The sequence below is a fragment of the Pongo abelii genome, chromosome 4 (genome assembly GCF_028885655.2).
Source record: "Pongo abelii isolate AG06213 chromosome 4, NHGRI_mPonAbe1-v2.0_pri, whole genome shotgun sequence".
Lineage (NCBI taxonomy): Eukaryota > Metazoa > Chordata > Mammalia > Primates > Hominidae > Pongo > Pongo abelii.
In genome coordinates, this window is record NC_071989.2 from 119,128,275 (window position 1) to 119,200,363 (window position 72,089).

A 72,089-nucleotide genomic window follows, 5' to 3' on the forward strand; every position below is an offset into this window, starting at 1 on the left:
CTCCAGGGTCTGGTCCCTAGGGTTCAGTTAAGGCAATTATTTCTCTCATCATGTCAGATAGATATGAATGTTATGGACTGAATGTTTATGTTACACCAAAATTCAAATGTTGAAGCCCTAATCTCTCATGTGAAGGTATTTGGAGGTGGGGCCTTTGGGAAGTAATTGGGTCCTAAGAGTGAAGCCTTCATGATGAGATTAAGAAGAGACACCAGAGAGATGATCTCTCTCTCCATCATGTGAGGATAAAGCAAAACTAAGGCCATCTGCAAGCCAGGAAGACAGCCTTCACCAGGACTAAGCGGAGTCTGCCTTGATCTTGGACTTCCAGCATTCAGAAGTGTAAGAAATAAATATCTGTTGTTTAAGACACCCCATTTATGGTATTTTTGCTATAGCAGCCTGAGCAGAATAAGTCACCTAGCCTCACTCTGCAACAGAAAAATAATGACTCATGAAGATTGTCATTCCAAACCCTTTGCAAAGGAAGACACAAATGCTCAAGGCTGCTCATTACATAATTGCTCAGGAACACTGTTTCTCAGGTGTACACGATGCTGCACACTTCCACTGAGACACCTAGTGGTAGGCAGTTCTGTCTATCTGAAGATAAAAAGCAAAACACTATGCTCAGTGTTTTGCATTTTAACTCATAAAATATACAATTGGTTCTCTCCCCAAATGCTCGAAGGCTTTTGTTTATTCTAACTCCTCTTTAAATCATGCCAATGAGGAATACAAACAAAACAGACTGTGTAAGCACATTGCCCTGGGTCAAAGTCAGGATGAAATGCTCTCATCTCCTGATCTTTGTACTAATTGACTACTCACTGACCTACTATATTGTTTTAATTACTAATTCTCATGGCTCTTTTAAAATCATTTATTTATAAAACAAAATATTATAGAACATAATCTGAATCTTCAGATTTATTTCACTGCAACTAATAGTTGTTCAATAAATATTAAATATAATTGATTTACCCTAAGATATAATGAGTATAGGCAATGTGCTAGGTCCTAAACACAGACACAAATGCAGATATAAACATCATAATAGGAATTCAAATGCACAGATTAGAAATTATCAAGATCATTACAAAATGATTGTTTTCTATAAGAAATCCTTTCACGAAGAGTAACCAACAAAAAAGCTCTAACTACAAAAATACAAGATTACATGGAAAAGATAATGTAATTCATTGTATCAGAGAAGTTTGGGAGTTTGGGGGAAAGCAGGCATTCTTCATTGAATTAAACAACAATGGAGCTATAAATCAGCACATCCTTTTAATAGGAATAACACCCACACTACAGTTTTATAAATCTCTTCTTTCCAACCAGTGAGAGTAGCCTATACTCTCTGAGGTAAGAAGTGATTGAGTTTCTTTCCTGGTTTTGTAAAATCACAAAGTAGGAAATATTTATTAAATATCTTTGTTATTAAATGCTTATCTTCTTTTCAAATGCATTTTTGGAATGACTGTTCTTTAAAGGGGATTTGAATCTTTAGAACTATTAGGAGCACATGAGGAAAGACTTGGGAACTTAGGACTATAATTAATATTCTTAGGAGGTACTCGATATGAGTTATGAGTTCATACTACAAATGTTGAGGAACAAGAGCTATAAGTCAGAACAAAAGGGGAGGCGGAATTCTGTTTGACTGAATGACTATATTTGAGAAATTGCAGGCTTGGGGTCACACCATGGGACCCTTACATACTGTTGATAAACTTTTTTGGTAAAAGGATCGTAAACACTACAGGAGAGTCAAAACCAAACCTAACGTAAGGCTGAGTGGTATAATTTCCTAGAGCAGAGATCTGTAAACTTTTTCTGTGAAAGTTGAAATAATAAATATTTTAGGCTTTGCAGGCCAGGTGGTTTCTGTCACAACTGCTTAACTCTGTCCTTGCAGCACAAAAGCAGCCAAAGACAATACTGTAATAAAAGAAGGGTGGGTTTGGATGTATTTCAATAAAACATTATTTACAAAAGCAGATAAGTAAGCAGAATTTAGCCTACATATGCTGGGCGCTGTGGCTCACGCCTGTAATCCCAGCACTTTGGGAGGCTGAGGCAGGCCAATCACTTGAGGCCAGGAGTTCAAGACCAGCCTGGCCAACATGGTGAAACCCCATCTCTACTAAAATTACAAAAATTAACCAGGCATGGTGGCGTGTGCCTGTAATCCCAGCTGCTTGGGAGGTTAAGGCACAAGAATCGCTTGAACCCGGCAGGCAGAGGCTGCAGTGAACTGAGATTGTGCCACTGCACTCCAGCCTGGGCAACAGAGCGAGATCTGTCTCAAAAAAACAAACAAACAAAATAATAGAATTTAACCTACATGCTGCAGTTTGCTAACCCCCTGCTCCAATCCCTGAAAATCTTTTCTAGGTGATATACCCACATGAAGACAGTCCTCAGGCCAAACTCATAGATCTCAATTCTTTGCTATCCATTTATCCTCTTCTGAACTTTCTAAAGTCTCCTTTTCTGTTTCTTCCTCCCTCCACGCCCACATGTGTCTGGAATTGTCAGGCAGCCTTTTCTCAGAAGCCCCGAATGGCTGTATGGGAAGAAATTAGACCTCAATGAGACAAACAAAATGATTATTAGGGACTTACTTTGTTTAAGAGAGGAGATACACTTGGGGTGATTGCTTAACCCAGAGATTATTACTGAGAAGAGTGGGACTCACAAAAGAGGAGACACTTGCAGGGCCTCAAACCCTCCAGATGAGAAATAAGCTGAGGGCTACCACTTGACTCACATAATGGTTACTTTGTAAAAGATCGTTTTATACATAAACAATGTGTCTAAACTATGAAGCAAATTACGCAATAGAGTCCAGTAGGCGAATAGATTTCTTGCAAATCCTGGTTGGCAATATTACTAGGAAGAGAGAAAAAAAAGAAAATTGCAGAATTTTTTATAACTCATCTTTCACAGCTAGAAGCTTTTTTTCTAACAGAATTTAATGAAACATTAAGAGCCACGGATTCCTGTGCAAGAGTTATAGAACTGGTATGATGCCACAAGGCAGACATAAAAGATTAGGGAAGGAATGTTACCTGATGGCTGCATGTGATGACATCCTACTGACTCCTGTGAATGACTGCATCAGTCAGGGGCCCACAGGAAACAAGGAGCATACTCAAACTGGGTAACTGTGGGAAAGTTTACTAAGGGGACTCTTTACAAAGGACATAAGCTGGAAAATCAAGACTAATCATATAATTTATTATTGAAACTCTGCCACTTTTTTTTTCACAGTACTTTGAGTTGTTGTTTTAGGAATGGTGCCACTTTTGAGGGTGAAGGGAAGCTTTATTAATAAATTATTTCAGGACAATCAGTATAAACTGGGTCTAGGACAGCCAAACCATAACTTTTGCAATAGTGGTGTATCCCAGGCTAGCAAAAATAAGGAGCTGTTATCACCCCTACCCCTGCAAGGACAAAGGGAGGAAACAGTTACCAGAACCTGGCAGGCAGCAAGACGAAAAGGTTAACAAACAGGAGCTGTGGCCGTCTATAAAGGAAAGCATCCAATCTACAGTGAGCCAACAGCTGGAGAGTGGGTGAATTAAAATCCGAACTTCACTGTCTTACTACTTTCCGATCTCTTGCCAATATCTCACATTAGGTGAACCCAACCAGCAGCTGGAGGTCAGGGGAGCCTGTGGATGCAGTCCTTATGGGTCTGCTTCCAAGGCATAAAGCCACATAGGGAAGGACAGAGATTATACCTAAAGGGGAAAATAGAAGATATCCAGCATAGTAAATATCCTAGCAAAGTATCCAGAACTGAAACTATCCTTTAGCTCTGACTTCTTCGAAAACTTTTTTTGAAGCATTCTAAGAAAGCTCAACTCCTACATTCTTCTTGAACAATCTTCTCCCTATTCATGTCCTGCTATGTTGTAGAAAAACAGTAAAGTAAGCAAGAACTTGTTTTACCCCCAACTGGCTGGGAGTAAGACTGTTTCTTCACAGAGCAATGAATGTAAGCATGAGGTTTACACGAATATATTTAGTCTCCTCACTCTCCATTTCAAAAAGATCTGTGAACATTTCACAGCCATGGGCTGATTATGCAGGTATCATCAGCCTGGGAATAAAATGAAATTAAAAAGTTGTTTTTCACATTTCTCATAGTAAACTCCTTCACCCACTTTCTGGTCCACAAATGTTCCCAAGAGATCTTAGAGGAACTATGGAGTCTGGTGAACCACATCTATGATTCAGACCAACAGCAAATCTGAATGAGCATAAATGTAAAATGCAAAGGAAACAGGCAAAATAAATATCACTTTCAGAGGTGAACACTAGCCACTTCTCCTTACATAAACACCATGCTTGGCTATAAACAATTAAGGTAGAATATGAAAAAAAGAAACAATGTCCACCTCTGAAAGTGTGACACTCTCTTTTATATGAGCATATGAAAACCAAGAAGTAGAATGATTTTATGACTTGCGTCCTGGAGGATCCAGAGCAATACACTTTACTTTCAAGACCAAAGAACACCCTTCTGCTAGGGAAACTCCATTATTACCCTTTCTAAATTATTACCAGGCTAAAGTTTGTGTCATTGACTTTTCTTGATCCAAAGAGACAGATCTCCCCTATCTCATCAATAACCTCTCTGATATCCCTTCCATTTTTTAAAATCCCATAATTATATTATCGAATAAGGTAAAAAAAAATAGCAATCTCCTTTTGGCAACTATTTTTCAAACCCAAACTGAGTTTTGCATGAGTTCTAGGCTACTTTAAATATTCAGGACAATTCAAGGAAGAGGAGGAAAGACATAAATTTAAAAAGGAGGAAAAGAATAAGGGAATAAAAGAAGGAGTGGGAAACAATAACAGAATGAAAGAAAGAGTGGGAAGCATTATTAAAACAAGAAATAAAAGTATTAAGAAAATTAATGAAAGATTTACCTTTTTAGTCAGGGTAGGAGAAAAGAGAGCTACGTCATGGATCATCTTCTGGTCCATCACATGGGTGAGATTATTGCCTAAGCTTCCTGAGTAATCACAGAGTGTTACAAATGATCTCACTTCTATTTCCATATGGAAGACACACCATTCTTGACCTAACCTAGGATTTCCTGAACTAGGTATGCAGATACTGTTCACTCCTTCAGCATTTGGACAAATGAAAAGAGAAGGAAAACGAAGCTTTTCAGCTCACCCTGAATTTTCACAGATGGCCCTGGTCTGAATTGTTGCCCCAGGTGAGACATAAGCGGATCCCAGGAAGACAGCAGCAAAGAGCTAGAAAAAGAAGTATTTATAGAGAGGTTCTTTCAATGGAAAAGAATTTGCTTCCTGACAATGATCTTCATAGACGGTTAATATGCTTAAGCACATCGAGAATTCATTGAATATCTATTACATGTAGTACACAAGACAGCCCTATTGTGGTTATGATGATGACCATAACCTTAAGAAAAACTGGCTTTCATGATGAATGTGTGTATGGTAGAGCTTGTCATAGTATACCCCTTGTAGTGGCTGTTTAGAAGCTCAAAACTCACTTTTGAGATCAATTGTTACAATTCTCCAGTTTTTAGTAATGCTTTTCTATAGCCTTCCCTGCACCTGATTCTAACAGCCTTATTCCTTTGCTCCATTCTCTTGTCTCACATTGACTGTTTTTTTACCTTTTGACACCAATGTATTTATTGCAAATCACTTCAAATGCTACTGGAAAGGTAAATAGTGAACAAATGAACTGCTATAAAACATTACCTGCTTTTAAAGAACTCGCAATCTAATAGAGAGATAAGGTTGAAAAACATTATTGAAATGTTAAGTAATCTATAGAAGCCATAGAAAGAAGTCCAAAATAGATATGGCTTACAGGATAATGAGGTCACATCCTGGTAGGAGACCACTTTTGGAGACATCAAATAAGATGAACATGGAAAGACATGAAAATCTAACATCTCAGATTGGGAGGAAGAAAGCTCAGAGCATGTTTAGAGCATATTACCTTCAGACACTGTTTGCTGGAAGCCTAGGAAAACAAAGGAAATAGGGCTGGAAAGACAGCTTGGAGCCAACGCAGGAGGGATAATTGTAAATCTCAAAACAACCTTGAGTAGGTTGTTTTGCCATAACTTTTTGAGTAGACAAGTAATATAATCCAGGTGATCTAAGAGGTCACATAATTACAGATAAGGAAATTGGGGGCAACAGGAACAAGTGTTTAGCAATGTTTTAACAGACAAAGAGACAGCTGGGATGCCTTAGAAGGAGACACCCTGCCTACCTCATCTGAACAAAGACTCTACATAGATCATAGACACAAGGGGTTTTTAAAAGAGGAAACAAAAGAAGGGAGGCAGCCTGGTTATACCTCCAGAAGAATGCAAGTCGAACCTCAGTGCAGGCTGCTTTCTGCTGTTCTTGCCCCCATCAGCAATCCAGAGATGAAGCTGAAGGTTCTAGTGGGCACTCACACTCTCTGGCCCTACAGCAAGCCACTAGAGGGGAAAGCATGTGAGGTGAGGGTGACAGAAGCAGCCACCATGCCATTTCCTTTGTCTCTTGGAGCTATCCCAGCCCAGTGAAGAAATCTGAGTTTAGCTCCTGTCTGCCTATGTAATGTCCAGCTGCCGACCAGAATAATCTCTGACGTCACAATAGATTAATCAGGTTTTGGCATCATCCCACAATACCCTGAGAAGTTGGTGATGGGGGAAGAGTGGACTTTTTTTTCAATGAATGCTGTGGTGACTTGAGTACAACACATGAAGAATTCCAGAAAAGGGCCACTTTTGAAGTCAGCGGTGAATCAGAGGTTTTCCGACCCTCTGAATGAAGGAGAGTTCAACTCTGGCTCCAGTTTGTCCCCTACTCTTTTCCCGAATCCCTCGACATTCCCTGCTCTTTTCCCCAGGCACCGCATGGCCTGTGACATTTGCTGGGACTCACACACGGCGTCCAACCTCCTTTCTCCGAGCGATGACTCCTAGGAACTTCCCAAGGGCCAGAACGATGCAGGCTCCGACACGCGAGGGCGGGGGGCAGGGGTGGGGGGTGCGATGGACGGGGGAGCGGAAGGGAAAGAGAGAGAGAGGGGACCTGGGTGTAGAGAGCGCCCAGGGCCGCATGAGCCAAGCTAGGGCGGATCAGGGGGTTCATCTCAGCAACCTGATCCGTGTCGGCCTTTCCCTCCCTTCAACCCTCCATTGGTGCTGCTGGAACTCGGAAGACTGCTAGACAGACATCCTCTAGGGCACTCTCCCTGACTCACTTGGCTGCGCTTTTAAGCACCCTTTTCTGGATCAACAAGAGTTTGCTAGTAAAAATCTGAGCCCGCCATCTCGATGCTTCTCCTGTCTGTAAAACTGGTGCCCGGGCTGAGGCCCCAGGTGACAGACGTTTTCCAGTCTCCGCTGCGCGGGGCTAAGAATCTGGGAGGCAGAGCGCACTAAAGCGTGCGCCGCCTCCGGGAGAGCTGAGCTCAGGACAGCATCCTCTCCGTGCGCTCGCCGCGGGGCACCCAGCAGCGCGGTCTGGCTCCGTTCTTGTGTCGCGTCCTCACGTTTAACGCTGGCCTTAAGAGTGGGACTGTGAAGGTGGCTGGGAGCTGGAATTTGTGGTTTTAAAAGTTCTTGACACCTACTAGAAAGTGCTAGAGGACCCTTCAGCCCCTAAGGTGCCCCTATTCACCAAGAGTAGGCGCTTTTCCTGAAATTGATATGGAATATTTGAAAAGTAGGGTTTTTGAGGACAAGCCACATCAGATCTTTCCCCATTTATTTCAACCTCTTATCGTTCCTGCCCCTAAGTTCTGGTCACGGTTGCACATTTAATGCTTTCACATGAAAGTGCTGTCGAAGACTGAGACTGCACCCACCCTCCAAAGCGTCCCATAAGTAAGCACAGTTTCTTACTGGCCAAGGAGAAGGGAAAGCACTAGTTGAAAGTGGCCACACGAAATTCTCTAAGATGTTCAGAATGGGCGGGACATATGCAAGGACTCCAAATCCTTACAGTGGCTGCTGGTTTCAGAAGGTGTTTCTCCCAAATAGAAAGGATTGGTCATGGAAATGCCCTGTAGGAGAAAGACACTGGTATCCATTTCTTAAAGGACATTCACACTTATGAAGTGTTTAGGGCAAAGCAAAAAGGAGGAAGGTGAGGGAAATTCCTGATGACTTTACTAATGTTAAAATTCCATAGATTTAGCTACTCCTTTTTTTTTTTTCCTTTCACATCATCAATTCAGAATTCTATAAAGGAAGAGAATGACATGGTAGAAAATCATTGGCCTAGGAGAAAAGAGCCCGTAGGCGTTTAGGTGTTATATAGTGCAGCCAGAAAGCTCTGGAGCATCAGGGAGACTCCAACTTAAGGCAACAGCATGGGTGAATAAGGGCTTCCTGTGGACTGGAAATGAGAGGCAAAACCTGGTGCTTGAGCACTGGCCCCTAAGGCAGGCCTTACAGATCTCTTACACTGTTGGTGGGAAGAGTTTAGTGTGAAACTGGGGTGGAATTGGGTTTCCACGTACATTCCCTTTTGCCTTACTATATGTTCTGTCAGTTTCTTTCAGGAAAATCTTCATCTTACAACTTGTAGGGCTGGTGCTAACTTACGACTTCACTAACTGTGACTTTGAGAAGATTAAAGCAGCCTATCTCAGTACTATTTCTAAAGACCTGATTACATATATGAGTGGGGTAAGTGAAGAAACTTTTTTAAAACAAATGTATTTTCATCAGACGAGTCGGCATACACACACTCTACAATTTAACTTTGTAGGAAAGAAAAATAATTTAGAAAAAATCATGGCCCCACATTATGTCAAGAATTCTTACAAGTGATATTCAAATATCTAATCTAAAATGATTATCTAGAAATTGGCACATTCTAAGTGTACAGATGCTGATGAGGAGCAGGTATTGATAGATAGCGCATTATGCATCGAAGGATGTCTATCCTCTGCTAAAGTGCTACTCTGACTATGCTGTAAAAAGACAGCAGGAGGTAAGAGCTTAAGAAAGAGGAGTAAAAGAGAGTTAATTCTCATGAGCTAAACTCTAAGGATTGATGCTGTACTCCAGGTTCCTCCAGTGTTTTAGATGTTTCATGATGCTATTTATTACAGAATGTGGTGTACTTGGAATTCTTTTTAACATACAGTAGTAATCATTTTCCTGATTAACCTAATTTCTAGATAGAGTTTGTATTCATGAATGGCCACAGTACAGATGTGGACATCCAAAGAATGGCATTATTACTCACAAGCATAGTGCTATGTGTAGCCCTGGCTTGAGGGAAGGGAGGGAGGAGGTCGCCCTCTGAGACCTGAACCTTTGGGTGTGGTTTCAAGCACTAGCCAGCACTATCTAAAGACTATTTCACTGCCTTGTCAATGACATAGGAAACAGGTACCTGAGTGGAAACTGTTTTCAGGGCACCTTTAAAGCCTGGGAGCAAAGGGTGGAGGGATGATTTTCCTTGTGGACTTAAAAGTCTTTACCCTCTTTGTCCTATTTTTCTTTCTTTCAGACCAAAAGTACCGAGTTCAACAACACCGTCTCCTGTAGCAATCGGGTGAGTAGAGAGTTCAGTGCTGCTGGCCTTCTCCAGGGAGACGTCAGGCATTTTGGAGAGGGAGTATCCTGCGGTGTGCAGAACCCCGAGAGGTGCCTGGGCTCCTGGACGCCGCCGCCGGGGAATAGGGGACATCTGGGCTGCCAGCGCGGGGCTGCGCCTAGCTTGGGACAACACTTCTGTTCCAATTTAGGGAGAGGAAGTCTCTATCCGGAGGAAAGGCAAATTGGGAACTGGGACGAGGGAACGTTGTCAGGGGCACCACCTGCTGGGGTCCGGCGCCTCCGCGCTCGGGCTCGGGATTTTGGCAGCCTCCGCCCACTGGAGACTTGGGAGGAGAGAGCGTGGGTGACAGTCTTTTCGCGACAAGCGCCCTCCGCCACCCTCGCCACGCCCCTGCTCCCCCGCGGTTGGTTCTTCCTTGCTCTACTCAACCGTGACCTCTTCGCTCTGACTCTCGACTTGTGTCCCCCGCTCCTCCCTGACCTTCCTCCCCTCCCCTTTCACTCAATTCTCACCAACTCTTTCTCTCTCTGGTGTTTTCTCCTTTTCTCGTAAACTTTGCCGCCTATGAGCAGCCACACTGCCTTACTGAAATCCAGAGCCTAACCTTCAATCCCACCGCCGGCTGCGCGTCGCTCGCCAAAGAAGTGTTCGCCATGAAAACTAAGGCTGCCTTAGCTCTCTGGTGCCCAGGCTATTCGGAAACTCAGGTAAGCCCGAAGCCTCAGACGCTTGCTGTACCTTGGGGCTAACCTCAAATTAAACTGGGGCTTTGGTGCAGAAGTCATTCTCTGATTTTTATTTAGGTTTTATCTTTCGAAGAGCAAACGAGCCGGGTAAAAGTGGTAGGATGTCAATTAGACCCACGTTGATACCCGGACTCAAACTCACCTGTTTCTAGGGTTCTGATACTGTTTTGGCTGAATTATGGTTCTAAACCTTAGGGCAGTGTTTCAAGGTATGATGAGTGAGCCTTCTATATCAGAATGTTTTGATTGCTGGAGCATAGGAGTATGGCTGTTAAAAATGCCAATCCCAGGTACTCAACCCAGACTTTCAACATTAAAATGTCAGATTATGGGGCTCCTTAAGAGATTCTTGTCCAGTCCAAAGTTTGAGCAACACCTCTTGTTCTTATCACTTAATTATTGTGTGCTTATTTGCTAAATGTATAATTACATTATACATAAAATCTCTATCCTATGTTTGCTTAATTGCTTGTATGGGCGCTATTGCTGTCTCTTTACATATTTTTGCACATGTAGGTATCTGCATTTGAATGCTTGTGTAGCATTAAATATGGAGATAGTGTAGTGGAAAGTTAGGCATAGGAACTCTGGAGACAACCTGCCTGACTTTGAATCCTGGCCCTATAACTTCTGTGAAGACTTAGTTAAATTACTTAGCCTCTGTGTACTGCAGCTTCATGGATAACGTAAGCATCATATCAGTTAGCCTTATACAGGTTGTTTATGAGGATTAAATTAGTCAACACATGTAAATGCAGTTGGAACAGTGCCTGGCACATAACAGACACTCAATATTTATTTCAGTCAGCAAGTAGAGAATTTATCTTCATGGTGACAAGTTTAAGGAAGAGAGAGAGAGACAAGTGCAGATATGTATGATTGCTCCTTATTAGCCTAGTGGACTTTATATGTCTACAATCTAGGTAGATGGACACGACTGTCACTTTTTTTTTTTTTTTTTTGAGACAGAGTATCGCTCTGTCACCCAGGCTGGAATGCAGTGGCACGATCTCCACTGACTGCAACCTCCACCTCCCGGGTTCAAGCCTCAGCCTCCTGAGTAGCTGGAACTACAGGTGCCCATCACCACGCCTGGCTAACTTTTGTATTTTTAGTAGAGACGGGGTTTCACCATATGGGCCAGGCTGGGCTCGACCTGACCTTGTGATCTGCCCGCCTCGGCCTCCCAAAGTGCTGGAATTACAAGCATGAGCCACCACGCCCGGCCAAGACTGTCACTTTCTAGAGGTTGAGGATTGAAGCCATAGCGCTGATCTGGGTTGAGCTTGAATTAGAAACTCAATACCAGACAGCCATATGAGAAACATATTTGGCTTCATGCCTTCTTATGAAGGAGACCCTGGCAAATCTACAGATGGCCACGATAAAATTCATTTAAATAAGAGCACAAACAAAAAGCTAGATCAAGTTCTTGGACAGCATGTGAGAAAGGGAGAGTTTGGAGAGATTTATTTCAGTCCCTCCCAAGCCCAAATGGAGAGTCTAAGACTAATAATAATGATTTTGCAGATTTTTTTAAAGATTTGTGCTTAATTACCCTGTGACTTTATTAATTTGCATACCATGTGTTTAGGAGGCCCAGTGTAGTACTCAAAGGTAATTCAGATAAAGGTATATACTGGAATCCTCTATAAAATAAACCCTCAGATGTCTGTGACACATCTAGACAATGGAGCAGGGGAGGGGGAAGGATGGGGAGCAGGAGCATGCATTTTGGGTCCAAAAAATAGACTAGGTTTATTGAATTATGTCTATAAACAGGTATAAGATAGCTCTTGCCCATGAGGAACTTGTGATCTTGTCAGAGAGATCTTGAAATCAGCAATTTATTCATTTACTTAATCACTCAACAAATATTCAGTGTTTCCTATGATTAAGACACTGTATTCAGTGCTATGGGGAATACCTATGATGCAATATAAAGAAAAGCATGTTAAGTGAGAGCCAAGTTAAATGACACACACTCTTAAGCACTGGAAGAGTTTCCAAAAGCAAGGTCTGAGAAATTAGCAGAGGCTTTTTGAAGGAGGTGGTGCTTGGCCTTGAAGCAAAAGTAGGTGGGTACAGAAACAGGAAGGCATTCCCCTGGAGAAGGCACATGCTAGCACATAGTAAGCAGGTGCTTTGGAGACACACTGAAAGATGGATCTGCATAGAGAAGGCAATAAAACCTGCTCTCAACTGTTACTAAAGATGGTGAAAAGTAATTTTGACTATTGATTCTTATATTCTACAGATAAATGCTACTCAGGCAATGAAGAAGAGGAGAAAAAGGAAAGTCACAACCAATAAATGTCTGGAACAAGTGTCACAATTACTAGGATTGTGGCGTCGCTTCAATCGACCTTTACTGAAACAACAGTAAACCATCTTTATTATGGTCATATTTCACAGCACCAAAATAAATCATCTTTATTAAGTAGATGAAACATTAACTCTAACTGTGACAAAGAAGACCACAAATAGTTATCTTTTAATTACAGAAGAGTTTCCTAACTTATTTTTGTAAGTTTTTATTGTGTAAGTTTATAATGCAGGGGAAGTACTACTCCTCAAATGTTGAGGGAAGCTTCCATAACATTGATGACTGGCTTCATGGCAGTAATTCTCGGCTGTAATTGCATAAGCATTGCTCAGGAGGAAAATCCAAAAGTGCAGCAGGAGAACTCTTTTCCCTGGAAAAGGAAAAATATTGAACTCAATGATAGAACCTAAACTTACATTTAAAAGACAGACATTCCTTCTACATGTAATAACACTTCTTCTGTTAAACTAAAAATTTACGAGAGAAGAAAGTGAAAGCAAATGGGGTTTCACAAATAGTTGTAAATATAGTGAAGCAATCTGAAATAATTTTCAAGCAAAATATTGTGAAAGTATTCTAAGCCAAGTTTTAAATATTATCTAACAGACAAGAGTGGTATATACAAGTAGATCCTGAGAAGTACCTTTGTTACAGCTACTATAAATATACATATAAATTATAGAATGGACTTTAATTTATTTTGTGAACACTTTTGAAAATGTACATGTTCCTTTGTAATTGACACTATATATTTCTTAATAAAATAATTCTCAAATTTGTTTCTTATGAATTATCTTTCAAATCTAGTTAGACAATTTGCACACATACTTTTGTAAGGGACATTATCTTTCTTCAGGTTTTTACCTCCACTCATCCTTAGAGCCCACTGACTGCTCCCCTTTATACCTGTTGGCCCTGCCTATAGGAGAGAATATTTGGAGATAGGCAGCTTCAGAATGCATTGCAATCACCCTTTTCTTAAATTATGTCACTAGTCTTTTCTTTTTTTCCCTCTTGAACTTTCCTCACACCTGGAAGAAACAAAGTAGGCAAAAGTGAACAGGGGATGTCAAATCGATTCTTGAATTCCTGCTGCAAGCTAGAACCGCAGGCACCCTCTCACTCAACTTCCACTCAGAACCCTCTAAACACCAGTGGGAAGGGCAACCCACTGCACGTGGGAATGCACTGATTTTTCCTAGGAGTAGACATGTTCCTCTAATTACTCCCTGAGGGTTAGTTGGGGCTAAACCATGACAGAAGTGGGGAAGTTCAATGTCCTTCAATCCATCTTACCTGCCAACAGGTAAGAGGAAGTTTACATTATATGTCCAGTCCACATTTAAAGAGCACTTACTGTGGAACAAGCCTTCAGCCAAACACTGGGGATAGCAAAGTAGGTAAGACTCAGCCTTTGTCCAGAGAAGCTTGGGGTGTAGCTGAATAGGCAGTTTCTTTTGTCCTGAGGAAAATCAGGACATGCCTGCTTTCTAAGAATCTTCCTCTGAAGACCTGACCCAAGCCCTTAAATGCCATTGTAACAGAAATTTCTTTGTCTATTAACTCCATTTTAGTAGGGATTCACTGACTAGATTTTACTGAACTATGAAAATAAATACACATAATTTTTCACAAAATTTTGGGCCCAATTCCCCTAAAAGAAATGAGGATTAGGGAGAAAGGAGACAACTCAAAGTCATCCCATTAAGTGCAGTTTCTTTGAATCTTCTGCTTTATCTTTAATAATTTGTATAATTTATATATTTTATTCTATGTATTCCACAGATGTCTTAATGTAAAATTAGTCATTTAAATTACACTGTCAATTAAAAGTAATGGGCAAGAGGATGCATCATACTAATTTGGTAAGAACGTTCCCAAATGTTGTAACAATGTGGATCATACATCTCTGGTTTTTTAAATGTATTGAGGCTTTCTTGGTGGACTAGTACAGCATTCGGTCAGTTATGTCAATGTTTCATGGTCAATAAAAAGGAAGCTGCAAATTGTGATTTAAGCATATAAAGTTGGATATATACATACTGAGACTACATTGTTAGTTATGCTATTTATATAATCTATATTCTCACTTTTGTCTCCTTCATTCAGAGGCTAAGACAGCTGTATGAAAGTCTACCGCTGGCCGGGCGCGGTGGCTCATGCCTATAATCCCAGCACTTTGGGAGGCCAAGGCGGGCAGATTTCAAGGTCAAGGAGATCGAGACCATCCTGGCTAACACGGTGAAACCCCGTCTCTACTAAAAATACAAAAAAATTAGCCAGGCATGGTGGCGGGCGCCTGTAGTCCCACCTACTCTGGAGGCTGAGGCAGGAGAATGGCATGAACCTGGGAGCCGGAGCTTGCGGTGAGCCGACATTGTGCCACTGCACTCCAGCCTGGGTGACAGAGCCAGACTCCCTCTCAAAAAAAAAGAAAAAACAAGAAAGTCTAGCAGATATAATTCTTTATTTCTCTGTATCCATAAAGTTTTGCTTTCTTCTTGCTGAAACCATTTTTATCCAATGCCTAAAAAAATCAATGGAGCCATTTATTGATCATTGTACCCTTACCATTACAACATTTCCACATCTTATTTGCCAAGTAATCTATGCTCTCTATTAAACTCTTTCTGGGTCTCTTTGCTTTTGATATTTCTTATACATAGCATGTCATTTTAGTGTATGGAGGTGGGGAGCGAGAGGGAGTGGATGAATTCCAAACTAAGGCATGTTTACTTTTAGTGCTGTTGCTGCATTTTTATGTTTTCTGTTTTCATAGTTCCACATTATTTATATAATTTTAACCAAAAAACAGGTCTTCACATTTATTCCTTTTAACCATTTCTTATCGGTTTTTGTCCTATCCCCTCAGCATGTTGATATCTTGAGAGTTTGGCTCTTGGTTCTATTATTACATAATTCTCCCTCATAGGCTTTCTATTGCTTAATTCAGTTTTTGAAAAAGTGTTGACCAAGGCAGGACTAAGCCCTCCTTACCGTCAAAGGAGGCAACTCTATAGGCTGGTAAAGTTATTTGTCAAAAAAGAAAAAAAAAGTTCCTTTAACTTTTAAGAATCAAATATCAATTTTTTCATTCTATCCATATCAAAATAAAGGTGAGGGGAAATTTATCAAATGCTTTACTGAAGTCAAAACATACTAAGCCCATATCAAACCTACAGATCAAATAAATTTATCTAAAAATGGGAATTTTAAAATATTTCAATTATATTCCTTTCTAAATCTTACAAGCCAACTCTCTGAGAATTATACCAGACAATAACATTAAACTGATCTGAGATTTTTTAGTATTCTCTCCTTTTTATTATTCAAAAGTACTAGGTTTTCTCAAACGTTTTTGTTCTAGCTGTAGCTTTGAGAATATCTGTTGGCTTTCGTCTGGCATTACACTTTGTAAATACACCTATACTTTTTGATACCCAGTATTTACAGGTTACCAAATAATATAGCTTCACTGATGATTATCATGCAAAAGTTATTTATGTCTAAACACAAAGGATAATAGCTCATATACAAAGTTAATTGCAAATTGAATTTTTTGAGCCTCAGGTTCTACATTTCTAAAATAAGAATGATGCTTCCTATATTTTAGGGTTATTATTAGAATTAAAGTACATTATAAATATAAAGTCCTTGGCAAATGGTAAGGAAAATACTTTAAATTTAGTTATTTGAATGCCTGTTTGTAACCATTATAAAGATTAGGAATAAAGACTGTTACAGAGCCTGTCAGATAACTTTATTTTTAGTTTTCTGTCTAGGACTGCTTTGTGGCAATAGAAAGAAGTTTGAAAAGTTTAAGCACACAGTTATTGACAGCCTGGCAATTTTGAACTCTACCAAGATAGCAGAGTTCAAAAGACAGAGTACCTCAGGTGAGAGGTGCACAGAGAAAGAAGCTCAGAGACCTGTAGGGATATCTCTTGAATATTTAGCTGAGTACTTTTCAGCACATGGCTGAAAACTCATACGGCTATGAGAAAACTACCCAATACTGGGGAAAGAGTCATTTGAAAGGTTAGAGGGAATAGTGTCCATTACTCACTCAAAGCCAGGAAAATTGCCTATTTTCATCAACTACACTGGAATATCTCACAACTCATTAGGCATTGGGTAGGGCACTCAGGAGAGTCTTACTTTAGTAATTAATAACAATTAGCCCAAGGCTAATTGCTGCAATAATCCCGCATTAGAAATCTTAAAAGTAAGACTTGAAAGAATCAAACTGTTTCCAAGTAACTTAGCTGAATCCTACAATAAACTTCAAGAATATCTGTAGAAATAAAAAATACCTAGGACCCAAAAAGGAAAATTCACAATATTTTGTATACAATTAAAGATTATCAGACATGAAAAAGGTGAGAAAATATAACACATGATAAGGGGAAAAAGTGAAACTGATTCAGAGCTGACATCGAAGTTAGAATTAGCTGACAAGGACATTAAAATGGTTATTGTTACTATATTCAATATGTTCAAAAAGTTAAATATAGACACAGAATACATAAAGAAAATCCCAGTCCAACTTCTAGATATGAAATCTGTAATGTGTGAAATGAAAATGCACAGTGAATGGTAATCATGAGAGATTAGATGTTGCAAAAAATAAGATTAGTAAACTTGAAGACATACCTAGGGAAACTATCAAAAATAAAACACAAAAGGAAAACAATAACTTAAAAATGAAAAGACCATCAGTGAGCTGTGAAACAACTGCAAGTGCCTAATATACGTGTAATAAGTCTCTTAAGTAAAGAGGTACAGAAAAAAATATAGGAAGAAACAATGGTAAATTTCCAAACTTCACAAAAATTCTAAACCCACAGTTCCAAGAAGCTCAGTGAAGCACAAGAAACAGATAAAACTACACTAATGCTCATCACAATCGAATTGCTCAAAACCAGAAAATCTTGAAAGCAGCCAATGGAATTGTAAAGACCTTCAGCATGTTCTTCTTAGGATTTCCTCCCCAGAGCACTTCAACCCTTTCTCCTGTACTTTGTATATAGTGTATCGTGAACAATATCATGATATAAGTAGAAAAAAATTTTACATTGGTTGGACTTAATTATTGATTTCTACCTGTTAGCTTCTGTTTAAGTAGGAGGGTGGGATGATTCTTTTCCATTCTCCGCTATTCTTTAAGTAAAGACAAGGATTGTCATAAATGAAACCAGCACTTACTGAGTAGTTTTATCAGTTATTTTTCTTATACTACCTTATGAAATATTTGCAACAATTCTGTGAGCTATGTGCTATCCCCATTTTATAGATGCAAGAAAAGGCTCAGTGAGTGAAATATCCAGTGTAGCACAACTAGTATGTGTAGCATCTGGCTGATTCTGAAGTACACACTTTCTATTACTTGAGATTAAAGTTTGAGATTTTAAAATAAAAAATGCCTTCCAATAAGTGGAAATTATCCTCATTACCTAACTAATAGATATTGTAGTTGTCTCCTCAACATGGATTCTACCACTTCTTAATTTTGCATCTATTTCCTCATCCACCAGAGGGCTTTAGGGATTGATCCCAGCTCCTGGGATGGATCTGGATTAGTCTAACCTAGTCTGGGTGTCCCAATATCCTTGCTTGGAGTTAATAGAGGTAACCAGGCTAATATTGATAAGCATATTGGTAAGCAAGTACCTTGACTCAGGTCTTATTCAGGATAAACATATGGCCACCTTTGGTGATGAACAATAAGCGTAAGGTTTTTGAGGGGAAACTCTGAAAAAATGTTTCCTCACTTAAGAAAAAAAAAAAGGCAGTAGAGTGATAATCTTCCCCTCTCATGAGATACAAACAAAGAAGCATGCAGTGGCAATTACAATTAGCAATTATCCTAAGACCAGGATTGAGATGAAGCCGTGAATGGCAGAGAAATAAGAAGGGAAGAGCCTGAAGCTTTAAATATATAATTACACAAGTAGATTAATCAACCTTGCCCTCACCTTCCTTTTGATTTCCCATTCCGTGAGCTACTTAAGTAAAGGTTTTGTTTTTGTTTTCTGTGTGGGTGGTTATTGTTTCTTACTGATTAATGCTACAACTTACCTGAATGCCAATACAAGGCAAATTAATCTTGATTTAATTTGAAGTGGGAATCAGGGATGAGCAAGATGAAGGCAGGCCCCCGTATATTAGGGAAGAAGCCAAAAATTGTGACCTGGGATGGTAAGGATGCAGGAAAAGTAAACATGTAAAGAGGATGCCATTCTTTGGCATATTTCACATTGTTTCCTGCTGTGGCTTGAACATGTGTCCTATCCAAAATTCATGTTGAAGCTTAAATCCCCATTGTATTTCGGGAAGTGATTAAATCCTGAGGGCTCCACCCTCATAAATGGATTAGTTCCTTATAAAAAGGCTGGAAGAAACTAGCCTAGTCTCTTCTGTTCTTCCCAACTTCTACCATGTGAGGACACAGTGTTCATCTCCCTCTGCCCTTTCTGTCATTTCTGCTATGTGATGACACCTAGACAGTGCTATATATGAGGAACAGACCTTCACCAGACACTAAACCTACTAGCACTGGCACCTAGATCTTGGACTACCCAGCCTCCAGAACTGTGAGAAATCATTTCTGTTGTTTACAAATTCCCCAGTCTCAGGTATTTAGTTATAGCGGCACAAATGGGCTAAGAAACTTTCTATAAACAACTCTCATGTCAATAGATCATTGCCTTGGCAATTGAAGCTGAGATGCCACTTTTCAAGATGGTGCGCATAAATGCAGTATTTGTATGCCCCTATACCCTTGCCTCTTCGACTCTCCCTTCTGCTAGCTATTCTTGTGTGGAAGAGAGTGGCAGAGCATTGCAAATTGTATTGAGGATGAACTTAGATTGTGTTTGGAGCAGATATCTTAGATATAAAATTTATGGAATGATTCAGGGTAAATATTAAATGGATGTGGAGTTTGAGGAAGATTTGGTAATATCTTTTTTTTTTTTTTTTTTTGAGACAGTCTCTCGCTCTGTCGCCCAGGCTGGAGTGCAGTGGCGTGATCTTGGCTCACTGCAAGCTCCGCCTCCCAGGTTCACGCCATTCTCCTGCTTCAGCCTCCCAAGTAGCTGGGACTACAGGCGCCCACCACCATGTCTGGCTAATTTTTTGTATTTTTAGTAGAGACAGGGTTTCACCGTGTTAGCCAGGATGGTCTCGATCTCCTGACCTCGTGATCCGCCCACCTCGGCCTCCCAAAGTGCTGGGATTACAGGCATGAGACACTGCGCCCAGACGGTAATATCTTAAGAGTGTAGCCCATACTTTATCTTGGTACTATATCTACCACATAATAGTTCTCAATAGACATGCTGAGTAAAAGAATGAAGCAATTATAATGAATTAAACGTTAAATACGTGTTTCCCAAGAATAAACTGTTTTAAAGTCCATCATGAGTCAGAAACCGAATCGGCAGCAGCAACTATCATATAAACTATCTGATTCCTGGCACCTGCTCTGTGCAAATGGAAAAAGGAAACTATCAATCAATGTCATTGCAATCTATCATTATTCTTCACAGCTTGCTTTTTTTTGAGACGGAGTCTCGCTCTTTCACCCAGACTGCAGTACAGTGGCGCGATCTTGGCTCACTGCAACCTCCACCTACTGGGTTCAAGTGGTTCTCCTGCCTCAGCCTCCCTAGTAGCTGGGACTACAGGCACATGCCACCACACCTGGCTAATTGTTTTTTGTATTTTTAGTAGAGATGGGGTTTTACCATGTTAGCCAGGATGGTCTCAATCTCCTGACCTCATGATCTGCCCGCCTTGGCCTCCCAAAGTGCTGGGATTACAGGCATGAGTTACCGTGCCTGGCCCACAGTTTCTTTTTAAACAACCCTACCCCTTCTTTTCCCCAAAAAATGGAAAATAAAAAAATTAAACTTGCATTTATTCAATCATCAAACATCCACTGAGCCTTTATTCTGTGTCATCCTTGGACACACAACTAAGAACATGAATAATTTGGAAACCTTAACATCATATTAGAGGATATTTGTCATTTGTGAACCTGTGGCCCAGTCCTCACTTTCTGTAACAGAGCTTTAATACTTCTATAAAGTAAAACAAACTATTTTTTTTTTATTTTTAGATGCTAATTCTCACACATTTCTCCAAAATTCACATGGACTTTTGCTAGGTTGTAATTAGAAGGCAAACAAACACCAAGTCTCACTGGCTTGCAACAACAGTTAATTCTCACTCACATTACAAACTGGCAACCTCAAGTCAGCTGCAGGCTTTGTCTACAGACCTCATTTCAGGACCCAGGCTGAAAAAGCAGCTCCTGTTTGAGACATGCCTTTCTCTTTTGGCAACAGAAAAGAGCAAGAGAGTTGGTAGAAACAGACAATGACTCTTCAAGCATCTGCTGGGACTTGCTGAACATCATGTTTGCTCATATGCACTGGCCACAGTAAGTCAAACGCTTCCTATTCCTGCTCCACCATGAAGGATTTGCTACAAGTCTTGGACAAAGGACAGAGATACACATCTTCTTACAGGAGGGAGTTTAAATATCGGAGATGCTAAAGTACACAACTCATTACTTTAGGAGGGAATATGACTAACATAAAAAAAGAGAGAACTTTCCACATTTTTAGCATTTTTGTACTTAAATGTAGCTTTAAAAAAAAAAAAACACACAAATGTTTATTAAGCACCGTTTTTGTTCCAGACACTGTTCTGGGTGCTTGTTATGTATTAATGAACAAAACAGAAAAAAAAAATTCTCTACCTTTATGGAGCTTACCCACTAAACTATTGAAATAAAACAAGCCTAATAAATAAGTTAATAGTACAGTGAGATGCTCTTTTCCCCTCTTTTTTAATTTAAATAACATTTACAAATAATTAGCAACTTGTTCACTTTTAAGTCATACCACAAACATGGCTCAAAATGTGCACTGCTATTGAGAAATCCGGGGTAAAAATGAAAATACAAGTAAGTACAACATGTCAAGGACTAAATAACAAGCTCTCATTCTGTTAGCATCTGCCCCTTAATGATCTTAACATCCAAAGTGTTTGAGGCTTTGTGCCAAGAACTATAAAATAAATCAAAATTTTTTTTGTTGAAGAATGTATGAGTCAGATATTCAAATTAGCTAACAAGTGACTTTTGTTTCATAATAAAATAATTACATTTTAGAACTGGAAGGAACCCGAGAGAGTACACTGATCTGTGTAGAGATAGACCCTCTTTATCTCTTTCAAGTGCAAGTATATTTACATTAGTAAATATACCCTTTTTATCCCTCTCAAGTACAAGTATATTTACATTAGTCACTCGACCCAAACCTTAATAGGCTGCCAAAACATTTTCATTAACGAAATGAAATGGAAATAAAACAGTAAGATAAGAGGTTATTCCATATGTTGAACTTTGGTCCTGGGCTCTAAGGTAACCACTGTTTTAGTTAACATTCACATGCTCAGAGATTGTTCCCCAAACCTACATCTTGGTAAGGCAGCTGGCTCCCGAGGAGTGAGGCGTCTTGACACCCACTTCACTGGAATCAGTCTTCTTCGGCATCCTAAGGCACTTAGCTCTAATGAACTGCCCAGACTCCCCTTTGCATTATCATGAGGTCCTCTTTAGAACCTCTACTGTCTGCTTTTGACAGCCGACCTCAAGGAATACTGACTTAATCCAGGGGTCCCAATAACATTTAATATTTATCTTCCTTTTCTGGGAGGAATCTACACTTATCCAAGTTGCCCAAGTGAGCAGTTCCCTCCTCCCAAATAATTAGTTCTACTCCCCAGAGGGTCTGTGAATCCCTCTGTCACCTTTGAAATGTCCCATTATAGTTTTCATCTGTAAATATGTCAATATGTATCCAAAAGATGAGGATCTTTAAAAACGTAATCATAATGCTACTATCACATGTAAAAATTAAACATAATTCCTTAATATCATCAGATATCCAGTGTTTACATTTTTCCAGTCTCATCTTTTTGTACAGTTTTAAATAATCACATGTTTAAATCGTTTCCGTCTCCAAGGCGTCGACCTCCCCTCCATTCTCCTGGGCGTCGTGCTTCCCTCTTTGTTTCCCGCCCTTGCGGTTCCGTCGGAACCTAAAGAGCTTCCTTCCGCCGCAAAAGAGCTGGAGAACAATGCTGGGCAAAGTGCTGGAGACCTTGGCCCTCGGAACCGAAGTTACGCCTCCCATGTGAGCTCTGGAGGGAGAACTTTATGTGTTGCACTGAGGGCAGTCTCCGGAAACGCGATTCGCAGCGGGCGCCGGAAGCGGTCTTGTGTCTGCAGCTCTGGCAGAGGACTGTTCCACTAGACACGTTGAAGGGACTGGGTACGTGTTTTCCTTCAGGACCAGAGCTGAGAGGAGCCGGGATCGCGGCGGCAATGGAACGGGCCTCAGAAAGGCGCACGGCCAGCGCGCTTTTTGCGGGGTTCCGGGCCTTGGGACTTTTCAGCAACGACATTCCACACGTGGTGCGGTTCAGCGCGCTCAAGCGCCGGTTCTATGTAACAACCTGCGTGGGCAAGAGTTTCCACACCTATGACGTGAGTGACTTCTTTTGTTGGCGTCCCAGGAAAACCACCCTCCTTGGCCCCTAACTCTGTCCTGGAGCAATCCGGTTCTCCCTTCCCATCTACCACGGGCTTCCCTTCTTTAACCCCTCCCTGTCCTATTAATATTTCGCCATCCGGTCACGTCCACGTGCTGATTTAGCACTTGCAGTCCTCCTGGGGCGTGTTTCAGAGGCAGCCTGGCCAAGGGGAAACCGCTAGAGAACATCTCAGTTGTATGGCAGTAATATTTGTTCAGTGAATATTTATTGACCTTCCCTTGAAGGTGGAAACATAATTAAGACAAACCTCTATCTCTTGCATTCTTAATGAGAGAGAAAAACATGCACGCTATTACGTTACTGGTGACACGAGCTGAGTTAGAAATTCATTCTAGGTAGAATACATTGGGAGAACCGGAGATGGTGAGATTAATTACCGTTAGGGAAAATATCTGATAGCAATCAGTTATTTTCAACTAACGCAAAGTGTCTGGCACTGTCACTCAAAGCCTTGCAACCATTTCTTTGCAAGATAGGTGTGATTATACCGTAGCACCTTTATATAAACTATTAAAGTAAATTTCAGATAAATTACTTGTTAGTGATGATTTTTTCTTCTTTAACAGCTCATCAATCATTGTAATAGTGTCCCTTGTTTACTTGTTTCTTTTGTCTTCTCCAAAAGAATGTAACCTCTGTGAGAACAGGAACTTTGATGAGGAGGATGATAATAGTCAGTGTTAATTAAGTACTTTCTTTTCTGGAAAACACGTAGAGTTGTCTCTCTTGGAGGATTGTGGATATCAAATGGCTTGTTAGCAAAAAGAGCTGGGAGTTAGGAACTAGTTGAGTTAGTGGAAAAGGAAAGTGAGGGCAGAGCTGAGGTGAAGAGCAATTGGGTTTCTCAGAGTCTGAGTTCGTAATGGAGACAGGGTGGGTTAGAACCCTATCATTAATCATGTGAAAGTATTTAGTGTTACCATTCTCTGCACTTGTTCCTTGCTTGCTAACTTTTGCTTTTGCTGGTTAATGTTTTCTTCCTTGAAACGTAATTTTTCTAAGTTTATTACTGAAATAACTCTTGAAATCTTGTCTTTGGTACAGTGTCTTTCCTGACACTGCGTTACACACAGACACAGGTGTTTTTCTCTATATTCTACTTCCAAAGAAACCCTGGGGTGAGGAGAGTAACATATTTGCACATTTTATAAAGTTAACAATTTACTTACTGTGTGTTGACATTTAGTCATAATAAAGATGGCTTTTAAGGTCTCCTCTAGTTCTAACACTGATGATACATTCGTAACATCATGGCATGTAAATGTTCTTTACCCAGACTGTACACTGCTCAGATTAACCAATGCATTGGGCTATGACTGCTAAAACTGAAAATACTTGGGAGTAAAAAGAAAAAAAAAATGGAGCTAATGAACCGAAGTCACTAATTGGGTCTACAAGTGCCCTATCCCATGACTGTGGCTATATATGCTGTCCCCAGTCAGACTTCCTACAGTCCTACAGATTAGTTTCTTCTATAGGGGAAACTAGACAAGTTGTGAATAGGTGGTGGTAGTGATGGTAGTAGCTATCATGTATTGAGCAGTTACTATATGACTGGCCCCATTCTGTTTTACACAGATTTTACTCATTGAATCCTCATAACAATCCTATAAAGTAAATAAATACCTGTTTTACAGATGAAGAATTTGAAGCACAGGGAGCTTATTTTTCCAGGGTCATACAGCTGGATCAGTAGCCATGAATGGGGTCAGCAAATTACAGTCTATAAGCCAGTCTAGCCCTCTGCTTGTTTTTGTATGACCCAGGAGTTACGAATGATTTTGACATGTTTAAATGTTTGTGGGGGCAGGCTGGGGGTAGGGAGAAGGATATTTCATGACATGAAAACTATGTGAAAATCAAATTTCAGTATCTGTAGATAAAAGTTTAATATACCCATGCACATTATTTATCTATTACGTATGGCTGTTTTCATGCTGCGGTGGCAGAAGTGAGTAGTTGCAACAGAGACCACATGCATTGCCTGCAAAGCCTAAAATATTTAATATTTGGCCCATTATAGAAAACATTTACCTACCCCTTCCATCACCACTCCTGGTGAAATACCGTTAAAAATATAAACTTTCCTAATAATGAAAATTAGTGTCAATAAGTGTCCTTCTTATGAAGGACAGCATAGCAAATATACGTATGAGGTTATATCTTAATCCTCAGATGTTAGGTTATTATGATTATGTTTGTTAATGAAAATTTAACCTTTTTTCTTTTTTAAACAGGTTCAGAAACTTAGTCTGGTTGCAGTAAGTAAGTATGGACTTTATTCTGAATTTATGCACATCTAAACATTTTTTTTTTATTTTCACATAAATTTGAGACTTACAGAGCATATAAGGAAGCGAAGGTAACATGTATGTCTCATAAACTTACATTATCAGCAACAAAAAAGGGTGCCAGGATAGAATCATGTTTTGCTTTTAGTTGTTATGTATCTTTATTTTCTTTAATCTGGAACTGTTCTTTAGACTTTCTTTGTGCTTCATGACATTGACACATTGACATTTTTGAAGAGTACAGGTTCATTTAGAATGTCCTTCAGTTTGAGTTTTTTTGACATTTCTTCAGGATTAGATTTAGGTTGTACCCCTTGGGAGGAATCACAGTGAATTGTTTCAGAAGGCACATGCTGTTAGTTGGTTCTGTTCCTGGTAGTGATTGGTTAGGAGGCTCTATTTTTAAGTTAGTGTTTTGTCATTTGTAACGAGTAAGTATCTTTTAGTAGTATGCACTGGGACTATGTAAATATCTTAGTACTCTTCAAAGTTATTACCTGCTGCTTTTATATTTCATGATGATACTTGCCTGAATCAGTTATTAGTATGATGGTTGCCAAATGCATGTTGATTATCCCTAATCCAAAAATTTGAAACCCAAAATGCTCCTAAGTCTGAAACTTTTTGAGAGTCAACATGATGTTAACAGGGAAATATTCATTGGAACATTTCCAATTTCAGATTTTCAGATTAGGAACATTCACCTGGTTATACAAATAGTCCAAAATCCAAAAAAAAACAAAATCTGAAACACTTCTGGTCTCAAGCATTTCAGATAAAGCATAGTCAGCCTATAGTGATTTTCTTTTGCCATCATTCCTTCTACTGTAAGGCAAAGTTTTCCCTTTTCTCACATTTTGGTATTGCTTTCCAATGGAAGGGTTTTTTTTTTTTTTTTTTTTTTTAAACTATCTAATAGAATAAAACATTTCTCAGGGCTGAGAGGTACTTGTTTTACCATCAAATATGGTTCTTGTGAGAGAAACAGAAGACCTACAAGGACTGTAATGTTTATGTCTATTAAACTTATATTTTAATAATAGAAGGCAGAAGAAAGGCATTGGAACTTAAGTTGAATACAAAAGTGAATGATAAACTTATAAAACAGGATTATGCAAACAAATCCTAATATGGAATTTGCAGCATGAAAAGTACAACAATCCTGTGTCTACTAACCCTCCTGCCCCAAAAGAGGAAATGAAAAGGTCAGTGTGACCAGGATACTGAGAGAAGAATCATATGTCACGTGAGAAATGCTAAAGATCGATAGGCATATTTCCCTTGGAGAAGACTGTAGAAACAATATTGTCTTTAAATGTTTTAGGAATAGGCATATAGAATACCATATGTAATATTTTTGGGTTGGTCCAAAGGGTAGAGTTGGAGATTTAGATTTTGAGTTACTTTTAAAATTTTTCTGGAGTTATTAGTGAACTTGATGTTCCAGAAGATACTCACGTGGGTCAGGCATGGTGGCTCACGCCTGTAATCCCAGCACTTTGGAAGGCCGAGGTGGGCAGATCACCTGAGGTCAGGAGTTCAAGACCAGCCTGTCTAACATGGTGAAACCCTGTCTCTTCTAAAAATAGAAAAATTAGCCGGGTGTGGTGGTGCACTCCTATAATCCCACCTACTTGGGAGGCTGAGGCAGGAGAATCAGTTGAACCTGGGAGGCGGATGTTGCAGTGTGCCAAGATTGCATCACTGCACTCCAGCCTGAGCAACACAGCAAGACTCAGTCTCTCAAAAAAAAAGAAGAAAAAAAAGATGTTCACATGAAGACTGGATGACTGTCAGAGCTTTGTGTTTCAAATGACAGTTTTTTCCAAATAACCTCAAAAAGCTTCCTTTCATTTCTCTAGGATTATGTTTTTATTTCTGCAAATCCTAGACATTCTCTTAAGGAAGGACAAGGTGATTTCCTATCCTTAGTTTGATAGTTACTATTAGATATCTAAAATATTTTAGTTAAAATTTTGTGCACTGATTCTCAACTTTGATCTTTATTTATATATATTTTTAAATTATAGCCATGAGAAATGTTATATGTATACTTGAGGTTTCTCTTTAACATCTTAAAAATCCCTGTTTCTTTCATTTTGTATTTTCTGCTAGGTAATTCTGTTCCACAGGATATCTGCTGTATGGCAGCTGATGGCAGATTAGTCTTTGCTGCTTATGGAAATGTTTTCTCTGCATTTGCCCGTAATAAAGAGGTTGGTACCACTAAACTACTTGTTTGTCAGTCAGTAGTTGTTTGTCATGATAGTGGAGGGAAGTTTAATTTTGTCATTCTTTACCCAGCACACTCTGGAACTATACAGTATTCTTTTTTTTCTAATGTATATTCAGTTTTCTGGAGGAAGATAAATTTTCAGAAAAGGCTTACTTAAAACTGATGCTTCACTTCAGTTTATTTGCCAGAGATGAATATCAGAATTACTTGGAGACCTTCTTCAAAATTTTTTATGCCCAGTCAGTTCCCATCTCGGGAGTTTTCTATTTTGTATATTTGTTGAGATAGGACGTAATGTGTATTATTAAGTATAGTTTTAAAATACTTCCCTGGAAAATTCATATTTGCACCACCACTTTACGTGGATTGGTTATTTATTATGTATAACTTAGCTTATAACTCTTTTTCTAAAAACCAGATGCCTTTTCCCTATTTAGAGAAAGCTAGATTCTATGTTTTCTCCACTGGTAAGGAAAGATCTTTTCTGGTCTAAATCTACCAGTTGGTTTCTGAATTTGTCCTGGAACAACTAGCTTGAGAAGTGACCTGGCCTTAGTGGTCTAGAATGAAAGGAAATGTAGGAATGGGGATACAAAGATAGCCAAATGATAGTATCACTGTACTTGTCGGGGACTTGGAGTGAGGTGGTTCCCACAGTCTTTCATCATCACTACCTGTGGCAGAGGAAGGTAACTTATCTGTAGAGTTCTTTAATGGAAGGTGTTCAGATTTTTAGAATTGGAAAAAATGTTCATTTTTGTACTGTTGTTTATAGTTTTCCCAGGGAGATATATGTGATTTACATGAGGAGACTTTATCCTGTATGTATATCCTATATGTGGTTCAGATGCAGAGACTTTAATAAAGGACTTTTATGCACAGGTGTGATCAGGGTTAGGGGAACAAAATAGGGGTGGGGAGGCATCAGACACTGTCAACTGTAGGAAGTTGTTACCACCCCTAAGGCCAGAGGGCCAAGGAGAAGAAACAGTGTTACTGGAATCTAGTGAGAACTGAAACCATGGAGAAGGGGCTATACTTATAGAGGGATCAGCTACTGTAAGGATCTCTGTCAAAGCAGAAAGGTATGGGGAAGAAGACCCTATATCCCCCTTTCCCATCTCATCTGAAAGCCAGTTGGTGATGGAGTCTATAGAGATCAGCCTTCTGGAATATACCATCTCGCTAGGATATATGTAGTTGCACTGATTGAATTGGTTGAGGGAACTAGGTGTGTGTGCATGCCTCCTCTCTAACCCAAGATGGAAGGCTGAGCCTCAAAGGTCTCATTTCTTTGTTCTTAATGGACAGTTTACTTCCTTATTGTTGAACTGGCTGAGGGAGCAGATGAACATGCCTGGTCCCTTAATATTTATGTGTTCATCCTAACCTTGAATAATCAAAAGTTGGGGTACATTTCTTAACAGAAGCATCTCAGGATTAGCATGTTTTTGGGATAATATGAGTAATATGACATGATGACTGAGTAATAATATGAAATTCTTTTAAACTTTGATGTTGTAGATAGTACATACCTTTAAGGGTCATAAGGCAGAAATCCATCTCTTGCAACCCTTTGGAGACCACATTATCTCTGTTGATACTGACAGCATTCTTATTATTTGGCACATATATTCAGAAGGTAAGAGTTAACTCATTTATTTGCTTTATCTTAGGGTAGTATGTGTTAATTAAAATTTAAAATCTATGTAAACATCTATGCCAGAGATTTTGCCTGTAAATAGTAAGAAATTAAAAAAATCAAAAATCTTTAACATGTGTAAGAAAAAAAGTTCTGAGTAAGAAAGAGATAAACAACTTTAGCAAGTTAACTACTTATAAACTGTTTAATGTGCTTACCTCAACTAATGTATTTTCCATTGCAGTTCTCCAACTTTGATGATTTGTTATATTGTTTTCCCTGTGGAGTGAATATTGATGTATTTTCATACCTGAGTAATTCTTGGTTTGTATTTTCACCTTTTAGTAAAGGAGACTGTAATAGTAAACTTGATCTTGTAATCTGAAGGAAAATATACATCCATTTCCTAGGGATATGAGTCAGTTTCTTTTAACTGTGATAGCTTAGACAGTGGCTATGTTTATGGGATTATGTATCTTTAAACATGAAGAATTTATCCCTAGGATATCTACACCTTTCCTCAGTAAAATACTGGGTTCATCATGAATTGAATCTTTTAAGTTCTTTAATCTGGTTACATTTGTAGCTTATATTGCCTCTTGGTTATTTCATTGTTCAATACACTGTTTTTTTTGTTTGTTTGTTTTTGTTTTTTAGTAAATATCCTGAAGATTGCATTTCTGGGAATTATTCCAGGTTCTTATTTCAGATTAGTAACCCTTTTCTTGTTTTGTTTTTGCTCAAGTAGAGGGAGGAAACAGAATTCCAAAAGTATTCCCTGTGCAGATAGAAGTTAAAAGAGCTTTTATTAGGTTACAGGATCTGGTTCTTACACTCCAGCAGACTCTCTTGAACCAGTATCTTCAGGGAGCCATTTGTAGTGACTGACGAATAAAGGCAAGGATCTCTTAAAATAGCATTCAAAGTGAAGTTTATATAATTTTCACCTATACCTATACATCTTAAACTGTGGTACCCATACCCCTGGAATTGTACAGCAGTGTGCCAGATAGTATGTGAACCTAAAGATTTAGTGAAATGTACCTTCTTTGATACACAAATTTACTGGAAAATAGAGTGAAACATTGTTTTAATCATGGAGGAACTGTAAAGTGAAAAGCAGAATTCAAACATAGAAATTTTGAATGTAACCAAAGATTTCAGAGAATTTTTTTTATCTTGGAGCAAGTGACCACTGGCTATGCCACCCCCCACTCCACAGGGTTATACGGTTTTTTTTTTTTCTCCTTTATTAGAGATTCTTTTGTGGAAACTCTTATTTCACTGAGGTGTGCCTTTTATTTTTGGCATTTTTTGAGTGGCCCATCAAACTTTCCAGATAATTGGCTCTTCATTCCCTGAAAGAGCTAAGTATAAGCACTTCACTTGGAATATTCACTCCTGTCTGTTGATCAAATTACAGAAACATTAATGTTAATCCTTAGGATCTTTTTTTTTTTAACTTTATTATGCTTTTCTGTAAAGTAATTCAAAAGTGAATGAAACTTTTAATAGTATTTTTATTAGCTACAGAAAATTTTTGACAGTCTAAATTAAATTACATTTACAAGTTGCCCCTCATTTTATTTCTCAAGGAATGTTTATAGATTAGTATCTAAGTCTGCGGTTTATTTTAGCATATAAATCTTTGATGTGATACTTACTTTAAGTGATAAATATATGGTTATATAAAACATTTTAAACTATTTTATAAAAAATAATTATAACTTTCACTTTTGTAGAAGAATACCTGCAGTTGACTTTTGATAAATCAGTATTTAAAATTTCTGCAATTTTGCATCCAAGTACCTACTTGAATAAAATACTTCTGGGCAGTGAACAAGGAAGCCTGCAGTTGTGGAATGTAAAATCCAAGTAAGTATTTTAGTTAGAAAATAACATAGTTGTCACCTTATCCTCATATACTACTTCCTAATGCATACTTAAGTCTCATTTCTCCCTGCCCTTTTATATTTATTTGGAGGGTTGTCTATAAATACAGTTGGTCCCCTGTATCAGAGGAGTCAATTAACCTCGGATCAAAAATATTCAAGGAAAAATAAATAAATAATAATTCAACAGTACAACATCACATTTTAAAATAGTACAGTATAACAGCTATTTACATAGTATTTACATTATATTAGGTTTTATAAGTAAGCTAGAGATTATTTAAAGTATATGCATAAATGTGTGAAGGTTATATGCAAATACCATACCATTTTATGTAAGGGACTTGAGCATCTGTGAATTTTGGTATCAGCAGAGAGGTTGGGGAAGTCCTGGAACCAATCCCCCACAGATACTGAGATATAACTATATGTTTGCTTTTGGAGTTGTTGCTGGTGGCATCACATATGTGAAAGGTGGCATGTGATCCTGACACACATTAGACAGCTTCATAAATGCTCACTGAAAAGTATGTACTAATGACCTAATAGCTGTAAAGAATTGCTATAGAGAAGGCTTTAATAAAGATCTATGAGATCCATCAGAAAATAATAATTATGAGATTATTACTAGGGAGCTTCTGATTTTCCATACATGAAGATTTTCTGTACATGAAGAAGGTAAAAGATGGAAAGGCAAATCAATAATTTAGTGCTAGCATTTAGAAATGATTTTTAGGGTTAAAAGTACTTCCATAATCTCCCATAGATATGGCAAATATCTGTAATATTGATGTAGCCAGAGGGCTGGATACATGATTTTGAATACTTCTATCCATTATTTAAACATTTATCAGTAGGAAAAGGTGGCAGCTCACACTTCTTTGTATAGCATTTTAAAAAGCAAACAAAAATATTTGACCATCCAAATTGTTTTTTTCCAAAGTCTTTATAAATTCAAAAGGGAAAATAAGATTATTAAAGGTTTGATGTTTTAAATCAGTGTTTCATTACAATTTAACAAATACCATTGACTGCCTACTTTGTGCTAGGTTCAGGGATAGTGACAGAAATACTGTCTTTGCCCATTTACAGAATTTAATACATGATTTAATACTTTAATGATAATTATAATGATTTCAGATACCTCTGTTTGCTCCGTGGATGTGTTATTTATCATTCATGGCTTGCTTCTGAAATTGAGAGCAGCATTACTGTTGTCATATGACAGTCATATAACATGCAAATAATATTGTTATTAAAATATAAGTTATTCCCTTTCATGATGATGTTTCTATAAAGATACTACAGTCCTAAATTTTTTTTTACTGTAGCCTGTAATATAACATGATTTTTACTCACGTATTTGTTTTCCACTTAGGACATTTAATTTCTTAATGAGGTGGCATAGCACTGTAGTTAGTTTGAGATCTAGAATTTGTCTGGACAATATTACTAACCTTGTGACATTAGCTTAATTATCAGAATAGTGTGTGGAAGAGTAAGAACTTAATAAATATCACCTATTATTATTTCACTTTTTAATGTGTAGCTGATACTGTTTTCCTCCAAAAAAAAAAAAAATACAGCTTTCAACTATTTTTCTTCTTGTAGTAAACTTCTATATACATTTCCAGGATGGAAAGTTGGAGTGACAGCTCTTCAGCAGGTTAGTATTTTTCTGTTAAGTCAAACAGGAACAAAGTTAATAGGAAAATCCTTCAGTTTCAGGAATCAATCATAATTTTAGACGTAAAGACAAAACAATATATAGCTTAGTTTACCTTTAAAATTGTTAGCCTGAGGAAAGAGTGTTTTGGAAATGTAAGTTAAAACAAGTAATAATGCCTTTGCCAATAACGCTTATTGGAGTCCTTTGTGCTTATAGTTTGACTTAAACCTGTGGTTGCTATGGATCCTTGTTTCTAATCATTTTGCAAGTATATGTAGTCCATTGTCTTGTGTAGACTGGAAATGAGTGTTCAGCAATGCAAGGGGTATTGTAAGTCATGTAGAGAAATTTGCCAAGATGTTGAGATTTATGATTTGAAATAATTGGAGCCAAAATCCTAATGTTTGATTTGATGATGGACTATTTAAGAAATAACTGCTTTTTTTTTAATGAATCTGCAAAATATGTACAAATAAATGAATGCATGTCTACAGCGAATCTTGTGTTTATATTGGCCACATATGTAGCCAGTATACCCTTATCTTTTTCAGTATCCATTGTCTATACTTGCCCAATTTATATGTATTCCTTATCTTCTCTTACTGCCATCAACCTAGCTCCACTTTTGCCTATCCAGAAGACTCCATAAGTATCAGAGGATTAGGTCCCTTGAGGACAAGGGATTATATTTGTTTTAGTATCTCCAATTTCTACACAGAGTCTCATGCATAGTAGACACTTGATGACAAATTAATAAAACGTGTAGCCTGATTCCATTCTATAATGATATTGGACATTGATCTTTGCTAAAATAGAGAAATTCATAATAGAGCCTGTATGTAAGACTTATATTATAGACCATTATAACCATAGAATGTTAGAACTGGAACAGACTAATTGTAAAACTTTTTTTGCCTTTTCACATGTTTTGTAGGTTTTTCCTACTTTCTTGGATAAGCAATTCTTCACTTCCTTTGTAATTGGTTACATGTTGCCACGCATAGCGCAAGCCTTTACGTTTTCTAGGAGTTGTCTCCTTTTTCTGTTTCCATCCAGTCCAGTGATCTGTAGTGATTTTATACATAGCTTTCTTTTTCTGTTGGGGCTGTTTTCTTTCCAAAATCTTACCAGCTAGGTTTTGGGAATGAGGATGGGATGTTGACTGGCAGAATTGAAGCTGGGAAGTAATTTGGAAAAATCATTTCTGAATACTTCTATGCTGAATAAAAAAGTATGCTGGAGTGGTAATACTTCCTGAGTTTTTCTGCCATCTTTTAGAAGATACTTCATTATTTCTTTTGATAACACCTAATAAATGATGCGTATCATCAGGATTATTAAAGCTATTTTGCTTAAGAAAGTAAAAGTTTGAATAATTTAATTTTTAGGCACCAGCCGTGGATGTTGTTGCTATTGGTCTTATGTCAGGTCAAGTTATCATTCATAACATTAAATTTAATGAAACATTAATGAAGTTTCGTCAAGACTGGGGACCCATTACTTCAATTTCATTTCGCACAGGTAACTTTTAACATACTTATTGATAGGAGTTAAGAACACTTAACATTCACTACTTTAAAAGTCAATTTTTTTTTGTCTTCTGGTAGCTTAATCTAATAGAAGTGAATGAATACTGGAGTAAAAGGCAAAGAAATATGAATAGGTTATTGGTATATAGTTTTTTTCTAACTTTATGGATTAAAAGGGAAGAGAGAAGAATTCTTGTTTATTTTGGGGGATCTAGAAGTATTTTTCTTAATGCATTTTATTTTAATAACAGATGGTCATCCAGTAATGGCAGCTGGAAGCCCATGTGGCCATATTGGACTCTGGGATCTAGAAGACAAAAAATTAATCAACCAAATGAGAAGTGCACACTCTACAGCAATTGCCGGACTGACATTTCTCCATAGAGAGCCACTTCTTGTCACAAATGGCGCTGACAATGCTCTTAGGGTATTACGATTATTGTTAACATCTTCCTGGCTCATCTAACTTACCCTTTGGGTTATTACAAGCTTGCTTTAATGTATCAGCTTTCAACCTAGAAGATGAAAGGAATATGGAATGAGATATTGGTATAGATGAAACAAAAAGCACAGCAGGTGACATGATTGCAGTGAAGCGGGAAAGAATTACAGTTTATTTCTCCCCCAATACCCACTCTCTCCCTTGTAGCTCCAGGGTCAGTGGCTTAGCAAGCACTACTCAATGCCAGTTGATTTATGTAGGGGGTGATTTGACTACTTGCGGATCAGATGGAACATTGTAGAAGAACTGACGTTTTTATTTCTTGGCAGATATGGATATTTGATGGTCCTACAGGTGAAGGCCGACTTTTGAGATTCAGAATGGGTCATAGTGCTCCTCTTACCAATATCAGATATTATGGACAGAATGGACAGCAGATTCTAAGTGCAAGTGAGCTTCTGCTTCATACTATTAGTTTATTTCAGCAAGTATTGAGATGTGGGTGCCCAGTATTAGGTTTGATATTTACACATATTTAGATTCACATATCTCTTTGAGTGACTTAGAAGTCGGGGTAAAACTAAGAGTCCTTTTTGTCTACTTGAGAAGCACTATAGATGTTATTATCTATGCTTAATGTGTCCTTCTATTTACTAATCCTCAGAGACAGAATGGTCAGATTCTAAAAATTCTGTTAGTCTGCTGAAAATTATTAGTACATCATTTTCATTTTATCCTTTGTTCTTACTAAATGGCATTCTATAAAATGTTGAATATTTTAACGAAGTAGTTGTAATCTGGTTTTCCCTTTAAAGTGTCTCAAACTGTAACTTCAAGATTTTCAAGTTGAATTTTATAAAATTTGTAATTCACATAGTCCCTTGTTTTAATGAAGCTTGATTAGGGATTTTCTGTGTATATCAACAGGTCAAGATGGAACTCTTCAGTCGTTTTCCACGGTACATGAAAAATTCAATAAGAGCTTGGGACATGGTAGGTCCTCTACAAGACAAAATAAGCCAGTCACTAAAGAAACATTTCAACATTCTATGAAACAACTGGAGGAAGTTTCCTCAATGCATTTTATTTTTTCTTGGATGAACTAGATAAACATGTATGGAAGCGGTAGTAAGATTCCTAGCATCAAAGTTGCTATAGAAGTGGTTGAGGTTCTGCTATAAGGTTATTGAAAAAAGTTAGGTGTCTTGGGTGGTAAAAACATACTGCTGCCACCCAAAAGATGTTCATGGCCTCACTTGAGCTATCTGTAGAGTGCACAGTTTTAAAATGGAAGGTAGCTTAGAGAAAGCATCAAAGTAAGTGGCATCCAATATTTTTGCTTTAAAGCAATCATTTATTCTCTTTCCCTTTTCATGGTTTCCAGCCTTTGAAAAATTTTGTTTATTAAACAACAAAATCTTACTCAGTTTTATTATTACTAATTTTTAAGTGACTATCTTATACTATTCATTCATGTATATAAATTTTAAGATTATTTTTAACAATATCTAAAATAACTTCTTAGAATTAAAAAATAACAGTGGTAATAACATCTTTGTTTTGTTTGACTTAAATGGGAATGTCTTGAACTTTATAGTTACAAGACAATGATAGCTTTTCTTTTATATACACTTTTTATTAAGAAGGATTCATAGCTGTCTGTGTTCCCCTTTCCCGCAACCTCAGGATTAATAAATAAAAAGAGAGTTAAACGTAAAGGACTTCAGAATACCATGTCAGTGAGACTTCCACCCATCACAAAGTTTGCAGCAGGTAAGTAACTTCATACGGGGTTTTGAGAAGTTCTCCTTTGTCATTTATTTCCTACTGTATGCTATTTTATTTTCTGTTTTAATAAATGCTTTTACAAATATTAGTAAGCATTCAGAAGGTAACCCCAGGTGCATGCTGGTCTTGTGTGAAGACTAAAAATGAGTTATTTTAAATGTGAACTTCTTATCTATTAACATCAGGCTTTGCTCTTCTGTATAACAGGTATTAATAATATTTGATTTTATAGCCTTTTTATTCTGTCATATGCCTGGTATAATGAAAGTCACTAATGTAAAAAGAACTGGAACAGCAGAGTATGAGAACATAGAGCTCTGACTAATTAAGATCTAAGGATACTGAAGTCTTAGTATACAATGTCATTTGACCTGTGCCGCTTTCAAAGAAGTGATTTTAAGAAAAATATAGATAATGGGTTTGTTGCGTGAAATCTATCATGGGAAATTACTGTAGAGGCACCATTTCTATTTGAAAGTTATTATGACCACCTTTCTGTTTTCTTAGAGCTTGAGTCATGTTTCTAAAAACATTTGAATCACATCACTCATCTGCTTAAAATTTCTTAGTGGCTTCTTACACCTTTAGAGTAGAATCTCATCTCCTTAAAATGAGTTTCAAGACCCTTTGTAGTGTGGTCCTGATCGCCTTGCCCTATTCCTATCCCTCCCAAGAAGATACTACACTTACTTGCTGTCCTCCGTTTTGTTCATTTTTTCTTGTTCATGTTATCCCCCCCCAGGTAATTTCTACTTGTTGTACCACTCCATCCAGAGAGCCATTTACTTTCCCCAAATCTCCTGAGTGGTCTTATAAGGAACTATCATACTTTACTGTAATTTCTTCTAATTGGAATCTCTTGTTAGGTATGTTAATTAGCTTGATTTAGCCGTTCCACAATGTATACATATCACAACATTATGTTCTATGCCATAAACACATAAATACACACATTTTTTGTCAATTAAAAAATAATAATCTCTTGTTAGATTGGAAACATTGCTATCAGATATTACCTGTTTGTTTTACCATTGTATCCCTAGTGTCTGAAATATTAGATGCCTAATAAGTAATAGATGAAATAACAGAATGAAAAGTAATTTGATTTATGATTTTCATTACGTTTTAGAGGAAGCTCGTGAAAGTGACTGGGATGGTATCATTGCTTGCCATCAAGGTAAGCTATCTTGCTCAACCTGGAATTATCAAAAATCTACAATAGGCGCTTACTTTCTCAAGCCAAAAGAGTTGAAGAAAGATGACATAACTGCAACAGTAAGTGAGCTTGTTTCTAAGAGTATCTTCTCTTTAAAACTTTCCTATGGAAATCTTGTTATACTCAAGTTTTCTCGTCATAATATTGATTGAAAAAATGTAGTTTAACATTTTAAAGCATTGCATAACCCACAGCCACAAACATTTGCTCCTGTGACTTCTAAGAGTTTTCTAGTTTTAGCTCTTATATTTAGGTTTATTCTCTCTGAATTGATTTTTGTGTATGGTATGACAAAGGGGTCCAAATTCATTTTTTTGCATGTGGATATCCAGTTGTCCCAGCACTATTTGTTCAAAAGACTATTCTTTCTCTACTGAAAGATCGTTTCCTCTGCTGAAAGTCATTTGACCATGTATGTAAGAGTTTATTTCTGGACTCTGAATTCTCTTCCATTGATCTGTATGTCTGTTCCTATACCAGTACTACACTGTGTTGATTTTGGTAGCTTTGTGGTAAGTTTTAATATCAGGAAGTGTGACTTCTCCAGGTTTTTTGTTCTTTTTTCAAGATTGTCTTGGCTCTTCTGGTCCCTTGCATTTCCATATGGATTTTAGAATGAGCTTATTAATTTCTGCAAAAAAAAAGCAACTACGATTTTGATAGGGATTTCGTTTTGATTTTATAGATCAGTTTGAGTGTTGTCTCTGATCTATGAACATGGGGTGTTTTTCCATTTGTTTAGATCTTCCTTAATTTTTCAACAATTTTCTGTAGTTGTTTGTATGTAAGTCTTACACTTCTTTGGGTACATTTTTCCTAGTATTCTTTCTAATGTTACTGAAGTAGAGTTTTTTGTTTGTTTGTGTGTTTTTTTATTTTGGATTGTTCATTGAGAGTGTATCAAAATGCAATTGATTTTTGCATTATTGATCGCATATCTTGCAACCTTGCTGAACTTGTTTATTAGTTCTAATAGTTTTTAATAGATGCCTCTGCTTTTGAAAATGCTTATTAAAAGTGTAACTCAACATTTGACCCTATTTTATACAAATTGCATTGTAAGTTTGTATATTTTATTCTCCGTAGTATGAAAATCCAGTCTTAAGCTTTTATATAATTTTCTAAACCGTAAAGATTCTATCTTACGCTCCCTTAGGGACATTTACCTACGTAGTTTTGAATAATGGTTGTAATAGTAGTGGTAATGATAATCACAGGTAACATTTTCTGTGTGATTACTTTGTTCCAGGCTTTCTGTCTGGCATGGATTATTTCATATTTTCCTTTCAACAGTCCTACAGCATGGTACATTGGTTAGCTGCTTTTTATGGACAGTAAAACAGGCTTTATGAGCAACATGCCTAAGATCAATGAAACGAGTAAGGGGCAGAGCTGGGATTTGAACCTAAGACAATTCATTCTAGAATCTGTATTCTTATAGCCCATAGGGATCACTTATAGAACATTTAGTATGTGTGTATACTATGATATTTAGCTGGAGTTGAGTTATTTGTCTGACAGTCTCAGCTATCTGGAGCAAAGCTAGTAACCAATTAGTAATAAGCAAAAATACGTATAGAGAGCCTATGCACTAAAGTACAATTTGTTACTCAAAGATAACATTCACGGTTTATTTATTTTTGCTTTGTTTGGCTTAGATAATACATTAGAATGAATAAATTAGAAGAAGAGATTGCCAGGAGCAGGCCAACTAAAAACAATAACTCCCCTAAAAAAATGTAAAGCAGGACAATGTAGGACCTCTACTTGTAGGTTACAGCGTACAATCTCCTTTAGTTTCCTGATTGTATAACTGTACAACATAGCATAAACATTTATGAATTTTTCAAAATAGGTCAGCTTAATGTTTGTGTTTCATTTAGGAAGATAAAATGCTTTTTAACCATAGTAATTTCCTATCTAAAATACATTTTTTTAAAGAAATCTTTATCTAGAAAAATGTATGTATGTAAAACATATTTATGTGATGCAGTGTAAATATGTCTTGACAAAGTGGTATGTCAAACTTTATGTTGCTTTGCTTAGTTAAATAAACCTTCATTAAATACTTTCTATTTAGTTTGTATAAGTCATCTGTTTAGATGTAAATTCAATTTAGATGTAAATTGAATTATCTCTTGGGTGGATGACATCTGACTGACACACATTGGCAATCAGTTATTTCTCCAACAGTGACCAAATGTGTAGCCAGTCTCATGTTTTCAATATAGAAAAAATATATTGACATAATATTGATATTTTAAGTATTAAAATGAGATTATATTATAGAACCTGCTTATAAACCAAATGTTTTCTTCGTAGTGTCTTATATATTTCCTTCCTAATATGTCATAATTAAAATATTTTGGGCTTTTGCTTGGCCATTCTAACTAATGGTATGTTTTTGGTTTTATGTCAGCTGTGGAAGCAGTTACAAAAGGCAAGATAAAAAGAAATTAGGCAATGGAATGTTTTGACTTTAGCCTTGTTAATAAATTAAAAATTGAAGGCTAGTCCCATATATAGTTCTCTTGACTTTGTACATTTAAATTGAGTTAACCTTAGTTATGTTTTGTTTTCTTAGATAATAATTCTTCATACTTTTTAAAGAATGGAGATAGAATCTAGCATATATTCTTATACACCCAAATATTACTTTATGTTAAAAAAACTAATGAAGCAATTCATTTATCATGCTTTTGTTAAATAAAAAGGAACAAGTAGATAAAAAATACTTTGGAAAGCATAAAGTGCAATAAAAATGTTATTTTCTTTGTCATTTGTGGGTTTTTTTTCTTAAAGGCAGTGGATATAACTTCTTGTGGAAACTTTGCTGTAATTGGCCTCTCATCAGGAACTGTAGATGTATATAACATGCAGTCTGGCATACATCGAGGAAGTTTTGGCAAGGATCAAGGTATAGAATTTTTTTCCTTGTTTTTAATTAATGTAGATAGATACAAGACTAGTAGTGAAAGCTGGCGTGTATAATCTTTAAGTGCTGGGAATTTTGCTAAAGTTGAAGATGGGTTATAATCAACCCTATATGGCAGATACTGCAATTGTATCATAAGGACCATGTTGAAAGAGAAAAGTCATGGGTACCTAAAGAGTGACGTGGATATTATACAGATTAATTTTTTTTCTTCTCTCCTTTAAGCAGAAAATCTTAACAAACTTTTCAAACCTATGTTGTATCGATCTGATTTCTGTTTTTTTACTCGAACAGTATTAATAATTAAGAATCTTCTTACACCCCTAAAATCCAGATTAATTTCAAGATTTTAAAGCATATTTAAGTGGCAGCTTATATATTTGAATGAAGGAATCACTGTGTGTATTGTTCAGAGAGAAACACTGCCAATTCTCATTTTTTTTTTCTTTTGACATCTACCTTACAGCTCACAAGGGATCTGTTAGAGGTGTCGCAGTGGATGGATTAAACCAGTTGACAGTTACAACTGGTAGTGAAGGATTACTCAAATTCTGGAACTTTAAAAACAAAATTTTAATCCATTCTGTGAGCCTCAATTCATCTCCAAATATCATGTTGCTACATAGGGACAGGTAAACTTTTAATGATAATGGATTTTCTCTTTGATTCTTTTGGTAAAAGTTATAAAGTCACAATTTACCAAGTGGGAAAAATCAGACTATTTAATAAAGAACAACATTTGGCTTAATTTCCCCCGAAGTGTACTTGATTTAACAAAATTCAAGTGGAGGTGAGATTTTAGTTCAAGGGTTTTTTGTTTATTAAAACTGGTGCATTTATCTTGCTAGTGGCATTCTGGGACTCGCCTTGGATGACTTCTCCATTAGTGTTCTGGACATAGAAACTAGGAAGATTGTCAGAGAGTTTTCTGGACACCAAGGCCAAATAAATGACATGGTAAAACAAACTCTAACTAATAAAACTTGACTCATTTCTACATTTGTTTGGGTGTGTTATCCTTTAATAGCCTTAAAATCATTATATGAGGTGGTTATCAATTTTAATTTGCAGGCTATTTTTCAAAGATTTTAAAGGAAAATTTTGAATTAAAAGTTTAATATTTTTCAGGGAGTTGATGCGATCAAATTAAAGTATAAGTTTTAGAGCTCGTCTGTTTTTTCATTAACTCTAAACAAGGCCAAAGTATACTTTAGAGAATGAATGATCCATTGGTATATATGTCATTCTTAACTTAATATTAAAATAGGCTGAGAGAACTCATTTCTGATTTACTATGTATGGAATGAATTAATAGTAGAAGACCATTTGCCTGGAATATCTGGTATCTGGTTTATTTTAGTTTAGTGCTATTTCTAGAGTTTACATATCTTAACTCTGAAAGGGTTTAATTAATAAAAATGTGCTTAAGTTTACTATTATGTTCTTATAATGGGATATATGATATGGAAAGAAGTAAACTAGTTTAAATAGCGTATTTCATTAAAAAGAACTTTTAAAATAAATTTGTCACTTGAGGACCATATTAAGTATATATTATCATTTTTCATCAATTGCAGATACCTTGATTTGCTTGAAAATAGAAAAAGTAAAATAAAAATAAAATCTTAATACTTAGTGACAAACCCAACAGCTACATTTACTAGTTCTCACACCAAAAATCAGAATTTACTCCTTTCCTTCAAAATTGAAGAAAAAAAACATGGTGAGGACATTGTGTTCTGCAGATAGGAGGCTGGCAAAATGACACATCAGCACAATTTGTTTTGACAGCATCTGTAGAAATGAGGGTGGGATTGGGTTAATTGTGCTGAAATGGCACTTTTGAAAACATCTGTCAGTGTCGAGTTGCTCTTCCTATTTCTTTTTCAAACCTTACTTTCAACTTGTATATCTCGAGTTTCCCTGCTCAGTAGTAAGTTATTCCCGTTAGTTAAATCTGTGAGCATTTATAACATGACTTTACCTCTCAGAATCATTCTTTCCCATCCTTTACTATCTGTACCACCCTTCTGTAAATTGATCTATCTGTAACTTGAGATTTGAGTTCCCATTATATTACTGCAGCCTGAGGAACAAATTAACATTTACGTATCCCAGTATCATCTACTAATTTAAACTGCTGGATGAACAGTCTACTACAACTGTAAACTTTAAAGTTTTTCCTTTTGGGTCATCTTTCACCTGTGATCTGATTTGTGCCTCACAACCCTTAGGTACTACAGGCAAAGAGATCTATTATTTATCCATTTTCATAGCTAGAAAAAATAATGGGTGGCATAAGTAGTTTATTTAAATTTATTTTGAAAATCTGATTATTATAGTTTGTTTAGAAATAAAGCATTATTAAAAGAGAAAAGATTTTTAACTTAAGCTTCAAGAAAAGTAAGCCCTTATCACACACATAAACATTGTCTATAAATAAATAGAAGATTATGATTTGAAAATTAATGCAGTACACTTTTTTAACTTTTAATAATTCATTTAAAAGTCTAATCTTTATCCAGATTCCAAATCAGTGGTATTTAGGAAGTGGTATTTTCTTTTATATAAAATAAGGCAGCCTGAATGTTAGTCAAAATAATTTTTTTATGAAGCCTGCAGTATCTTTTCATTTATTACATTCTTTAAGGTGTTAACTATATACATACACACATACATACAAATATATTCATATATATATATATATATTTTTTTTTTTTTAATTTAAAGGCTTTTAGTCCTGATGGTCGTTGGTTAATAAGTGCTGCGATGGATTGCTCTGTTAGGACTTGGGACCTTCCTTCTGGGTGGTAAGTTTATATTTCTAAATCCCTAACCTCTATAAGATTTGTAAGTCATTTTCTTCACATGTGACTTTTACCGATAGTAAATGGGTTATATGCTTTTTCAATGTGACTATATTTGGAGATTTTTCTGACATGACTATATTGTATCCTTGGAGTGTGTTTGATAACAGCAGGTAGTAGTGTCATGAAACATAATAGAAAAATGAAATCTGTCTTATGTTTTCTCATCCTGCAAAATTGAGATACAGAAGCGAGATGCCTAAACCTTAAGAAAGCTCATTTGACCTTTTTTGATACTCCAAAATAAAGCTCAGACTTAAGGATGGCAAACTTTTAAGTTTTTTTAGTTCATGCTGAATTTAGTTAAAAGGTCAAACCCCCTAACTTTTCATTTTTGTATATCTCTTCTGCTTCTCTGACATAATTCTTAAAAGAAGGCATTTTAGATAGTCTTAGTGCATTTTCTGTTGCTTATAACAGAATATTGAAACTCAGTTATTTCTAAAGAAAAGGAGTTTATTTCTTACACTTTGGGGGATTGAGAAGCCCCAGGTCAAGGGGCTATATCTGGTGAGAGCCTTCTTGCTGGTGGAGACTCTCTGAAGAGTCCCAAGGTGGTATGGGGAATCACAGAGTAAGGGGGCTGAGCGTGATAATGTAATAGCTTGAGTCTGTCTTCCTCTTCTTGTAAAGCCACGTTTCCCTTTCATGATAATCCCTTAATCCACGAATGGGTTAATCCATTAATGAGGCCAGAGTCATCATGATCCAATCACCTCTTAAAGGCACTCCCTCTCAATACCATCACATTGGGGATTAAGTTTAAACATGAGTTTTGGAGGGGACATTCAAACTATATCTTAAAGTGGTGAAAATGTGTGTCTTCGGATTTGGTTAAAACATAACAAATGTTCATAAATCTGTTTCATGGGTTGAAATTTGCTACTAATCCAGGACTTTAAAGAGAAAGTGGTATGAACAGAGGAGACATACAGAATGTGTGGGCTTTGTTGTTAAAAATTAAGTAGGTATAGATACCATTTAAAATCATCTCATTTAATATAGGATTGCTTAGATGAGTATGAAGAAAGGAAGAATTATGGGAACAGCAAAACATCTAATTTAACAGTAACATGCCATTAGAGAAAGATAGGTGAGAAAAATGAGAAGGAAGGTGGTACTTTTTAATCTGAAATACTCCTAAATTAAGCTCTGTTCACTTCCTCTTCCTACTCAGGAATTGAATAAGCTCATACATGAAAACAGTTTGACCTTTAGGAAGGAAAAACCCTGATGTCCTCAGTTCCCTTCAAGTTTGAAACAGGCCTGAGGCATACCTACCCATCTTGTGTATACACTGGATTTGTAGTAAGCACAGCTAACGATTGTCACTAGTGGGTCCAGCTTTAATAACCAGGGACCTTTGTCCACAGGTGTGTCTCTTTCACTTAAAATAGAGTGAAGCAAAATCAAATTTATTAACTGTATCCTCCTTTGGCTTCAGAAAGTTCACTTAAAGTTGGTATTTCTTCAATTAAAAAAAATTTTGTTAAAGACACTATTAGAAATATTAGTGGTCTGTCACTTCTTGGGCTGTTGCTATGTTCTAAAAGTTAATGTTATATAATTTGAATTGCTTTAAAATAAGAAAGTTGTATAAATAGTAGAGTTGACATAGTGCCTTTTTCATTTTCCTGTTTAATAGTTTTAGTTTATATTAGTGGGGGAGATAGATTATTCAGTAGTAGTAAATTGGCAATGTATTATAAGTGGTAAATTCGTCCTTGGAATGAAAAAATTAGGATCTGAAAGTAGCATTCAAAGCCACTAACCTTTGACTCAGCATTAGCCTTTTGCTGAATTTCTTATATCAGTAAAAAGTTGAACAGATTCAAATCTGATAGATTTTCAGCTCTAGTATCTTTATTTTTAGGTGAACAGGCAATTTTAAGTGAATAGAGAGGCATGAAGCTGGGTGTAGCACAAGCGCAAGAAGTGACCACATCGAATTTTTAAAAGAAAATGTAATAAAATGTACATTGATTGAAGAAAAGTATATTTTTATTAAAGAAAAAAGTTTTTGGTTAAAATTTGAAGTGGACCAAATGAGAGAGCTTGAATAACTATCCAACAACTGCTGCTGCTTAATTGCAACTAAGCTAAGATTTACAATGTGCTGCTAGGCAGTGTTTATGCTTTTATTTTTCATATCCTAACAAGTTGTAGGTACTATTACTGTTATTAGTCCCATTTCAAAAATGAGGAGGTGGAGGCTATTAGAGAAATTAAGTGATTTGCCCAAGGCGACTTAGTTTATAAATGACAGAGTGCAAAATAAGCACAGGAGAAAGAAATAGATTTCTTAACGGTTATGTTATCATCTTTGCTCAGACTGTGTCTTGTTTTAAGTATGAACTGATTTGCTTGGAAAAAAAAAAAAATAATTAGTATGACAACCTTTGGAAATTCCTAGTTCTTCTTTCAGTTAAATAATTTGAATAATGAAAACACATTACACAGCCTGGAAAGTGAAGCTATCTATGAGTAAACCCTTGAGTGTATTAATATACAGGTATATCCATCTGGAATTGTGCCTATCTGAAACAAATTGCATGGGTATTAAAGTTACCTGTGAAGTTTTTTTTAAAGTGGTGAAACATTTTTTATGTTTGTAAAATTTTCAGAGGAGCAGAGTTGAAATTTTTCATCTAAAATTATCATTCCTCTACCACTACCACCACCTTTTATGCCTGGTTGTTTTTGATCTAATAGAAATTCAGATTGAATTCCTTTTTATTTTTTTTTCTGAGATGAAGTCTTGCTCTGTCGCCCAGGCTAGGGTACAGTGGTACAGTTTCGGCTCAGTGCAAGCACTGTCTCCCAGGTTCAAGCAATTCTGCCTCAGCTTCCCGAGCAGCTGGGACCACAGGCGTGCCACCACCATGCCTGGCTAATTTTTTTTTTTGTATTTTTAATGGAGTTGGGGTTTCACCATGCGGCCAGGCTGATCTCAAACTCCTGACCTCAAGTGATCCACCCAACTCAGCCTCCCAAAGTGCTGGGATTACAGCCATGAGCCACCGTGCCCAGACAGACTGAGTTCTTTGAGGAGTGAGAAATATATAAAATTAAATAATCTTAATAGAATTTTTCATTTGTTCTGTCTCACCCCACCCCTACTTCCTGAGGAGGATTACATGAGAAGAATTGGAATAGAACATTGTTTTGAATTTCTCACTGAGGCAGAAACATCCCCTTCTTCCTTAAAGATTTCTGTGGAAGGTGATTTTAGCACTTTGGAAATAGAACATATGGAAGCAGTCTCCATTTGCTCAGAATAATAATCAGAAACAACCTTCTGAATGGTTATGCAGGGCTCTGATCTTGTAAATCTGATCCCTTAGAATAGGAATTGTATTAATATTCTTTCAGAAAAAATTGTAAGGTACCTTGGGACTTACTTTTTAAGATTACCATGAAACTGGTAGTTTTAGGTCTGGGATGAGCCTGTGCATTTATGTTTCATGAACTAATGTGGCAGTGTAGAATATGCTGTGTATGTGGAAACCACCTTCCTCAATTTGGTGGTTTTATATAATGGAAGTCCCATCTACCCACACACCACAGCTGTGGAAATGAAGTTACACAATGACGTTGACAAGATAATTATAGTATGAAGTAAAATAAGTTTGCTCAAGCAGTAAGCTTTTTAACAGATAGTTCCTAAACATGTTAGGAAGTTTTACCCTTCATGTATGTAAACTTTTGATGAGTAATATTAAGACAAAGGAAATACCTTAAGATTTGAAATTGCCGTGTTTTAGGTTTAATCTTTATATGTGTTAAGATAATATCTTCATCTCTGGATTGTTTGGATTAAATGACTTAACATAGTGTATGGCATAGAATAAGTATTTAGCAAATGTTTTCTTTTCCCCAATTCCCTTGATTCCCAATAAAAGCCATTCTGTGAGCTTTCAAAACAGACTTGAACAGAAATCAGACAGTTATTGCTCTCTTCCCCATAATGGACAATTAAACAGCAGTCCTTTTCCTGAACACACTTTGATGTGTGTGTGTTTGTTTCCAGTGCTTCTAATTGTTGTCTTTTCTTTCCATCTTGCATTCATTGTTTAAGGTTTACATTTTTATTGGCTCTTTTAGCAAATTAAGAGAGGTGTTTTACCATGGGCAAGCAACTTAATGCCTCCCACTGGACAGTCTTCATTTACATTTGAGCTGCTCACAGTGTGTGTCCCATGAATCACCGATGTAGGCATACCCTCAGTGTGTGTAAGCTGTTGCCCTGTTTTTGTGTTTTAGTTTCAGTAGTGGCTTTACTAGAATTTGTATTGGCTAACAATATAAATTGGGTAGAACTGCTTGGGTGAATATCCTGACCCAGTTGCTTTCTACCTTGAGCGAGTTTTCAAACCTTACTGGGCCTCGGTTTTCTGGACTGATCTGCCTTATAGGGTTTATGAAGATTCGATTAGTTAGCACACTCAAGTGCTGAGGATACTTACTCACGCAGAACAATAAAAAAGTGTTAATCTTGTTCTTGAAATAATTCGTATTAATGTACATCCGGAACTTGAGTCATTTGTGTGTACCTTCCTGTGGATAATATATTGGCTTCAGAAAAGCTGTAATTAAAAACCAGTATACTCTGCTTAAAGCTGTTCTCTCTTTTAGCCAGCCTGAGAGAGGTCTTTCAGCAGGATTCAGATGAGTGTAGGCCTTTCTCTTTGCTTCTTAAATCTACCTCTTTTCACTTCCTGCTACCACCATCCTAGTTATCTTTGTTGATTGTTAGATGATTACCACCATACTGTCACCATTCTCTCTGTTCAAATATATTCTGCATTCTGATGGCAAGTTTTCTATGGAAGTGAAGATTATGCCACTATCTCCTCTTAAGTGGTTAATGACTTTCCATCGATTATAAGATTAACACAAACTCAGGTGTTTGATATGTAAGACATTGTATGCAGCCTTATGCTTATGCTTAATGGTCCTACAAAACTGCACTCCTCACTCTACACAATTGTATTTTCCCTTGCCTTATCCACCACATTTCTCTTAGCCAGGAAATGCTTTCTCTACTAGACACCAATATCCATTGAAATCCTGTCCATTTGTAAAACTCCTCTCAAACATAAGTGTTCTCTGTGAAGCCCATTCTGAGTCTTCCACCTGGTTTGTGGTTACTCTCCCTTTCACCCCAACTTGTAAATCCCTTCAGCAGTTTAAAGCTATGGGACTAGTTTCCATAAATTGCTTTATGGTTCTTCTCTAGAGACTGAATTTTCATGGTGTTTCATGTATAGCATGATTACTTATTTGAAAAATAGGTACAGTTGCTCAAAAGCTTTTTTTAAATTACTATTCTTATTTACATCTGTTTTGTTATGTTACTTTCTCCTTTTGCCGAAGCTTTTCATTAGTTTCACTGAAGTAACAAAAATACAGAATACTGATAATTAGATTTATTTTAAATGTTATATCTTTAGAATTGTCTCCAAGTCAGTCTACCAAAATTTAGTATTCGAGAAAAACAGAAAATTTCCTCCTGTTTCCTCCCTGTTGTTGAAACTGCTTCTCCATTTAGTTAGTCTAGTTAATGTTGTCTTTCTCATTAAGTGAGATTATTTTCACATCGTAACTTAGTTAACAAAGCTGTTTATTAGTGGTGACTTTCTGATCAATGCTGGTGATTAAAAAAAAAAACATTTTCTGCATCTCTTATCCCTTGTCTTTTTGGCAAAAATATTTTTGTGAATTATATCCTTTTTGGTAGAGTTCAAATACTTTTAACATGGTAATTATTTCTGTAGCCTTATAGACTGCTTTTTGTTGGACTCGGCTCCTCTCAATGTTTCTATGTCTCCTACTGGAGACTTTCTGGCAACTTCCCATGTGGACCACCTTGGAATTTATCTGTGGTAAGTTCTTTCATACAGTTCTGTTTTGAGATGAAGAAGATTGTATTGTCAGAGAGTTAGAGTTGCTAAAATTGTCATTTAGGCTGTTTTTAAATTTATTAAATGGAAATGTCACAAGTTAACATAGATACTTAATTCACTGTAAGTCTGTGAGTGATTCAACATCTGCTTGATAATGTAGACAGCTTTGCTTAAGTATATTCTAAACCACCTGATTGATTTTTATCTGTTATATTTGGCTTTTATTTGCAGAAAGAATGAGTGAGTTTTAAAAGTTTAGGAAAAGGGGGTCCCCAGCCAGGCCATGGTTTTCCTGCCAGTATCCCACAACTACTTTATGACCTTGGCCAATCACTTCTGAACTTCAGCCTAGTTTGTGTATAAAATAAGGCACAAGTATAAGCAGAATACTTTCTGAGATTTATTCTAGTTGCATGACTTTTATAACCGTGTAAAGATACTTCAAATTCTCTTTTGACGAACCTGTAAGGGACTGTGATTGCTCATAATAAATAGAACATCACCTGGGTTTAGAAAAAATTTTGTTTCTTTCCTAACTTTATACCTCTATTGGGTAAAAGAAAAAATTGATTTTTTTAAAAAGAATTAATTATAAAATGTTATAATTACATTTGAAGATACAAAAGGAATTTTAATATATAATAGAAATAGACCCTGTTCACCTTAATTTGTAAAACAGAGTATCTTTTAGAATCCATGAGGCTTCAACAATTTAGAAAAGAATAGCTATGAGCACTCACAGCAGGAGTATGGCCCTTCTCAATAAAGTACTGCTATTAATAACTTGAAACCTGAGATTCTCAATTTTTATTTTCTATTCCAGTTTCATAAGGTGTGGGAAAAAGAACCTGTCCCCTAAAAGACCGATATCTACATCTTGATTAGTCATCCATGGCCAGGGTGCAGGCTGAGTACAGAAATATGGCTACTTAGAGGGCCATTCTAGAGAAGGGGAACCTGTGACCTTTCAGCAACCACAAGAATATGCTCAGCATATTCGCACTCTGACTTACTCTCTGAGTTCATCTTTCCTTTTAATTTCCTTAAATAAAGGTTGATATATGTCAAAACAATATATGAAATTTACTTTATAAAAGTATTATCTGCTACTTGTCAGTCTTTAATATGTTTTTGTACTACATCAGGGAAGAGACTCAATAATGTATTTACACAGCTTTGTTATGATGGCATCTATGACATAAGTCAAGGCGTTTTTAAATTGATACAATCTATCTTTGAGGTCTTTTTTTAACTAATAAAAGTCTGTAGTCAAATTCAAGATTGTAGAATGTTTCTCTGAAGAAACTTTTTATAATTTTTAAAATATTTCTTATGTTTTGATTTTTCAGGTCCAATATTTCCCTGTATTCAGTTGTTTCATTACGGCCACTTCCTGCAGATTATGTCCCTTCAGTAGTAATGCTTCCTGGTACTTGTCAAACCCAAGGTAATTAGAAAACTGCAAAGTAATTTTTGAGGTGTAATATTATAAACCTAATATAGGAGATATTGCTACCAAAGGCAAAGTTTAGTGCATTCAGTCAAAGTGTTTTTTAACTGATATAAAAGACTTTGAATGACTTCATGAATTTATGCAAAAATATAATTGATGTGGTATTGATAAGCTATCAAGTAGTATACCATTGAAGAAGGTGTTTTGGGTCTAGTGATGGGAGTTTTAGTTAATATGAGAAAATAAGGAAAAGACAGGGATAAGTAAATGAAATAAATGAACAGTTTACAAGGCTGCATTAAATGAACATGTTATGAAATACAGATGGATTTGGAATGAATTAGGTTGCTTTTATATGATAAAAATCTTTTGTTTTACCTGAAAAATTTTTTTCAGATGTAGAAGTATCAGAAGAAACAGTAGAACCAAGTGATGAAATGATAGACTATGATTCGCCAGAACAGTTGAATGAGCAATTGGTGACTCTTTCACTTCTTCCTGAATCACGATGGAAAAACCTTCTTAATCTTGATGTTATTAAGGTAATACTTAATTAATACACTTTATAGACCCTAAGCATGCATCCAGAAGCGTTTTTTTTTTTTTTAAGCAGAGAGAACTTCTACGTTGAGGGCATTAGAAGAGCAATTAATATGTAAGACAACACTGACAATGCTACTTAATCAAATATTGTTTAATATGGTATGATTATCACAAGATATTCATATATATATCAACTTTGAGAACACTCAGCAGACATTTGGATGTGGCAAAAGTTCAGCCTGTAACTACAGAGCTATTGGAAACTGATCTTTTAAAATCCAGCCTAAGAAATCACTTTTATATAAGTTGCTAAAACGAGCGGGAACATATATGGCTATTATAACATATTTCTACTGCTAGGCATTTGAGAACCAGAGAAATTCCACTAGACTTTCATTTTATTAAGTTAACCATTTATCTCACACCACACCCTGTCAACTACCGAAAGATTTTTAGAACTTGCTGTGTTAGGGCCAGGTACATAAGTTAACATGAACTAGGTACTAAATAATGTACCTGGAGAGTATGGTGGTGAAGAAAAAACAGCCCCTTTTTCCTTGAGGAATTTATGATTCTGCATGAAAAATGGACAACTATGGTATAGATTAGTATTTTTTAGAGTATGTTTTATGATCCCCCACTAGTGAGTAGCAAGAACTACTGAAAGGAATACAATATGGTGAAAAATTTCAGGTTACCTTTTGATCATGAATGCAAGTATTGTTTGGTGAAACTTGAGTTGATTAGACATACACATACACTAGATCTGCTGGGTGTACTTAAGTCACAGTATGGGCTGTGGTAAAAAGTTTAAGGAACACTGACTAAGTAACTAATAAGATGTAGTAATTATCCTTGTAACTAATAACACAAGAAAAGAAGTGTGTGTCTTGGGTAAGGAAAGAGAAATTTTCACATTACATTTCCTCGCAGAAGCTAAAATTGCTTCTTTTTACTTGCTAACTTTTTGAGAGATTAGTCATCAGCATAAAGGTGTGCTATCTAGGAGCGTGGTATGGAATCTCTTCATCATGCTGTCCACACATCAGCTTTAAAGGGAGTACTTTATGAAACAGTTCAAATGCAAGGCATTAATAAATACAAATAGATTAGTGTGAGGGGAGCAATCAGAATAATGCTCAACTAATTGAGCAGAGTTTTGAGGCTACTGTGGTCCTCACTGAGATATAGTTTGTACTGCATAAAATCTTATATCAAAACATAAGTGGATTATCTTTATGAAAGGAATGTGCTAAAACCTCTAATATTTTTATTTTCTGCTGAATAAAAGAAGAGAAGGTACCAAGACTATAGTTTACATTTGTCCTGTGGATAACTTCTATTTTTGCTTTTCTTTATAAGACTAGATAATTTCCAGGGCACTGTGGAGTTCCTCCAAAGCCTTATGGTTTTAACAAATCAGTGACTGTCCCCTTTCTAACTCAAGAATGGTGAGTTAGAATGGTAACTGTGACTCATAACAGTCTCCACCATCCTAAAGGGCTCTACTTACACTACAGTTTGCAGTGCTTTGTCCTGTGTTCATGTGATCATTTTATTTTATACCATGGCTTCCCTTTGGAATAGAATGTCTCCCTAGGGCGGCATAGCTCCTAAAGAATGGAAGAATAATGTGAGGTGAAATTGTGAGACTTCTTTATTAGGCACTTTACCATAGAAAGGCTCTTTCATCAAATGTTCCTGAGAGGTGGGGCACGGTGGCACGCGCCTGTCCCACTTTGGGAGGCTGAGGTGGGTGATCATTTGAGGTCAGGAGTTCGAGACCAGCCTGGTCAGCATGGTGAAACCCCATCTCTACTATAAATACAAAAATGAGCCAGGCATGTTGGTACGTGCCTGTAATCCCAGCTGCTCAGGAGGCTGAGGCAGGAGAATTGCTTGAACCCAGGAGGCAGAGGTTGCAGTGAGCTGAGATCGCACCACTGCACTCCAGCCTAGGCAATGGAGTGAAATTCCATCTCAAAAAAAAAATGTTCCTGTGATACTGATATGTAGCAGTGTACTTACCAAAACAAAATTCTTTCAGTGGAAATTTCAGTAGAGTTTTTCCTAATATAATTTTACTAGCATTTGAAATACTTATAAACCAGCAATCATGTTTTCTTGCATTTTAAAAGCACAGGGTACTAAAGAAAAAATTCCAACAAAATAGAAGAATTAGAGCTGTACTTTGAAAGGAAATTATCAAATTACTTATAATGTCAGTCTGCTTCTGGCTCCAAAGTTCCTTTGGAGAAAAGTAATTTAAGAAACTCTTTTGTATTAAGCATTTATGTAAATTTTGCTTTCCATCCTGTTTTGTGAAAGAGTTTGTACTCAATACAAAAGGAAGTTTAAAATTACTTAATTGTTATATCTTCATGTAAATATATTCATATCTCAGGAAAATGAGCTATGTTTGTCTTAGAACTTCTCCTGTGCCCTGTTACTTTTTTTCTGCCTTATCACCAAGGGTGCTAGAGATCTGCATTGGGAAGCCCAAGTTAAGGATAGCTGTGGTATTGGTCAGAAGAGATCGTATTTTAACATTCTTATGTGAAAGGGTTTCATTCCTCTTTTACTTTTTGGTATTTGTTTTAAAATTGATTTGAAATTAAATATGAGAAACTGTTGGCAAGATAATTCCTATTTTTCTTTCTCATTTTCTCTTAATCAGAAAAAGAATAAACCGAAGGAACCACCCAAAGTACCCAAATCAGCACCATTTTTCATACCAACAATTCCTGGCCTTGTACCCAGATACGCTGCACCTGAACAAAATAATGATCCCCAGCAGGTAAAAAACAAATTAGAAGATTCTAAGTATATCGGTGTATGTTTGTATGTGTTTTGTGCACTCCTTTACCAAGACCTAGTTTTACAGATAATAGGGTAAATTAATGATAGCTTTTAATTACAAACTATACATTTTTGGGTGATACTTGTATTATTTGAATAATGTGTATTTGTTTTTGTTTAAGTCTAAAGTGGTAAATCTTGGAGTTTTGGCTCAAAAATCACATTTCTGCTTGAAACTTGAAGAAGGACTGGTAAATAATAAGTGTAAGTTGAATTATAAGATATTTTAACTAATATATTTAGGTTATTTTACTGTATATGAGGAGAAATTGAAGAAAATATTATCAGAGTTCTCAGTAGTTAAGATAGTAAAAATCAAAAGGATTGAAATTTTGGTTTTAATTTGAAGTAATTTTAGCGTTTATATTAAATAAGCCCACTAAACTCAAATGGTATTGATATTCTAAAAATCTGTTGAAGATTTTTCATATATCTAACTTATTTTTTGCTATTGGAGATGGACACATTTATTGACTACATTTATAATAAGGAGATCCTTCTTGTTGTGAATTAAATGTAAAAGTTTTGTTTGTCATTTTTGTAGCAAGTAATTTGCAAGTCTTTTGTTTTTATTTATAATTTGTAATTCAGCAGACTGCTTAGGTGATTTTATATATTCCTAAATTATTTTATTAAAAAGGAAATGTTTTAATCTGTCTGTTGTGTTAATATATTTAAATTTCGAAGGCTACAGTCTGTAGCTAATAGTGATTAGCCATAAGAACTGTAATCATTTAAAAAATTGTAGTCACTCTCCTGATAATTTTGACTTATCCTCTTGTTTTGATTCAAATGCTTTTGTTTTCATACCAAGATTACTTGAGTCCACATTAGCAAAAGTCAAAGAATGATACTGATGAGCCCTTGTAAATGACTTGTTATGTTTATGGGTAGACAAAGAAATAAAAACACTGTTGTTTACTATATACTGAAGGATCTAAAAGTGATTAGACTTTTGTCATTGGTGATATTCTTTTTCAGAAAGCTTAAGCATAGTCATTGCAGTTCTCAAATGACTCATAAAAATAGCTGTAAGTGTACTGAGTATGCTTTCCTAGGGTGCATATGAAACAATTCTTCTAGGGAAAAGAAGTAGGTTTGGCCTGGGTAAGAATAAGGGATGGGGTCTTCCCCCTCTGATTTTATATATTCTGTATTGTTAGTAATATATTTCCTAATGATTATGTACTTTTATAACTTTATAACAATAGAAAAGAAAAATTATTTTACCTCATCAGATTTCCAATGCTAACCACTATTAATACTTTTGTATGTATCTTTATAGGCTTCTTAATTAGGATTTACTCTGAGAGAAGATATATGAGCATTTTAAAATTCTAACGTGCCTGTTGCGAGGCATTAGATTTTCTTTATTAACAGGAAAAAGGTTTAAAGTACAGAAAAATATGTGTTTTGAGTACTTTCTCTTATATTGGTATCATCATTTGTACTGATTTTCAGTTATTTTGAGTTTCATTCTACTACATAATATGAAAAAGTTAACCCACAGGAAGAATTTCCTGTACCATTTAAATATATCCTATTTGGGATATAAAAGGAAAACTGTAATTTTCTAAGTTAAATGATTATAATCAAGTCATAACTGGATTAAAATTTAATGCAGATGACACTGCTCTCAACCTTCTGAAAGAATCAGGCCCATCAGGAATTGAAACAGAGCTGCGAAGCTTGTCTCCTGATTGTGGTGGGTCTATAGAAGTTATGCAGAGCTTCTTGAAAATGATTGGGATGATGCTGGACAGAAAGCGTGATTTTGAGTTAGCCCAGGCATACCTTGCATTGTTTCTAAAGGTAAGTCTAATGTAAGACAGTACTGCTCAGCTTGTCTTCTTCTGGGACAGTGCTGTCTAATACAACTTTCTGCAAAGATGGGTATGCTCTTTATCCATCCTTTCCAGTATCATAGCCACTTGCCACATGTAGCTATTGAGTCCTTGAAATGTAAATAGTGTGATCAAGAAACTGGATTTTTAATTTTATAGAATTTTAATTAATTTAAATTTAAATAACCACATGTGGCTAGTGACTACCACATTGGACAGCTAGACAGTGCAGCTTGGGAGTCTTGTTTTCTTTTTTTACTCAACTGCACAATAATTTTGACTTTACCCCCTGACATTTTTATGCTATCTGCTTGATCCAATGTGCTGAACCATTAACTTTTCTTTTTTTAGTGGTTAGTTACATTTTGGAAGTTTTTTGTGATTATGAATAGAAAGTCGGGTTTTTTTTTTTTCTACTACTGAAATCAAAATGTTCACTGATTTATCATTATTAAAGGAGTTTTGATCATTTGACAATAAGACAGTTACTTTTATGATTAATATAGTGGTGAACTCATGTTTTGAGGGTCTACTTTAGTGGTATAATGTGTTGAAGGAGGGTAGATAATGCCGATTTTTGGTGATAATAGATTTGATTCTTTATCCCATTTATACCTAAAATGAGTTCACTTGATCTGATTATTTAAAAGTATCAGGACTGTCCTTAGGTGGAGAGGAGTGATGACCACTTTAATTCTACCAAGGAAGTCACAGTATCATAAAGGACCTTACAATAAAAAAAGTTTGATAGAGGAGGGGAAAATGGGAGATAGTAATAAACCAGCACTTAAGAAAACAAATATTCACTTAGTGTCTTCTGTGGTTCCTTGGTAGAAAAATTGAATCCCGATTAGGTAAAATTTTAATTTTCTTAAATGTTCAATCGTCATATTTTTCTTTGCAGTTACACCTTAAAATGCTTCCTTCAGAGCCAGTACTCCTAGAAGAAATAACAAATTTGTCATCCCAGGTGGAAGAAAACTGGACCCATTTGCAATCACTCTTCAATCAAAGCATGTGTATTTTAAATTATCTCAAAAGTGCTTTGTTATAAAAATAAATTCGTGACTAAACAGATCAAAGACTTTCATATTAAATGGGTTCAATTGAACTCATTTCTTATTTTCCAAGTGTCAATGTGAAAAGAAAATAAATGCTAGCACTACTGACTAGTCAGTATATCTCCACTTTAAATGCTAAATACTTTCTTAAAATAAAATCACACCTCCCGGCCAGGCATGATGGATAATGCCTGTAATTCCAGCACTTTCAGAGGCCAAAGCAGGAGGATTGCTTGAGGCCAGGAATTTGAGACCAGCCTGGGCAACATAGCAAGCAAGATCCCATCTCTACAAAAAGTTAAAAAAATAAATTACACCTGCCTTTTGTTTTGAAGACTTAAAGAATCTGCTCAAATGATTTATTTTCTGAGTCTCTTCACATTAACTTTTATATGATTTTTAAAAAATTATTACCTGCTTATATTTTTTGAGTATCTGTTTCATATAAAGAGATGCTGCATGTTCACTGTGAAGTATTGCTGAATTAAATTGAAAATGTCAGATAAAACTGATACATGATGTAGTTATAAAAATGCTGTTATGATATGAAGAAAAAAGGAATGTTTTTTTCCTCGGTGGCCTTTGATAAAAATATGAATGATTGACTCTTAGAGTTGGAGGATAAACTAATCATCTTCTAGCACAGCCCTGTTGTGTTGCAGGAGAGGAATCAGGCTAAGTTCTGCTGGTATTTCAGTGACAGATTGAAACTTTCTAACAGTGGCCTAGTGCTTTCTCCTTTGTAATGTACTGAAAGGAAGTTGTTCATGTATCAGAAATGTGGTAGGCCCTTCCTTGCCCAAGGCAAGTCGCTATAGATGGTTAAACTGATACCAAGGATAGGTAAGGGAAATTCCAAATTCCATTGGAAGATGGCCTTTTATTGACACTGCAGACATGTAGATAACAATAGTTTAATGTCCTCTGAAAAGGTAAAAATTCCATAAATCCTTGCAAACAATTTTTAGCAATATTGTTTATTGCTACCACAGCCAAGAATGGGTATTTCAAAGCCAGGAGTTTTTTTATTTTGTTTTTTTGTTTTTTTGTTTTTTTGGCTACACTTTTTTGGGGGGACCTTTTAATTTGGGAAGAAACTGCTGAGTATACTTTTCTTTCACAACCATTGCAAACCCAGGTAGCCCTGGAGTTTTCTTTTTTTCTCATCATCATTGTTTTGTTTTTTTTATGCTTCAAGACTTTTGCAATACATGAATTAAAAATAAGCAGTTCTTTAAAGCGTAGTGCTCTAAAAACTATTTTCAGTTTATACACTCAAAAGTTGGGTCTTTCATGAAACGCAGTGAGTTGAATATGAACACCAGTAGCATTCTTGTTCGTTGTTAGGGTAAGAGATTTTTATAGAATAATCTCCAGAAGAAGCAGTCCTCAAAAGGCATTTACCAGTGTTACCTTTAATATTCATGTTTTTATTTAATGATGTAAGATAGAATTAATAAACTACTAAGGAAATAAGCCAGTCTGGTTATTGTACTCAATTTCGTTTTTCTTTTAGAAATGTGTATTGACTTATTAAAGCCACTGACAGAAATGTTAATCATGACTTAAGTTCTAATTTAAAAAACTATTTTCCTCTTTCCTAAATACTATATTCTAAATTGGAATATAGCAAAATTCCAATATATAATTCTATACCTAGTAAAGATTGTAAATAACTAAAACAAAATGATAAGAGCTGTGAACTGAAATTGTATTGCTTACAGAAATCATGAACCGAATTTTCTTCTCTTTTTAAAGTGAGCATATAGACTTAAGTGTATTGTTACCAGAGATATATTTAGATAGTATACATCATTTTGGCAGGTAATCTTCTAGAACCTTTCATGTACTGTTTCCATCAAGGGAGGGAAAGAAATACAAAATATAATTTTGTCGATATTTTCCTTAAAATATATCAATCTGTGCACACTATCTTTAAATTTTTTAATTACACATGTAATATATGACTACATTTTGCTTGTGTACTTTTTGAAAACCATCTTCAGTCCCAATACCCTCTGTAGAAGTAATAGTTTTAACTCTCCTAGATCTTTTTTTAGAGTGTTTTTATGGGTGTTTAATGTAGGAATGTGCATATATTATCTACAGCCACAGGAAATGTATAGTTACGATTTTTACATACGTGTATGTATATTATTGTACAACTTGCTATTTCTACTTGGGAGTTTTTTATTTTGGTACATTCACATTTGCCTAATCTCTTTTGCACTGTCCAACAGTACTTTGCCTATAATAGACACTTAAGGAAGTTTTCCTTCTTTTTATTCCTTTATAATTACAAACAATGCTGAAAGGAACATCATCCTACATGAGCCCTTTTTGTACATATAAGGCTTTCTCTGTAGTATATGCTTAGGATTTGAATTTCTGGCCAGAGTATAACCATTTTTAATTTGAAGAGATACTTCCATTTGGGTTCCAGAATGGCTGTATCAAGTTACAGTTCCCCTGAGCAACAAATGAGCATCTGCTTCCCCATGTAATTAATGACACTTGCTATTGGATTTTTGTAATTTAATTACTCTGATGAAAAAATTATTTTGGTTTTAAATCAGAAATTTCTCACTAGTGAAGATGGATATATTTTTGTATGTTTATTTTAGAACATATAAACATTTGTTAATTGTCTTTTTCCTCTCATTTTTCTGTTGAATGATTTGTCCTTTTATCTCATGGATTTGTTAGGAGTTCTCTTGTATTTTCTGTATTTTATGTCTGTTGCCAATGTTTTCTCCTACTTAGCCATTTGGCTTTAATTTTACATGGTATCTTTTTAAATAAATGTTTTATATTTGTATACAATCAAATTGATTAATAATTTTTCATGACTTTTATTTCAGGATATAAAGCAAATTATTTTCTAAGACATTTACAGTGTACGTTTTCCTGTGTTTACATGTGCTCATTTCACGTCATGTATTTTCCTCTACGACATGTTTCTGTGTGAGTAGTTAATGTGTAGATCTTTAGAACTGATTTTTGTGAAGAGTGAAACATACAGCGCTGCTTCCAGTATCTGTTCAAAATTCATTTATTGAAAAGTCCACTCATATGTCTGATTTGAAATGCTGTTTCATTATGTGTTAAATTCTTTCATTGAGCTCTTCCATATTCCTAATAAATGATGCATTACTTTGGTATGTTCTCAGATTTGGGGTAAAGCCTTCCTAATGTTCTATAAAAATTTGTTGACTGCTGGTGAGCATATCTCTTGAAGTTTTGATATGGGTTGCACAACATTTATAGGACTGATTTGGAGAGACCGACAATACCGAATGCAGTCCTCCCTTGGTATCCAGTTCCACGACCCCTGTGGATACCAAAATCCAAGCAATGCCCTGCAGATCATGGGATCTATGCATGTGAAAAGTCGGTCCTTGTATTTGAGGATTTTGCATCCCTCAAATACCATATGTTTTATTTGTGTTTGGTTGAAAAACATTTGCATATAAGTGAAACTTAGCATTTCAAACCTGTATTTTTCAAGGATCATTTGTGTTTCTCTTCAAGAACAATGAATGTCTTCATTAAATCATCTTTTATGGGAGAGCTTTTGGTTTCATAGATTTTCATATATATGATATATGTGATAAACACTTTGACATTCTGGGAGTTTTACTTTTGTTATTATAAGGAAATATCCTTTTCTAATACATGTTATAATTGGTTGTTTCTGTTTGTGGTAAAATGACATAATTTTTATATTCCAATCCGTCATGACACTGCAGAACTCTTTGTCAATACAGTCTTACTAGAAAATCCAAGAGAATTCTATCTTCTGCAATTGATGAGACTTTATTTCCTATCCAGTATTTGTGTACTTGAAATTTTTGTGCATTAGAAAGTTTTATACTTTAAATATATGCCCTTTTTAAAGATAAAAGCACTGAGGATAGAAAATACGTAGACTGAAATATATATTTTTTATTGCGTGAAAATAAATATGATTTAAAAGCTGTTGTAACCCCCAAAACATTTTAAGCCTTGAGAGTGATGTGACTGTGATCTGAGTCACATATGGCTACTTCTTTTTCTTAGATTATAGATCAACTCACTTTCTTATTTTGCTTGTTCTGTACAATGACTAGAGATACTTAAATGATGTCAAAGACAAAAACCTCTTGCCTTCTTAATGACCTTGTTTTAAATTTCCCCTTTATTATCCTGCTTTGCTTGGACCAGATGACAGAAAACCCACGAGTATTTCACCCTCTATAAAAAAATGTTAAATGTACCCTTCCCAAAAAGAAACACCTATGACCAATTCCTGTAACTATTTTCCAACCTTGTATGAATAATATTGTAATCCTGCTAAAAGAAACTCCTCTGTCTCTGCCTACATAAATGAAACCTTAACTTCTCTACTTTAGAATACTGACTCTATTTCTTTGGAGTTGATGTTTCCGGGTGGGCTGTCCTCAAATTTTGCACTTGTATAAGCTCTTTAAATTAGATTCATACCCTTTTGATTATTTTAAGTTGACATAAAGAGCTTGTTAAACAAAAAATTGGGGAAGGCCATGGTTTTGCACTCAACTTCTGCACTGGGTCCCAGCAGACCAGAACAAACTAATGGAGCTGCTCATACTAAATGCCACATAAACTGAAACTTCAAGGAAGCAGATAGATTCCAAAACAGACCATTGTTTCCTTTGAAAACAGATTTCAGTCTACCTGAGTCAGCACAATAAGGAAGTCTCCTCTACTTTAATCCTTACAAAAAAGTAACCCGATGTTAACATTTTTTCTCTATTTTTCTGTTTCCCACCTTACAAAACCCCCTGTTCTGTTATTGTCCACTGGGAGTTCTCATTCTACTTTATAGAATGAAGGGCTTCCCTGATGAATGGTGGATAAAAGGCAATTAAATTTATAACTAAATATGTTGTAATTTTGTTTTCTGACAAGCTAAATTAGTATTATATAGTCAAATCAAAGTGCCCAGAGAGAGCCAGGTCATTGAGACAAGATTTTACTAATGTCTCTGCCTGCAAGGCCAATGTTAATATTTTTAAAATTATATTTTCTAACATTATTTAGGACTCTTGACTGCAAATTACAGAAATGTTATGTTTAAACAGGAATGGAAATTTAAGAATTCAGGAATACTGGATTATCTAATAATATCTTTGTTTTCAGGAATTTTTTTGTAATCTGTGACACTGAGAAATTCAAGAAATACTCCTTGAATTCTGCTTTTCTTTGCAGAGTGCTTCATTCCTTTGATTGTTTATTTCTTCTGCAACTAGTGCCTGCCAAAGGCAGTCAACAATCCACTTGATGTGCAGCCTCTTCCTAAAGTCCAAGATTGCGCACTGGAGACTTAAAAACCCTCCCTTCTGGGTCCTAAGTCTTCCCCTCACTTACAACACTTCCCTTTCTTCCTCTGAAGGAAGAGGAATCCTTCTGTTTTCTTTTTGTAATCTTTTCACCGTCCTCCAGGGACAAAAAAGCTTTGTCCCACCCCCACACACCCCCACCTTCCTGTCTTCATGTTTCTTATAACTCTTATGCTAAAGGGAAGATTACATTTTTAGAGGATGGAAAGCTATCATCTCACTGAAAAATCCCATTTTTGAATGGTAGATTATGAGTATTCGCATAGTATTTAACCTTACAGCCCTGCAAAAAGAAATGGTAGTCCCCTTCTAATAAGACAGTTGCCTCAAATAATCTCAGAAAAGGTGATAGGTTTGGAAAGGCAAAGGAAGAAGACCACCCTTTAAAGAATTATTCTTACACATTTTTGGTCATTATTAGCCTTATTTATGCTCTGCAGACTCTCTTGTTTCCTGCTGTTAATAGTTTGAGATCCTGAAAGTCTCAAACCAAAATTGTTTCCAAGAGTAATCTCACTGATTGAGATATAAATTTAATACAATATAAGGCATATACCTTGCAGTCCTTCCCCCATTAAAGCTAAGCCATGGGACTTATTGCAAGGGAAAGGGAGCAGTGATACTAGAGAAGGTCACAGTGTAGGTCAGTAGTTCTCAAAGTGTGGTTCCCCAATTAGCAATATCAACATCACCTGGGAACTTAGAAATGCAGGCCCCACTGCATAACTACTGAAATAAAAACTCTTTATTTCAGTAATACATATTGCTGGTAGGGGCCAGCAATATGTATTTTAACAAATCTCCTTTTTGGTGACTTAATATAACTGAACTTAGAACTGGAGAAGGGAAAAAAGAAGGCTATGAGGCCTAAGGTTCTCACCTATGTTCCCTCTTGGTTCTAGGAAGAAACCTGAAGGAAGGAAAGTGAGGAAAAGGGTTAAAGATAGGATTTGTAGGCCCTGGCCCCAAATCTAGAAGTAAAAGAGGAAGTGGGGATGGAGGATTACTTGGAGAAATCACTGGGTACATTAAGTGGAACTCCAGAGTTGTGGGGCTAGGTCTTGACTCTCCTGGAGGAGACTGGCTCACAAGCCCTCTATCCTGACACATGGTGGCCATAGTCAAGGGGTGTGACTTACTTAGGCGGAGAGAAATGACTGTGACAGCTCACAGAGTTTCCATGACTGTGGGTGACACTAGGAGGGATCTGGAGGTTTCCACCTGCTCCCTGAGGGGAATGAGGGAGGCGGCTGGGAGTAGAATGCCAACAGGCCTGCCATAGAGCCCCAGTGGCAGAGTGTGGCCACACCATCCTGGCCCAGGGCCCAGCTGGACGATGGGCAGAGACTCAGGGCACAGGCTAAGTGGGACCATGGTCCTGCTGGGGGGAGGTGAGAAGAGGACCTGGCAACACAGAAGGCACTCACACATCGTGAATCTTCCTTTGTGAGGAAAGAAACAGACATGGTAGGGAATTTGAACATAAAATCTCACAAAATATTTATCCAAAAGAGCCTAGGCTAATGTGAAAGAGACTGAGATACTTTTTAATTGGTAATTTTGTTCCCCACCCTAAATCTAGTAATATGAGGGCTCAAGATGAAATTTAATCATTTTGATATATAAAATAAAGAATTCTGTAGGGATCTTTCTTTCGGTATCTGTGTAGTATATGCTGAATTTCCCAATTCCAATTATGTTAATTTCCAATTCCAGCTGAATCTACTAAATGTCTCTGAAAAGGTACATAAAATATTCAATACTTAGTTTTATCTCTATGTTGTTAAAGTGATTTATTGACACTGCAGACATGTAGATAACAATAGTTTAATGTCCTCTGAAAATATAAAAATTCCATAAATCCTTGCAAACAATTTTTAGCAATATTGTTTATTGCTACCACAGCCAAGAATGGATATTTCAAAGCCAGGGGTTTGGTTTTGTTTTGTTTGGCTACCCTTTTTCTCCCCCACTATGTCTGGCTAAATTCCAGTCTTTACTATTCATTTATTTTTTCTCATTTGAACTTTCCAAGTGTGATGTCTGCCTCATAACTCTGGCCCTGTTTCCTCACTCCTGGCCACACTCTATTCTCTAGAATAAATATGATGCAAGCCCAGTGGGTGACTGAATAGTGGGTGAGAGTGAGTTATCGAAGCCTGCACTCAACCATGTGGATTTAGTTTACAAGAAGCATCATATACCAAAAAAAGGAGTCACATATCCGACAACCTCCCCATCCATCTCACAGTGCTGTGATCCCTCCTCTTTCCTTCCTTCAATCATTGATTTATTCATTCTATCTTCAACAAATACTTAGCTCTGACCCTGTCTCAGATGCTGTTCTATGGTCTTCAGATACTTTAGAAAACAAAACATATAAAAATCCCGGTCCTGTGAAGCTTGTATTTTAGCTCATTATTCTTTTATGTTCTTTTGCTTAGCCTCTTGCCTTGCTCTCTTTTAGAACCAAGATAAAGGAGAAGATGTTTCTAGGCCTTCACACTCTGCAAAGAGTGACTGCCAGGAGTTTCTCCCTTTATTTCAAAATGTGGCATACATGGGTGTGTGTATGTGTGTGTGTGCGCGCGCACGTGTGCGCACCTGTTCGTGTGTGTGTACAGGAATTCCCAAGTAGCCTCTATATGAAAAAAAAATGCCTGCATGCTGCTTCACTACCATTCTTGTTTTAACAAAAGGCTTGGTAACTTAGAAAAGCAGTGCATATGAAGAAATAAAACAATTAAGGAGGGAAAAAACCTGTTTTTTTTTTTCCTTGGAAGACTCCACCTCTCCATTCTCTGGCTGATAATAGATGGCCAGGCATAGGGAAGCAGAGACTAGGAATCAGCCTTGTAGTTTGTCAGACGTGGCTCCTGGAGCTGAAGGCCATCCCCCAGGGGCCTGGGTGCAGTTTTAGCTGTTGGCACACTGTGTGGAAAGGTGGAGGCAGGGGGCAGAGATGAGATGTTCATCTCTGTTGCTGTGGTGACGAGGTGAAGTGAAGCTACTTCAAAAATGTGAGCTACAACACATGAGGAAAAAGGTGCCTGTGGAACTGTGTGCTTCTCTCAACCTATCCCATTCCCTCCTAAATAGTAGTGTATGGGGTATGGCAAGATGGAGATCCCAACACACACGAGACAGGGTCCCTGACCCCCAAGTCCAGGAGATGAGCCTTGCAGGAGGAGAGGCAGCAGACGTCTGCCTTCTCAGAGCCAGGGGAGGCTGCACAGAGAGGACAACTGCCATTGATCTTGAACAAACGGGGTGGGAGGGGCATGGTATTACAGAGAGAGACAGGACTGCATTCAGAGATGAGGCCATGAGAAAGGCAATAGAAAGTCAGGGGTGGCCAAAGTCATGCCAGCTGCTACCTCTGGGAATGTGTGGAGGTCAGTGGCCCTGGAACTGGGTACAAAGGAGACTTTATCTGCAATGTTTTGTGTAATTTTAAATTAAACAAAATAAGATAAAATATCAACAACTATTGATTCTAGGTGTTGCTGTCTATATATCTTCATAATCTATATTTAGTTTAGCTTTTTTTTTTTACTGTATTTCAATCTATTTTTTTGTTTAGCTTTTCAAATAGAATGTATTTACACATCTCTAACCATTCATCCATCCATCCATTCATGCTACTTCGTAGATATATCTTGTGTGGCTGACCAGATCTTATTTCCTCTGGAAGGTGGCCTTTGGAAGCTGCAATTGTGTTTGCCACCCAAGTCACTGGACCTTTCCCAAAATTCCAGGCCACCACTTGACCTAACCACATTCATTTGGATGCAAGTCCCTGGCATTGGGTCTCTATGAGGCGCAGATGGTCTCCAGGTCAGCACTGAGCCCTGTCTCTTTCTCTCTGTGCCCAGCTGGCATGAATTGGAAGGCAGAGGAACTGAGGGAGTTCTGAGTCACCTAGCTTGACTGAGTCAGAAATTTCTCCAGGGAGTGGTGGAAAGGGTGGCTCTTGGCAGAAGAGATCCTCATCTCAGTGGTGTGGTACTTGCCTGAGATTTCCCAGAAAGCACGAAGAACATCAGGGTGGGGAGTTTCAACTCTCTTTCAACGACAAATAGAAATAATCCACTTGATTCCACATGAACTAAGTGTTGAAGAAAAACTTAATCTCACATTAGCTTATCTCTTTACCCTTCACCAGAACTCAAAGATGGAAATTACCATTCTCATCCTGCTGGGAAATGACAATCATGCAGCAAATACACCATACTTTGTGTCACTTGAAACCAGTTTTATCTATAAAAAAAATTAATCCTTAAAATATTATTCCTTTATGAAACATAAGGCCTTTTTTTCTCATAGCCTTTGTTGTAGCAAAACTCCTCAATAAATAGCACTGCCCAGAGACAGTTAGGGTAAATTTAGATCATGCAGGAAAGTATCTCTCACTGTATGCCTGCATCTCTAATGCCCTTGAAGCGTTGGTTTCCTCCTTTTGTGCCAGTGTGGAAGTCTCATTCCCATTGTCTGCCATCAGCTAAATGTCCAAATTTGCTATAGAGCCCATCTCAATTTTGTGCATACAAGTGTTCCATAAATACCTAATTTAGTGGTTTTCTAAGCGTTGTCTGTCCAGTGTTCCCTAGGGGTCCTTCAAATATTTCCAGATGGTCAGCAAAATATGATTAAAAACTATTTCCATAAAACTGTGTTTACAGTATTTCAAGTACAGGAAATGTCAACAGATATGATTAATGTCACACTGAGATCCTCAATAATTTTTTAGAAAGTGAAGGGCTCCTGAGACCAAAAATGTTGAGAATCATTGCACTAATTGATTGGTTAGAGAAATACATAGCCTTACCAAGAGGTGCTAGCATATACTAATACCAAATGCTTATCTCTGAAAATGCCTTAAATCTGATGTTCCAAGACATGGAATATGAATCAGTACTGCTCTTGATCCTCTGAGAGAGCCAGTGAGGTCAGGGCTGGTCTCAGTTTTAAAACTCCATTCAACCTCAGATTTAGTTGGATCAGCCACCTATTGAGTTCAATTAGGACTAGATGGCAAACTTTAGAATAAAACAATTAGGTCATAAACAAAAAAATTTTTAATTAACATAATGAAATGTATTACTCAGAACCAGTTTTAGTTATTTTCAGCAGAAACTAGTATCTAAGTACATTAAGGGTTTTTCCAAGTCCCTTGGAGATTTCGTGGCTGAGAACTATGTCTAGACCATCCCAAGGTACACACGGCTGATACTGGCCCTAGATACTGGAACCTCTGTCCCTGATGCCTTACTGAACAGAGTCCACACAGCATCTGCTTCTCCATGGCACTTACAACTCCTATTGTAATGTTAGTGTATCCATATTGTAATGCATATGTAGTGCATAACATATTGTAATGTTAGTGCATTAGAACAGTCTAGGACTCAGGCCTATACCCAATGCTGAGAGACGAAGATTCTGGGTTCTATGTTCAGGAAGCAGAGACTTTAAATGGGGAATTCCCCAAGCATAGAAGGGTGTTCACAAAGTATTGGGAGTCAAAAGTAGGACAATCCTCCCCTTGGCTGCCCAGCTTCGCAACACACTCGGAAGTTTTCACACTTAAACTTCTAGTAGCAATAACAGCAGCAGCTATAATAAAATACTATCCTTCACAGAGGGAAAAACATCTTGCTCTGTGTTTTCCTAAAAGGAGAAACAATCCTCTATTAGTTAAGAATATTTTCCCAGCCGGTGCAACGTGGTGAAACCCCATCTCTACTAAAAATACAAAAAATTAGCTGGGCGTGGTGACGTGCACCCGTAGTCCCAGTTACTAGGGAGGCTGAAGCAGAAGAATTGGGAGGCAGAGGTTGCAGTGAACTGAGGTAGAGCCACTGCACTCCAGCCTGGGCAAAAGAGTGAGACTCCATCTCAGAAAAAAAAAATATATATATATTTTCAAGACCAAGTAACAACTTAGTAATCTTGATTTTCACAAGTAGGAATTAATTTTTCTCATACATCAAGAAATCTAAAAGTAGTTTTTCTCAATGTTGCAATTACTCAATGGTCCTGAGAAAGACATAGGCTTTTTTTCTCCTACTTCCTCCGCTTCATTTTTACAACAAGGCTTTTTGTTCCCTATGTGTGTCATTTTACAGTCTCAAGCTGGTTACCACAGCTCTAGACATCAGACCGCAGAAAACCTCAATCAGGAAATAAAAGAGGCATGGGAAAGATACCTCTGGCCACTATCTAAACACAAAATCAGGATTCTGTTAGAAAGAAAGAGAAAGCAGAGCTTGCTGTTACATTGGCAGTAGACTCTGTCTTCTAGTTCATAAGGCCCAATACTCCTCCTACACAATTCACTATCTATAGAGATAGTTTTCATGCACGTTATAGATGGGATGGTTTAAACTAAAGACATTTTGATGTATACTTTATCAATGGCAAAACATTTTGGTGTGAAATAAAACAAGTTGGTACAAATACTCCAGCTTGTTCTGGCTTGGGAAACTGGTTCAGCATCTCTAAGTAGCTGTAAGAGTTGAATGATGCTTCTAGAATTGGAAGAAATATGGCTCATAGAAAAAAGGTGACATATTAAAACCAATACCACAGAAATACAAAAGATGATTCAAGGCTACTATGAACACCTTTATGTGCACAAACTAGAACATCTAGAGGAAACAGATAAATTTCTGGTAATATACAACCCTTCTATATTAAATCAGGAAGAAATAGAAACCCTGAACAGACCAATAACAGGCAGCAAAACTGAATCAGTAATTTAAAAAATGCCCCCCTGCCAAAAAAAAGAGCCCGGGACCAGATGCATTCACAGCTGAATTCTACCAAACATTTAAAGAAGAATTAGTACCAATTCTACTGAAACTATTACAAAAGAAACAGGGAATCCTCCCTAAATCATTCTATGAAGCCAGTATCACCCTAATACCAAAGACAGCAAAGGCCATAACAAAAAAAGAAAACTACAGACCAATATCCTTGATGAGCACAGAGGCAAAAATCCTCAGCAAAATACTAGCTAACTGGATCCAACAGCACACCAAAAAGATAATGCCTCATGACCAAATGGGTTTCATCCCAGGGATGCAGGGATGGTTTAACATGTACAAGTCAATAAATGTGATACATCACATAAACAGCATTAAAAACAAGAACCATATGATTATTTCAATAAATGGAGAAAAAGCATTTGATAAAATCCAGCATCCTTTACAATAAAAGCCCTCAACAAAATAGGCATAGAAGGGACTTACCTCAAAGTAATAACAGCCATATATGACAAACCCACAGCCAATATCATACTGAATGGGGAAAACTTGAAAGCATTCCCCTGAGAACTGGAACAAGACAAGGATGCCCACTTTCATCACTTCTTTTCAACATAGTACTGGAAGTCCTAGCCAGAGCAATCAGGCAAGAGAAAGAAAGTACATCCAAATTAGAAAAGAGGAAGTCAGGCCAGGCGCAGGGGCTCACGCCTATAATCCCAGCACTTTGGTAGGCTGAGGCAGGCGGATCATGAGATCCAGAGATTGAGACAATCCTGGCCAACATGGTGAATCCCGGTCTCTACTAAAAATACAAAAATTAGCTGAGAGTGGTGGCATGCGCCTGTAGTCCCAGCCACTCGGGAGGCTGAGGCAGGAGAATTGCTTGAACCCAGGAGGCGGAGGTTGCAGTGATCCAAGATTGTGCCACTGCACGACAGCCTGGTGACAGAGTGAGACTCCATCTCAAAAAAAAAAAAAGAAAAAGAAAAAGAGGAAGTCAAACTGTCACTGTTTGCTGCTGATGTGATTGTATACCTAGAAAACTATAAAGGCTCACCCAGAAAGCTCCTAGATCTGATAAATGAATTCAGTAAAGTCTTGGGATAAAAAAGTCAATGTACACAAATTAACAGCACTGCTATTCACCAACAATGACCAAGCAGAGAATCAAATCAAGAACTCAATCCCCTTTACAACAGCTGCAAAACAAAAAAACAAACAAACAAACCTTAGAAATATACTTAACCATGGAGGTGAAAAATTTCTACAAGGAAAATTACAAAACACTGCTGAAGGAAATCATAGATGACAAACAAATGGAAACACATCCAATGCTCATGGATGGGAAGAATCAATATTGTGAAAATGATCATACTGCCAAAGCAAGCTACAGATTAAATGCAATTCTTATCAAAATACCAGCATAAGTCTTCACATAACTAGAAAAAACATCCTACAGTTCATATGCAACCAAAAAGGAGCCCACATAACCAAAGCAATACTAAGCAAAAAGAACAAATCTAGAGGCATCACATTACCTGACTTCAAATCATACTACAAGGCTATGGTTACCAAAACAGTGTGGCATAAAAATAGGCAAGCAGACCAATAGAACAGAAGAAAGAACCCAGAAATAAAGCCAAATACTTACAGCCAACTGATCTTCAACATAGAATACAGAAACATAAATTGGGGAAAGGACACCCTATTCAATAAACAGTGATGAGAAAACTGGCAAGCCACACGTAGAAGAATAAAACCAGATCCCCATCTCTCACCTTATACAAATATCAACTCAAGATGGATCGAAGATTTAAATCTAAGACCTGAAACCATAAAAATTCTAGAAAGTAACATCAGAAAAATTCTTGTGGACATTGGCTTAGGCATGGCTAAGACTCCAAAAGCAAATGCAACAAAAACAAAAATAAATAAATGGAACCTAATTAAACAAAAAGCTTCTGCACAGCAAAAGAAATAATCAGCAGAGTAAACAGACAATCCACAGAGTAGGAGAAAATATTTCAAACTATGTATCTAACAAAGGACTAGTATGCAGAATCTACAAAGAGTTCAAACAAATCAAGAAGAAAAAACAACCCCATCAAAAAGTGGGCAAAGGACATGAATAGACATTTCTCAAAAGAAGATATACAAACAACTAACAAACATATGAAAAAATGCTCAACATCATTAATCATCAAGGAAATGCAAAATCAAAACCACAATGAGATACCTACCACCTTACTCCTGGAAGAAGGGCCATAGTTAAAAAATCAAAAACAATAGCTGTTGGTGTGGATGTTGTGAAAAGGGAACAAGGTTACACTGCCAGTGGGAATGTTGATTAGTACAACCACTATGGAAAACAGTATGGAGATTCCTTAAAGAACTAGAAGTAGAACTACCATTCGATCCAGCAATTCCACTGCTGGGTATCTACCCAAAGGAAAAGAAGTCATTATACAAAAAAGACACATGCACATGCATGTTTATA

At 36.7% G+C, this 72,089-nt stretch overlaps 2 protein-coding genes across 2 annotated transcripts; both read left to right on the plus strand.

Moving 5' to 3' along the window:
* The first annotated feature begins 6,702 nt into the window (after positions 1-6,702).
* On the plus strand, positions 6,703-13,442 carry TSLP (thymic stromal lymphopoietin). The gene is made up of 4 exons (XM_054555810.2): positions 6,703-8,708; positions 9,541-9,585; positions 10,164-10,298; positions 12,595-13,442. The coding sequence occupies exons 1-4, from the start codon at positions 8,700-8,702 to the stop codon at positions 12,721-12,723; spliced, it is 318 nt and encodes a 105-aa protein (XP_054411785.1). The 5' UTR covers positions 6,703-8,699; the 3' UTR covers positions 12,724-13,442.
* A 9,461-nt stretch (positions 13,443-22,903) lies between these two features.
* On the plus strand, positions 22,904-60,354 carry WDR36 (WD repeat domain 36). The gene is made up of 23 exons (XM_002815779.3): positions 22,904-23,224; positions 25,530-25,557; positions 27,699-27,799; positions 29,344-29,461; positions 31,204-31,336; positions 32,965-33,019; positions 34,411-34,543; positions 34,803-34,978; positions 35,323-35,443; positions 35,921-35,986; positions 36,680-36,766; positions 37,911-38,056; positions 40,800-40,914; positions 41,399-41,564; positions 41,781-41,889; positions 43,663-43,742; positions 49,577-49,684; positions 51,055-51,152; positions 51,555-51,700; positions 54,379-54,498; positions 54,683-54,764; positions 56,185-56,372; positions 57,309-60,354. Exons 1-23 carry the CDS (start codon positions 23,063-23,065, stop codon positions 57,456-57,458), a joined length of 2,688 nt encoding a protein of 895 aa, XP_002815825.2. The 5' UTR covers positions 22,904-23,062; the 3' UTR covers positions 57,459-60,354.
* The last annotated feature ends 11,735 nt before the right edge of the window (positions 60,355-72,089 follow it).

Bases quoted from the DNA above. Each gene is read 5' to 3' on its own strand.
- TSLP (XM_054555810.2), top strand. The intron at 9,586-10,163 runs GTGAGTAGAGAG...GCCTATGAGCAG, and splicing joins CCGTCTCCTGTAGCAATCGG to CCACACTGCCTTACTGAAAT. The intron at 10,299-12,594 runs GTAAGCCCGAAG...TATATTCTACAG, and splicing joins CAGGCTATTCGGAAACTCAG to ATAAATGCTACTCAGGCAAT.
- WDR36 (XM_002815779.3), top strand. From the start codon at position 23,063: ATGGAACGGGCCTCAGAAAGGCGCACGGCCAGCGCGCTTTTTGCGGGG. The intron at 51,153-51,554 runs GTAATTAGAAAA...AATTTTTTTCAG, and splicing joins TGGTACTTGTCAAACCCAAG to ATGTAGAAGTATCAGAAGAA. The intron at 51,701-54,378 runs GTAATACTTAAT...TCTCTTAATCAG, and splicing joins TTAATCTTGATGTTATTAAG to AAAAAGAATAAACCGAAGGA.